Source organism: Ursus maritimus, unplaced genomic scaffold (assembly GCF_017311325.1).
Source record: "Ursus maritimus isolate PB19 unplaced genomic scaffold, ASM1731132v1 scaffold_2, whole genome shotgun sequence".
Lineage (NCBI taxonomy): Eukaryota > Metazoa > Chordata > Mammalia > Carnivora > Ursidae > Ursus > Ursus maritimus.
The window spans coordinates 7211456-7263117 of record NW_024424452.1 but is presented as its reverse complement, the minus strand read 5'-3'; the positions used below and the strand labels follow the sequence as shown (position 1 = coordinate 7263117).

The 51662-nt window shown below is 48.0% G+C and overlaps 3 protein-coding genes and 1 long non-coding RNA gene across 5 annotated transcripts in view; 2 read left to right on the top strand and 2 right to left on the bottom strand.

The window, feature by feature from the left end:
* Positions 1-11914: 11914 nt before the first annotated feature.
* On the bottom strand, positions 11915-13613 carry PVRIG (PVR related immunoglobulin domain containing). The gene is given in 6 exon segments (XM_008698413.2): positions 11915-12556; positions 12670-12727; positions 12818-12941; positions 13030-13383; positions 13471-13522; positions 13524-13613. Coding segments are annotated over 6 exon segments (978 nt in total). The 5' UTR covers positions 13599-13613; the 3' UTR covers positions 11915-12241.
* A 6081-nt stretch (positions 13614-19694) lies between these two features.
* Positions 19695-47413, bottom strand: STAG3 (stromal antigen 3). The gene is made up of 33 exons (XM_040634846.1): positions 46998-47413; positions 45886-45988; positions 45380-45496; positions 40962-41058; positions 40044-40120; positions 39548-39752; positions 38859-39010; positions 35782-35855; positions 34882-35005; positions 34299-34397; positions 34009-34088; positions 33526-33633; positions 33158-33272; positions 32476-32581; positions 32206-32309; positions 31842-31934; positions 31631-31720; positions 31166-31366; positions 30974-31044; positions 30785-30872; positions 30207-30287; positions 30032-30124; positions 29720-29888; positions 29459-29595; positions 28613-28714; positions 27959-28107; positions 27574-27702; positions 27316-27473; positions 22280-22454; positions 21929-22030; positions 21530-21608; positions 20343-20402; positions 19695-20079 (listed from the first exon to the last, which is right to left on the bottom strand). The coding sequence occupies exons 1-33, from the start codon at positions 47297-47299 to the stop codon at positions 20071-20073; spliced, it is 3849 nt and encodes a 1282-aa protein (XP_040490780.1). The 5' UTR covers positions 47300-47413; the 3' UTR covers positions 19695-20070.
* On the top strand, positions 27342-34142 carry LOC121103742. 2 transcript variants are annotated; one of them, XR_005835958.1, is made up of 3 exons: positions 27342-27463; positions 29000-29112; positions 33116-34142. It is a non-coding gene; the product is annotated as an uncharacterized LOC121103742 (long non-coding RNA). The 2 variants fall into 2 exon arrangements; XR_005835957.1 differs by lacking the exon at positions 33116-34142 and adding an exon at positions 29369-29506.
* A 690-nt stretch (positions 47414-48103) lies between the features above and the next one.
* GPC2 (glypican 2) overlaps positions 48104-51662 on the top strand; it is a 6769-nt gene continuing 3210 nt past the window's right edge. Inside the window, exons 1-4 of the mRNA XM_040634845.1 lie at positions 48104-48856; positions 49522-49680; positions 49962-50284; positions 51107-51187. Of these exons, the coding sequence (XP_040490779.1) occupies positions 48691-48856; positions 49522-49680; positions 49962-50284; positions 51107-51187 (729 nt within the window). The 5' untranslated portion in view covers positions 48104-48690. The remainder of the gene's footprint in view (positions 48857-49521; positions 49681-49961; positions 50285-51106; positions 51188-51662) is intronic.

Sequence of the window (51662 nt, the reverse complement as noted above, 5' to 3'; positions counted from 1 at the left end):
GCCTTTGCCAGTTTCTATCAGGCAAAGGGCTTCTTTCTCTGTCTCCTGGTTTCTTGAAGTCAGTGTAGTCTGCTCCTGCCCTGTTGGCATTAATGCCGTGAGAGTACCTCTTCGGGACAGGACCTCGCCTCAGGGCAGGCTTGGGTGGGATTAAAAATAAAAACAGAGTTGCCCTCCCCTGCTCTCCCCATCCTAGTCCCCTGACCAGAAAAAAAGAGTTTCTCTTGGAGCTTTTTCTTCCTGTACCTGCTGTGTGGCCAGGATGCCCTGAGTGTGAGCTGGGGATACGGGAAGGTAAAAACCAAAGAAAACCATCAACTCACTGCCGTCGCTTTCCTTGAATCTTGATTTCTCTCTCCAGTCTGCCTATTATTACTTACTTTCCAGTCCTCCATTAGCTGCTTCGTGTACCCTGTCCAGGGTTTTCGTTGTAATCAGTGTGAGACATGGGATAGAGTATTACTTACTCCATCATAACCAGAACTGGGGCTCCTACCTTGATATTTTAAATCCCACGAACCAGGCATTGTTGTTGCTGTTTGATAAGCTCAATTTGTTGTTGTTGTTTTTTAATTAAATTTATTTATTTTTTTAAAGTTCCATGATTTATTACTTGCGTATAACACCCAGTGCACCATGCAATACGTGCCCTCCTTACTACCCATCACCGGTCTATCCCATTCCCGTCCCCCCCACCCCCGAAGCCCTCAGTTTGATTCCCAGAGTCCATAGTCTCTCATGCTTCCTTGCCCCTCCTGTTTGTCTTGATTTACCGACACACTCCTTTCTTCTCCCCATCCCCTTTTGTACTTCAGAACTCAAGTTCTTTCTGGTACTTTTTTTTTTTTTAAGATTTTATTTATTTATTCGACAGAGATAGAGACAGCCAGCGAGAGAGGGAACACAAGCAGGGGGATTGGGAGAGGAAGAAGCAGGCTCCCAGCGGAGCTGCCTGATGCGGGGCTGGATCCCAGAACACCAGGATCACGCCCTGAGCCGAAGGCAGACGCTAAACCGCTGTGCCACCCAGGCGCCCCTTTCTGGTACTTTTATTTTGTCTGAAAGTGTCTTTATTTTTCCAGTGTTCTTAAAAATAATTTAGGTAAGTGTGTAAATCAGGGCGGACATTATTTTTTCGTCACAATTCAAAGACAACATTGCACCATCTTTTGGGTTCCATTGAGAAGCTAGCTGTATACTTGTGTCTGTGCTGCGGATACTGTTTTGTTTTTGTTTTTCATTTTGCCTGCTATTAACATACTCTCTTTGTTTTTGGTGTTTTGCTGTTTTACCAGAATGTTTCTAGTTGCGGACTTCTTATTTATTATGCTTGGTATTTATTGGGCTTCCTGAATCAAAACTGGAAAATTCTTAACCATTGTCTCTTCAAATACTGCTGCTTCCCCAGTTTTTCAGTCTTTTTGAAGTTCATATTACTAGATGCATCCAACTTTTTTTTTTTTTTTTTTAAGATTTATTTATTTATTTATTTGACAGAGATAGAGACAGCCAGCGAGAGAGGGAACATAAGCAGGGGAGTGGGAGAGGAAGAAGCAGGCTCCCAGCAGAGGAGCCTGATGTGGGACTCGATCCCGGAACGCCGGGATCACGCCCTGAGCCGAAGGCAGACGCTTAACCACTGTGCCACCCAGGCGCCCCTGCATCCAACTTTCTTACTGTCTTTTATGTTTGATTTTTTTCCCTTCATATTGTTCATTGCTGTGTTTCCATGCTGCATTCTGATCATATCTCTGGATCTTAGGCCCATCCAGTAATTTCACCTCTCACTCTATCTAATTTGCTGTTTAATTTATCCATTTTTTAATTCTAATTTTTATATTTTCTATTTCTAGAGTTTCTGTCTGTGGTTCCCCCTCCCAGGCCCCCCAACCCCACCCCAGTTTGCCTGGTTGCTTTTACATTCTCTTGTTTTGTCATGCTTCCAATATTTAGATATATTATTTTATGATGTGTCAAATAATTCCAATATCAGCAATATTTGACAATCTGATTCTATAGTTTGTGCATTTCTCGTCATGATGACTTACTTTGTTGTGCTTGGTGATTTTGTTGTTGTTGTTGTTGTTGATACTTCATCTTACTTGGGACTACATCTGTAGGAAGCTTTGAAGCCCAGGTGTGTCTTCCTCCAGAGGGGACATGTTGACATCAGCCAGGTGCAGGTGTATTACCCATCAGGGGTCAAAATGAAGTGGGATCTTGGGGCACCTGGGTGGCTCAGTCGGTTAAGTGTCCAACTCTTGATCTCTGCTCAGGTCTTGATCTCAGGGTCATGAGTTCAAGCCCCATGTTGGGCTCCACACTGGGCTTGAAAGAAAGAAAGAGAGAGAGGGAGGGAGGGAGGGAGGGAGGAAGGAAGGAAGGAAGGAAGGAAGGAAGGAAGGAAGGAAGGAAAGAAAGAAAGAAAGAAAAATGAAGTGGTATCTTGTTATTAGTAACAAGTCCTTCTCCACCACGACTATGTTTATGTTAATGAGGTGACTTTTGGAAAGTACCTGGAAATGGGGGCTGGTTTTCAGGGGAACCACACATGAATCTATCCCCTGATTTCTGGGGAGGGCAAAAGGGCTAGAGGTTGAATCAATCACCAATGGCAATGACTTAATCAGTCATGCCCTGGTTGTGAAGCCTCCATAAAAGCCCAAAAGGATGAAGTTCAGAGAGCCTCTGGGTTGGTAGACACGTTCAGCTGTAGAGAGAGTAGCTCGCTCAGAGAGAGCTTGGAAGCTCTAGCCCCCCTTCCCCATAACTTGCCTTAGGCATCTCTTCCATCTTGCTGTTCCTGAGTTATATCCTTTTATAAGAAACCAGTGATCTAGTAAGTAAAATGTTTCTCTGAGTTCTGTGAGCCACTCTAGCAAATTAATGGAACCCAAAGTGGGGTTGTGGGAACCTCCCATCTATAGCCTGGTGACTTCTGAATTAGGGGGAGCGAGCAGTTTTGTTGGACTGGGTTCTTAGCCTGTGGGATCCGATAGTATCTCCAGGGAGATATGTCAGAATTTAGTTGAATTGTAGGACACCCAGCTGGGGTCAGAGCATTGCTTGGTGGTGTTGGGAAAAATCCACATATACATTGGAATTGGGATCAGAATTCTTTTAAACTCTATATTATGACTTTGAGATGCTAATCTATTTTGATAGATGAACTTTAGATCACTGAAATACTGATCAATGTTTCATTATGAATATTTGCCACAATCTATTTATTCTCTGTTGGTGGACATTTAAGTTATTCTAAATTTTTGACTGTTGTAAATAATGCTACAATAAATATTTTTTACATGTTTCTTTGAGTACATGTGGGTACACTAGAGTTTCTCCAGTGTATACACCTAAAAGTGGAATTTATGGATCACGGGATATGCACATTTGGATTTTTTAAATACTCTCCAAACAATACCAAGACACACTCCCAACCACTGCTCACATTACCTCCAACATTACATGAATCAGATAGTTTAATTTTTACCAATGTGATGGGTGTGAAATGGGTATTTTTATCAGCATGTCCTTGATTTCTAGGGAGAAGAGCATTTCTTTTTCTTTTCTTATTTTTTATTTTTTATTTTAAATAGGCTCCACACCCCACATGGGGCTCAAACGCACAACCCCAAGATCAAGACTCACCCCCTCTGCTGACTGAGCCAGCCAGGAGCCACGGAGGAGAACATTTCTAACACTTAGGGCCATTTTTATTTTCCCTTCTGCGAATTGCCTCTTTGTATTTATTTCTTTTCTATATTTATCTATTTTTAAATTGATTTGCCATTGAATAGATCTTTTGATATCTGATTCCTTATCAATTATATATGTTGCAAATGCCAATTTTCTGTTTGTGGCTTATTATTTCATTTTATTGTACCTTTGAACTATAGAATTATTTTTTAAAGATTTATTTATTTGAGAGAGAGACAGAGGGAGAGACAGAGACAGAGGGAGACAAGTAGACTCCTTGCTGAGCGGGAGCCAGACGTGGGGCCAGCCCCAGGACCCTGAGATCATGACCTGAGCTGAAATCAAGAGCGGGATGCTTAACTGACTGAGCCACCCAGGTGCCCCTGAACTATAGAAGTTTAAACCGAATCTTTTCAGATTCATCGATCTTTTTTTTTGTATGCCTTATTTAAGAAATCCTGTCCTATTCCTAAGGTCATAAAGATACCTTCCTGTATTTTCTGCTAAAGACTACAAATTTGCTTTTCATTTTTGGCTTTTCATCCAGTTGGAATAGGCTTTTGTATAGGGTGTGAAGTTGGAATTTATTTTTTCCAGCCAGTTGTCCCACCCATCCTTCCCCAGAGAATTGTAATGCTACCTCTTTAATATTTAAAAGTTCCGCATGTGCAAAGATTATTTCCAGGCTCTCTATTATCATTGCGCTATTTGCCTATCTCTGTGCCAAAGCCACATTGTCTGAATTTCAGTAACTTTGTAATTAGTACCAATATCTGGTATGTGAGACCCTCATCTAATTTTGGCTCTTCAAAATCTTATTTATTCTAGGTGTTTTGCACTTTCATTTGCATCTTAGTATCTGCTTACACATTGCCATGAGAAAAACTGTTGGGATTTTTACTGGAATGGTGTGAATTTATGGACTAATTTGTCGAGAGTTGACATATTGACGATATTGATTCTCTTATCCATGACCATGGTGTATAACTAAGTGAATTTTAATAGATAGATAGATTTATAGCACTTGTGTGTGGTGGGGGGAGGAGCAGAGGGAAAGGGAGAGACAGAATCGCAAGCAGGCTCCACCCCCAGCATGGAACCCAATGGGGGCTCGATCTCACGACCCTGTGATCATGACCTGAGCTGAAATCAAGAGTCCCTTGCTTAACTGACTGAGCCACCCAGACGCCCCTCAATAGTTTTATATTCTTTTTCCAAAACGATCTTATGTATGTTTTGTTAGATTTACTCATTTTATTCCTATTACCTTATTGTTTGCTTTTTAGATAATTGTGTCTTTTTAAAAATTAAATCTGGTCTAGTGAGGTCTAGTTTACGTACAGTGTCCTTTTCAGGTATTGGAGTGCAGTGAGTTTTTAAAAGGTATAAGGGGGGTGGTGGTGCCTGGGTGGCTCAGTCGGTTAAGCCGGTTAAGCACCCCAAACTTGATTTCAGCTCAGGTCTTGATCTCAGGGTCATGAGTTCAAGCCCCACACAGGGCTCCACACCGGGCTTGGAGCCTACTTAAAAAAAAAAAGAAAAGAAAAGAAAAGAAAAAGAAAGAAAAAGAGGAAGAAGGTTGTTTAGCTGCCAACACAATCCAGAAACAGAATATTGCCATTACCCCCAGAGCTCCTTCGTGCCCCTTTGTAGTCAATCCTCTCTCCCCAGCTCCAGCCCCTGGCAGTCAGCGCTCTGAGTTCTGTTCCTATAATTTTGCCTTTCCTAGAATGTTGTGTTAACCTTCCAAATAAAACTGCCAGTTATTTTTACCAGCAAAAAATGGGTTTGTTCGGGAAGAGCGGGGCATGACAATCCGTGACAAACCAGCTAGAGCAAAATCAGAGGCAAGTCCACCAAACAAAAGAGAGGAACACTTTTTTTTTTTTTTTTTAACCTGGGGAAAGGGGGGAAGCTGGGGAGGCTGCTACAAACAAGTTGATTGGAGTCACCTGGAAGTTCCAGCTCCAGCGGCTTCTCATTGGCGGAGCTGCCTCTCATTGGCTGGGTCGTCCGTGGGGCGGGGAGGAAAGGCCGGGCTGTTAAGCAGCAGCCCCCTGAGAGGCCCAGCTCCTTCCCCTTGGATTTGCGATTGAGGGCGGGCCGCCTCGCTGCTCCCCGCTCAGGTAAGGCCCGAGAGGGCTCCCCTTCCCAACCTCCCCACTTTATTTTACTGGTTACCCTTAATTAATGTTCACAGTCCTATAAACGGAATCCTAGCCTTTTGGGTTTGGCTTCTTCCACTGAGCAAAATACTTTTGAGATTTATTCACGTTATTACATGTGCCGGTGGTTGATTCGTTTTTGCTGCTGGTGATACCGCATTGTGTGGATGTCCCACAACTTGTCTATCCCGTCCTCAGTTGATTGGTTGGTGGACAGTTGGTTTTTTCCCACAGTTTTGGGTGATTATGCATCAAACTGCACGAACATTAGCATGCGGTTTGCGGGAGGCCGTGTTTTCGCTTCTGTGGGGTAAATACTAGCAGTGGGACTGTTGGCTCATGCGGTGCATATGTATTTACATGTGTAAGAATCTGCCAAAATGTTTTTCAAAGTGGTTGTACCTTTTGTTGTTGTTGCTGTTTGGTTCCTGCGGCATCCAGAGTCCACTCCCTTCAGCGCCCGGGGCCTGAAGGCCTCTGGAACGTTCTTGCTCTAACTTAACGTGTTTACCAGTTGGCACCATTTCGAATCCCCGTTGGCAAAGAGCAAGAGTTTCCGAGGCTCCGCGTCCTCACTAGCTCTGGGTATTGTATCTTGTTGTGGTTTTAATCTGCGTTTTCCTAGTGACTAGTGATTTCGAAGTTCATTTCATGTAATTGTCATCTGTATTTCTTCTTTGATGACGTATCTCTTCAGATCTTTTGTCCAGTTTTTAAAAATTGAGATTTTGGTTATGGAGTATTGAGAGTTCTTTATATGTTGTGGTTACATGTCCTTTATCAGATGCATGTTTTGCAAGGATTTTTTTTCCAATCTGTAGGTTTTTTTTAATTTTTAATTTTCTTTTTTTTTTTTTTTTTAAGATTTTATTTATTTATTTGACAGAGAGAGAGACAGCCAGCGAGAGAGGGAACACAAGCAGGGGGAGTGGGAGAGGAAGCAGCAGGCTCATAGCAGAGGAGCCTGATGTGGGGCTCGATCCCATGACACTGGGATCACGCCCTGAGCCGAAGGCAGACGCTTAACCGCTGTGCCACCCAGGCGCCCCCTAATTTTTCATTTTCTTAATTGTATCTTTAAAAGAGCAGAAGTTGTTAATTTTGATGAAGCTGGTTTATCCATGTTTTCTTTTATGGATCATGGCTTTGGTGTTGAATCTTAGAGATGTTTGCCTAACTTACAGTCACAAAGGTTTTCCCCTGTTTTTTCTTCTGGAAGTTTTATAGTGTTAGGTTTAGCATTAGGTCTACAATCCAGTTTAAGTTTTTAGAACGTAGAATGGAAAGTATGGGTCGAGGTTCATTTTTATTTTTTTGCAAATGGATATCCAATTATTTCAGCGCCAGTTGTTAAAAAGACTCTTCTTCCCTTGCTGAATTACCTTGGCACCTTTGTTAAAACCCAGCTGACTAGAAAGTAAGGTAGATAGGCAGATGTCTATGTCCGGACTCTCTATTCTATTCCATTGCTCTGTTTATTCTTTCCCCTCTACCTCACTTCTTGATTTCTTTAGCTTTACGTAAGTTTGAATCCAATAGCATGAATCCTCCAACTTTGTTCTTTTTCAAAATTGTTTTGGCTTTTCTAGGTAATTTTGTTTTTCCACATAAATCTTAAAATCAGCTGGTCAGTGTCTCCAGAGAAGCCTGCTGGAATTTCGATGAAGAAAGCTCTGATTCTGTAGATCATTTGGGGAGAACAGACCTTTTAACAACGAGCCTTTTGATTTATTAACATGGGATATGGCTCTGTTTATTTGGGACTTTGTTTTCTCATATCAAGATTTTGCATACAGTCTGGCCCCTTCCTGAGATGCTGCTGGGCTCTGAGGAGGCGTCGATGGGCTCTGTGTACCTCATTTGTGGGTCAGGTGTCTCAACCTGAGCTATCTCTTCTCAGTGCCTTGTCACCCCTTCCCAATCTTCCATTGAAGGGAATGGCATTTCCCCTACCTAGTGGCTCATGCTAGAAAACTGGGCATGACCCTTGCGACCATCCTCCTCCCCGCTCCCCACAGCCACGAACAACTCTGCCTCCAGAACACGTTGGGAATCATCTGCTTCTTTCCGTCTACATTCCACCGCCCTTGTCCCGCACACCCCGTCTCCCACCTGGATCATTGCAGAGCTCCCCAATTCTTACTTCTACTCTTCCTGCCACACAAGTGTTCTCATCCCCTCCCCAGAGTGCTCCCTTTATAACGCCCATCTGAGCATTTCGCCACGCTCTACCCAAAACCCACCAGAGGCGACTACCGCCCTTATGATAAAATCCACGTCCCTTCCAGGGACCTTGCGCACTGCCTCACTCACCTTGTTGCAGACACACTGACCTGCTCGGGGCCCTCGCAGGGCTCCTTTTCACCAGGGCTGTTGTGCGTGTCTTTCCCTGCCTGGCGTGGTCTCTGCACAGTCTTTGCCTAAACGGCTCCCACTCAACTTCAGGTTCTATTTTGGATGTCATCGACTCAGAAAGGCCCCATTGTTCCTTCTCCCATCGCTCCGATTTTTTTTTCTTTTGTCATTTGTAATGTTGTCTGTTTACTTTTTCTCCAAACAGCGTAGATTTCTGATTCATTTCACAGATGTTGAAATGAGGCTGTTCGAGGGCCCTGTTGTGGAGATTCCAGATGTCACTGGCCCTCCTCAGCAGGGTTTGCCCAGAACCTGAAGTTGGAGAGCCTCCTCCTGCCCTCAGCTGGGCCAGCACACCTAGTATCCTGCGCGTTTGCGTGTCCCTGTGTTGGAGTGGGATCGCAGCCTGGGGTTCCTTGTTGACGAGTTCCTCCCCCATAGCACCTGGGAGAGGCCCAGAGAAGAGGCCAGGGCCTTCTCCCCGTGTCCCACTGGCTGAGCCCTCAGACACACCTTGGCCCTATTTCTTCTTTCAAGGTCCCAGGCCCCCATCATGCACTGTAGGGGTCAGCATGAGCAGGGTGGACACCCCGACTTGGCTGGGGGCGAGGCCATGTCATCCAGCACCCTGCGGTGAGCCCAGCAAGGGTTCAAGTCTTCCTGGCAGGGGCAGAAGTCACACACCCAGCCAGGAGGCCGTGGTGTCCAGGTGCCAGCGCTCCGTCTGGGCGCTTCACTCTTCCCGCTGGGCCCTAGAAGGGAAGCAGGTGCCAGGCACCTTGACCTCCCAGGCTAGGGGTCAGTACGGACTGGTGGCTGCTGAGGGTACAGAGCCGAGAGAGGTGGGGACTGTCTGTACGGGCAGTGCGGACCATACAGAGGGCAGGTGTACTAGTGATGTAGGGCTGCCAGGCGAAGGGTCAAGAAAATTCCTGAGACATTTTTGGTGCAAAAAAGTTGTTCTTATTATAGCCTGGGGATAGGACCTGTGGGCAGAAAGAGGTGCACTCGTGATTGTGAGGAGTGACTGATGACATACTTCTTACTTAGTGGGGGTTGGAGATAGCGTAGGTCTCTAAGGAATTTGGAAGCAAGGTTTCCAGGGCCTTAAGGGGTTAGCTATTGTTAAGATGAGGGTATCTGCTCTACTGTCAAGGAAAACCTTGACCCTTCAGATGTAAATCGATGGGCCATACGTTGAAAAAAATTGTTACCGTATATCCTGGTCACCACACCATTCTGGGGTGGGACAGAGGCAAGAAGGAGCAACTGACGTGGGTAGAGGTAGCCATGAGGTGGGGATGTCCTGAGGGCCATTTGGGGAGGAGCGAGCTGGTGTCCGGGGTGGGCGAGGGCAGGGCTGAGGGACCCGTTATGGAGGGGCAGGGGTCACTCTATCCTTTCCCCGAGACCCTGTGGAGCCTCCAAAGATGCTCTTCTCTCAGGAAGGTCTGGTGTCCTCTGCAGAGGGGCCTCCGGAAACCACGCGCAGGCCCCTCCACAGTGGGTGTCAGCAGCGCCCCCTGGTGGTCCCCGCACACCCAGCCTCCCACCTGGGGTCCAGGCCGGCCTCCTGCTCCCCGCGTCCCTCCAGCCCGCTCTGGCCTCTCCCGCCGTCCCAGGCCAGCGGACCCACATCTAGGCATCTGGAGATGTCCAGACCAGGCAGCTGGCGCTGTGCCTCCTTCACTCCCTGCTGAAAGCACCTCCGGCCTCCAGCTCAGTGACCCGGGCTCAGGCTCCACACTTGCTAAATGAACTTCCTGAAAATACCTACCCCTTGGGGTTAAGTCCTAAGTAAGATACTCCTTGCAAAGTTGCTTAGTCCTGGTTTACAATCTTCACACTCCTCTCAGACCTTATGACCTTATTATGTATGCGATGAGCGAAGCAAGCCTCAGAGAGGCTGGGGTCTCACAGCCAGGGAGTGACCCCTGGAATTCAAACTCGGGGGGGGGGAGTCCAAAGCCCAAGCCTTATCTCAGATTGTGGCAGAGGGCATGTCCTGGATGCCCGGTGGAGGTAAGGGGGCCGGTTCAGTTCTGTCCCCTTGGGGAAGTCCTCTCTTTCTCTGGCCTCAATTGCCACATGTGTTGAATGAACAAAGAGCAGATCGTAATCTCCAAGGCTTGTGGCTACGGTGCCACAACTCTGCTCTCCCAGCTTCAGTGCTGCTGCTGGTTCTGGGACGTGGGGCTGGCCACTGGGGAGCAAGCCGGCTGTGGGACTTCCTGGCTCCTGAGGTTTGGGGTTTCAGGTGCTACAAGGACCAGGCTGGCTGTGGCTCTCTGAGCTTGTGGGAGATAGGCTCGAGTCCGGGGGCGCTCTCCCTGACTCCCAAGATGGGCAAGTGGCCCAGGGGTGGAGCCAGGTTCAGGCCAGGCAATCCCTCAGAGCTCCCTCCTTTGTCTCACAAACATTCCCTTCCTAGAAAAGTGAGGGTTCCTGGGGGAGCCCAAGGCCTCCCCTGAGACCCTGCAAGCCCCATTGGCCACACTCCCCATCCCTGGTTCTGACGTGGTCCTAAGGCAGCTGGGCCCTGTCTATACTCCTTCTCTCACAGCTCCCTGACCCTCCCCAGGGACCTCCGCAAACCCTCACCTCTCTTGAGCCCCTAGCCCTGCAGGGACCATTGAGCTGATTAGGCCAGTGCTGAGGGCTTCTGAGAGGAGGATGACTACTGGCTGAGGAAGACAGCCCCTTAACTCCCTCACTCTGCCTGGCCCACCCTCTCCCAGTGCTGTGTAGACCTGGTGGCTGGGGGTGCTGGGTCTTGGGAAGGCTACATTAGAGCATGCCTAGAATAGTAAACTAGGTTTCTGAAAGGTTCTGTGGTTGGACACAGGGTCTGGGCAGGCCCTCCCTCAGCCAGGCAGAGGGGGTGGTTCCTGGGTTGGCAGGTGGCACTGCCTGGGATGGAAGGGATGGAGTGGCAAGTGTCCCCTCCCCCATGCTGCTATTCATCCTGGTTGGGGGTGTGGTCTGAGCCTGGCTCCAGGATCAGTCTGCCCCCTAGAATCTGCCGTGTTCCTATGGAGCCTTGCAGCTTACACAGCTCTCATCACATTCTCCTGTGGCACAGGTGTGATGAGGCCCAGGCTGCTGACCCTGTTTACCAGAGGACTGGCTCCCAGATGGGAAGATTGGTGGGTAGGGGAGTGCGTGTTCAGTCCCTGTGTTGACCAGGCCTCTACCTACCCGCCAAGGAACCAGTGGGGAATAGTGCTGGTGCCCCTAATAATGAGAGGAGCCAGAGGAAGCTACTTGTGGGCAGATTTGAGGTGAGTTTCCCACCCATGAATTCTGTGGCAGGCAGACATCAGGACCCCATCTGCAGACCATCTCAGAGAGCCTGACATGGATGCCACAGGGATGCTTTTCTTGGGTTGAAGACCCAGGAGCCCTTGCTGCTGTCCTAGGATGTGGCAAGATTTGAGTATGGCTCATCCTGCCATCAGCTCCCCCCACCCCCAGTCTTGTTTTCCCAGCCCCTGGTGTGTCTCAGCAAGGTCTACAGGGCCAGGACTCTCCCTGCCCAGGAACACCCCCTGTCCAGGGTGGGGGGTGGGCAGGTGAGAAATCTCCCACGCTGAGGCCCTGGCCCCATCCAAGTCTAACCTGGCCCCTGCCTCCCAGGGGTTGAAACTGCCTCTAAGTTCTTAACCCCTGAAGAAGAAAAGGTCCAGCCGAGGCTCCAGTCAGAAACCACTTTTTTTTTTTTTTTTTTAAACTTAGTTACCAACGTCACCTGTGAGGGCTGGGGACTTGAAAACAGGAAACAACCTGGGATGGGATTTTGTCACCTCACATAGATACACGTGTGCCCACATGTACCCACACCTGCACACGTGCTGACCACATCCGCAGCAAGGGGGCCTTGGCCGGGTATGTGTGGAGACACTTATGCAGGCCTAAGAATAAAATAAAATGTGCAAAGATGATGCGCCCCCAGGATGCAGACACCAGAAGGGGGTCCCAGAGGTCTGAGAGGAGAGGAAGCCCAAGTGGACTTGGGGGCCCTCTTATCGAACTCCTAAATGCCCCTCCATGGCTCTGTGCCCGAGAGAGTCCGGGAAAGGGACAAGGTTGGGGCCGGCTTGGAGAGGCCGCTCTCCTGCCTGAGCGTAAAGTCCATTCTCCATGGAGATGAAACTGCTGCGTGCTGGCGCTGGCAGGGGTGCCCAGGGGGCAGGCGGCTGGGGCTGGCCGACTGCGCGCACAGGCAGCGCCGCCCACCGGGACAGGGGCCGGGGCGGAAGGACCACGTCCAGAGTTGCCGGGCAGTAGCAGCTGGTGTTGACCGTGGTGTAGGTGGTGTAGGAGGCCCGACCAGCCACCTGCAGGGATGATGAGGAAGGAGGCCCAAGTTAGGCTCTACCTCACAGCACCTCCCCTCTCCCCGCTGCAGCCGACTCTGTTCCCCACTCCAAAACAGTCCCCCAATCCTCACCCTTGCTCGCGTCTGTATCGGGGGACTGGTGCGGGGTGGCTGGACCTTCATGACAGACCTGGGAGAGATAGGAGGGTCAGAAGCAAAGCATGCGGCTAGCCCGCCGGCGCCGGGGTTTAGACTGGGCCCGACAGGGGTTGGGTCTCACCAGTGCCTCTGCCGATGCAGGAGGTGGAGGAGGTAGACGCAGCCAAAGAGGAGGACCCCCGACACCCCAAAGATACCGGCCAGGTCAGCCCGCAGTATGGGAGCTGGAGTAGGGGCAGGGAGTCCTGTGTATAGACAAAGAAGAGTACCAGACAGGCGGCTGGTGCTCTGGTGGCCCTCCCTGCCCTCCCCGGTCCCTCTGTTCAGCCCCACCTTGGTCTGTGCTGAGAAAGAGGTTCCCACAGGCCTCCTGGGAGCCCTCAGGAAACGAAACAAACTTGCAGCAGAAAGTGGTGTTGGGACTGGGGCTTCTCCCCTCAGACCCTTCTTCCACGGTGAGGGAGATGCTGGTTTTGGTTTCCCAGTGGGCCTGGCAGGCAGGGGACCACTGCTGGATGCCAAATTCTGGGTGCAAAACAGCCAGCCTAGTCCCTCCAGCACCATCAGGCCCCCCAGAGCTCACAGTCACCAGGGAGACAGAGCCAGATCCCAGGAATCCACAGCGGACAGTGAAGGACGGGGACTTAGTGGCCTCCATCTGAACTTGCACCCACACTTCAGGAGTCCCTGTGGGATACAGACATAGGAGGACCCTGGGGCTGGGTCTCCACCCTACCCCCATGTCTTCCGCTTCCCTCCTAGCCCCCAACTCACCAGCAGTGATGCAGAGTGTCAGCAGCGCTAAGAGCAGGACCGGGGCCCGGGGCCTGTCCATGGCTTCCCTCTGGCCTCAGCTCGGGGAGCTGTCGTGGTGGGGACAGCACCTGTGCTTCCGTTCTCATCGCAGGAAGTTTTCATGTGTGAGCGGCCCGGGGAGCAGCCGGGCTCAGTGTTCTCCACGCCCCTGCCCCACTTCCTTCTCTGTCTGCCTCAGCTTGGTGAACACAGGGCAGTGGACCCCCTTCCTTGAGAGACTTAAAGTCATGGCGACACGGTTTTCCCTGTACCCCAGGCTGTGCTGCATGTGCGTGGGGCAGCGGGCTCTGCTTCCTTTCCCAGCCCTGTCTCCAAGGAACCACCGGGGCAGGCCAGGCCCTGGGAAGTACGAGGGGTGGGAGAGGAAAGAACCAGGGGTCCCTGGTCTCTGCTTAGGAAGAAGCCTCTGACCCCCTCCCCTGCTGCTAAGGGGTGGGGAATGTACGGGAATTTGGGAAGAGGACGATCCTTAGCAGGAAAGCCGGCAGGGGGCAACCTGGGAGCCAGCCAGCTTGACTCCTCTACTGATCTCTAGTGCAGGCCCCCCCACTCCCAACTGCCGCTGAAACGAAGTGTCATCACGTCCAGCTGCCCGCTTAGCATTCCCTCCTGGACGCCTATCACAAACGAACCCCAAACTGAACTCTGCCCCAGTTGCAGCCTCCCCCCCCCCCCAACAGTGAGGGCAAGGGGCTTCCAGCTGCTTGGGCCAGAGGCATAGTCCTGGGTGGCTCTTCTCTTTCATCTCCAGCCTGTCAGGAAACCCCAAGGGCTTCCCGTCCTGACCACCTGAGCCCTTTGTCCCACTCCTGCCGCCTTCCTGTCTCAAGCCGTCTCTTTCCACAAAGCACTACTCCACACTGCTTTCTTGCATCTGTTCATTTATAGGACACAAAGCACCCAGAATGCTGTGGACAGAGCGCTTTCCATCTTGTCCTGTCCTGTGCCAAGCTTGAATGTGGGGTTGGAGGAGCTTGGTGAGCTCAGGGTTAGAGCCAAGGGCCTGTGCTGAGGACTTTTTTTTGGTCCAAGGTGTGGTCAGAAAGCGATGTGGCCCCGCCCCAGAACCACGGTCATCTGAGGCCTGGCTTGCCCACGTGCCCGTTTCGGTGCATTTAATCCTGCGTTAGCCAAAAGCCAGATCGGTCTCTTGAGGCAGACACTGTCATCCCATCCACTCCTGAAAACCTAGAAAAGCAGGGCCTCCAGGTCAGTCATTCGCTGCTCCCAGCCCAGCGAGCATCCTCTCAACCTGGTGACCTTCACTCGGATCCAAGGGACCAATCTCCAAACCCGACTCACACCTGCTCTCACCACTTCCTCTACTACTGTTCGCTTGATGGGTGGGACCCCAGCTCAGTGTGGAAGCAGAGCACAGGGGCACGTGCAACCTCAGCCCCCCTAGCCTGGAAGCCCTCTTCCCACCCGCTGAAATCCTTCCCACAATCCTCCCCGCAAGATCCAAATCCCAACGGCTCCAAGAAGTTGTCCCTGAGTGAACATTTCCTTCTTGCGCAACCACTGCACAGATGGTGGGCCCTGGGCCGTGGCTGCCAGGGGGCCGGTCCCCCCGGGCTGACTCTAAGCCCTGGAGGCAAGGCTGTCTTTCCGAGCCCAAGCGCACAAGGGGAGAGCGATGCTTGGGGGTCAGTGGGACAAAAAGCAATGGCACAACTACTCACCAACATCTTCCATTTTGTCTTGTAAGCCACACTGTCTCCTATTTAAAACATAGAAAACGTCAAAGTTCTCTTTCACTTCCCCCCCATTCCCATTTCCCTCCCCGTTTTTTCATGAGGTTCAGACTGTCCATATTTTATCATTTCTGGATTTTGTGCATGGCTTAGACCAAATTATCAAAATAACATTGTAAGTTTTGTTTTTATCCCAAACTCTATGAAGGGTTTTCTTTTAGCCCCTATTTAATGTGGGGAAGGTGTAAAATAGTGTAACCTTTCAGATGGAAAGCCAATGTCACCAAAGTCTCTTTATATGCTTTTTTTTTTTTTTTAAGATTTTATTTAACACAGAGACAGCCAGCGAGAGAGGGAACACAAGCAGGACGAGTGAGAGAGGAAGAAGCAGGCTCCCAGCAGAGGAGTCTGATGTGGGGCTTGATCCCAGACCGTTGGGATCACGCCCTGAGCGGAAGGCTGACGCTTAATGACTGAACCACCCAGACTCCCCTCTTTACGTGCTGTTTTGAAATGCCATCTTGATCACAAATTCTCACAAATGATCTACTTCTGGCTTCTCTTTCCTAATCTATCTGTTGATTCATTTGCTTATTTCTATTTCAATACCACAAGGTCCCAAGTAGAATGCTTTTGTTTTGATGTGATGACCCTTGCCCTTTCTCAAAACTTTCTTGGCTATTCCTGAACAGTCTCCAGAGTTTTGAGTTCCAGCAACACAGAAGGTCATTAAACCTGCCAACAAAAACCCTGTATCGTCAGGCTGCATGGCTGGGCCTCTTCTCTTTTTGGCCCAGAGGCACACATTAGATGACACAGGTCTGCTAATGGCCACTTCCAGCTCTGACCTTTCTTTCTTAGTGAAATCCCTGCAGCCACACACAGCTCATGTCCTGCAGCAACAACATAGTCTCTAGAATTAGGCCCATGGGGGTTGAATTGGTGCCAGAGTTTCCTAGCTCTGCACGCGGAGACAAAGCAACCTAGCCTCCCAAAGCAGCACTATCCCAGCAGGGATTACAGTCCGCTTCACAGCGTGCGGCACTCGGCGCACGCCTGGCTCGAGCCCCCAGCCAATGTGGGAGACCAGATTTAAGATTTTAAGTAATCTCCACACCCAGCATGGTACTCTTGCTCACAACCCCAAGATCAAGAGTCACACGCTCCACGGACCGAGCCAGCCAGGTGCCCCTTGTGACCACAGGCCACCACTTTATGAGAGACCATCCTCACCTGAGTTTGTAGCGTGAGACTCATAACTGATCCATTTATTTTCACAAATACTTTAAATGTTGTGAAAAGGCCATTTACGTTCTATCAAAGTAACAATGAGAGGTAACATCGGGGTGTACACTATGCGTTAAATTTGCTCTGAGCAAGTGCCACAGATCAGCTCCATACTTACAACGACCTTATGAGGAAGTAACTTGTCCAGGGTTGCAAGGCTAGTACACAGTGACGCCAGGATTTGACAAAAATTTTAGCCCCAGAACCCACACTGTTACAACTCTGCTGAGCTGCCTCTCCCGCATTTAAAAATGTTAAGGGACAGGGTTTTGATCAAAATGGAGCAGTCCTCTGCCCTACCCGCGGAGGACCCGTGCTCCGCCCCGGGCTGGGCCCCCAATCCCCATGTGAGCGGCTTCTGTGCTGACAGGAGCTGCTTTATCCTTCAGGGGCTGCTCCCCGCCCCTCGATCCTTTTGCTGGCTCTCACCTACTGAATTAAAGTACATGTGCGTTCCTTCAAGTTTCCCCAGGGTTCAGGGCTCCTCTGCCGCCCAGAGGTCTTCTCTAGCGTCCTGGGGTTCCTCTAGCAGGTTGGCTACTCCTCTGTGCTCTGCTCCCATCTGACCTCCCTCTTTCAGTGCTGACGTCTCTGGCCAGCCCAACTGCACACCCAGCGCTCGCAGGGAATCTGTGCTCAAGAAAGACTTGTTGTGTGGGCCCTTTCCAGAGCTTGTGTTCCACCCTATCTCAGGGAAGGAACTACGGAGCCCAAGGAAGACGTTACAGTATCTTCGTGTGAAAATTAACCTTCCCCCATCCCGCCCCCTTAGCCTCTCAGCCATCCAAGAACAGACTCTCTTTTCATCCTGTAACATCCCCGGTCAGTGCTGCCTGGAATTCAAAACACAGGATGACTTACCTGTTAGCCGAAGACTTTTCTCAGCAATCTGAAAAAAATCTCTTCACTTTGTCATTTAGGAGAGACCACCACCAACTCACCTTCCGGCAGCGCTCATGGCCACAACAAAGGTTAAAAAAGAAAAAGCCTTAATTGAAGATTTAAAATAATTGAAAAGCTATTATTCAGTCGGCCAAGTGGCTGCCTTTGGCTCAGGTCATGACCTCGGGGTCCTGGGATTGAGCCCCGCGTCGTCACCATCATCATCTCGTCGTCCTCGTCATCCTCGTTGGGCTCCCTGCTCAGCGGGAAGCCTGCTTCTCCCTCTCCCTCTGCCCCTCCCCCTGCTTGTGCTCACTCACTCTGTCAAATAAATAAAATCTTTTAAAAAATAAGTAAATAAAAACTACTGGTAAATGTCTATATAACTCTTTTAACTGACAGACATGCCCAAACTTTTGGAGTCTTAGGACTCTAAGGTTCTGTTTTAGTTACTAGTGCTACATAACAAACCTCCCCAAATTTAGTGTTAACATTTTATAGTGCTTATAGATTCTGTCGGTCAGGGATTTGGAAAAGGCACAGAAGACACGGGGCCTCAGCTGCATGACTCAAATGCTGGACGTTACAATACAAACAAGCCGGTTCCCATCTGAAGCACGTCTGGTGGTTGATACCGGACGCAGGCTGGGGCTTCCGCTAGGGCTGCTGGCCTTTCCAAACATGGCCTTTCCACGCGGCTGCCTGGGGCTGTCTCACAGCATGGACCGGGCTCCAAGAGCGAACATGTCAAGAAACAGGATGTTGGAAGCTGCTAGCTTAATTCAGGGTTCAGAAACTGACCCAGCTATCATTCCATCATATTCTATTAAGCAAGCAATCACAGAGCCCGGGGAGAGGGCTAAACCCACCCCCTCAATAAAGAGTGTCAAAAAATTCGGGGAGCATGATCTAGAACTTGCACATATTCTAAGGTTGAGGCTCAATTCACCACCGTGCGCTGTCTGGATGCATAAAGATCTCCACACTTACAGAGCTGCTGAGTTGTTCTTTTGATCTTGGGAAATACCCTCTGCTTGGCTGGTATTTAAATAACTTGGGAATCTTTCTCCTCCTGGATCCTTAGTGACCTCGGTATCATCACCTTAGTATTCCCACTCTGTTCCCAGATCCCATAGGAAGGGCTCCTCTCCCTGGACCTGTTCCCCCTGAATACAGATTAAAGATCTCTGAATGGGTCAGCTGCCTTTCCAAACAGAGACCCCTAAACCCGACTTTAGCATCTATCTGGGGGGAAGGGTGCTGGAGAGGGAGGAGGGGGAGGAGGAGGAGGAGGAAGAATGGGGTTTGGCTGAGTGACCAGATCACAGGGAGTCAGGGTTCCTTCTGCACAGACCAGCAGCCGCCTGGCTGTACCCAGCTTGGGAGACCACAGTGAGAACCAGAAGTTAAAGCAGATGCCCAGGACAGGGAAGAACCGGAAATCACATCTAAAAGGAGGCTGAAGGGCTTAAACAAAGTGGAAAGTGACAAGAGTATCTTCACATACCTGAGTGCTCGTCAGGGGGCAAAGCGAGAGCAGGGGTGCCGTGCTCTTCCAGGAAGCAGAACAAGAACAAAAGAGAGTTTTAAGGAGGCAGGTTCCAGAGGCGGCCTACGTGAGTGATGGTGGCGGCGATGAGCGAAGAGACGGACAGATGAGAGAGATTTTGCAGAATGACTTGACAGGACTTGGTGAGGAACTAGCTGGGAAGGCAAGGTGAAAGGAGAAGGCGGCATCGAAGTCTTGGATTTGGGGGCTGGACATTTAGAGTCACTTTCCTAAGTTTCCTCCTAACTCAGACACCGCGATTCTATACAATTTCAAGTTATAACAGGTGTCTTGGGGATGAAGTCATGATCTTCTCCCTGGAAAGAACCCTTGGGTGAAGGCTGCCAAAGTGTATGGCCTGTTCTCAGTGTAGGTGACAGGCCACCCTCCTCGGTGTGAACTGTCCTCACTAGAGAAACTACTGACAGGCAGCGGTGGCTTCCTAGATCCTCTGCCTCACCACGTGTCCCAGTTACTAAGCATCCTCGAGCCCGTACACAAAAGCGCCCGGGGCGCGTGCAGGGCCTGCGTCTGTCTGTACCCTGGGCCATGGGGGGAGGGAGGCAGAGCCGCTCAAGACACCAGCAAACAGTGAATCACGGACACTACACCGAAAACTAAGGATATATATACTGTGTGGTGACATAATAAAAAGTTATTAAAAAAAATGAATGTACATAAAAAAATAAAGACACCAGCAAAGAACCTGACGTGCTTCAGTTTAGCAATCTCGAGCCACACCCGGGAACCAGCTGCTTGAAACACGTTTATTGAGCTCATCAGTCACTAGGGCACAAAAGAGGCTGCGAAAGCCGGTCCAAAAATGCAGGAAACTATTGGGCTCTTTCCGTTCAACACAGGGAGGCAGTGCCTCCGCACTACTCAGGTAAAGCCCCCACACCCCCCCAGACACCACAGGAAAAGGCGCACTCTTCAACTCGGGGACAGAGCCAGGGAGCCTCAGGAAGGACAGGGCGCCTAAGGCTTCTCTGTCCCAACGTCATCAGAGAAAGGTGAGGTTAGGAAGGCACAGCCCCCTCTCCTTCCCTTCAAAGACCAGAGTGGGGCCTGGGAATAATGGTTCCTTCCGCTCTGTTCTCCTGTTTGCCTTTTCCAAGGTGAGGTGGGGAGGGGCACGGAGTCCTGTCAGAAATCCTGTAATGGGAAAGATGAAAACACAGAGACAAAACAGCCCAAAGGGCAAAGAGATAATGGCAAGCTCCTCCAGGTGACCATTCTAATTCTCCTCCTACCCTCCCCCCACAGCTACTCCTGGGGTTCCAAAAACAGCGGAGAGGGCAGGCCACGGGCCATGGCCTCTCTTTCCCCTGCTGCATAGTAACAGGTTACCTGCCAGCACCTCCCAAGGACACACAGCTCCTCTTAACCTGCCTTCCACCGTCTGTGGGGACACTCACCTCAAGGTTCAGCTCAGTGGAATCTAAGAGGTCCAGCCCGTGCTCACTGGGGGAAGAGTGCTGCAGAGAGCGGGCAGAAGTCAGACGGGCCCTTCCATCACATGGCAAACCACCACCAAGGACCCTTTCTGAGGTGGGTCCCTGCCGCAGCCAGGGAGGGGAGACTAGCCAAGGGACGGCGGGCAGAAGGTTCAGACCCAGAGGTGCGTCCTCCCCTAGCTTGCCAACTGAGTCCCTTAAATTTGTTCAGTTTGGAACCAAAGAATGGCATTTTTCTGAGGGAACATTAGGAAAGACCATTTTAATGGAGGCCTTGCTCTCTAGTCTCTGTTGGAAGATGTCATTGTTTTTTTTCCTTCTGAGTACAAGACCCTCCATTCCCCTGAACTAGTCTGCCTTTTCTTTCCTCCACAAAGAGCAGAGAAGGGAAGAGAGTAACAGCAGCGGACCCATAACCCTTTTCAGTTTACAAGCTCCATTTGAAAGATGAAGAGGTTGAGTTGAGGGAAGCTAACTTGACAAAGTGGTGGAGCTGAGGACCAGCTCACAACTTCCATGTGCTCCTACTGGTCTGGAGCCATTTGCTCCTGGGGAAGCAGGTGGGCCACGGTGGGAAAGAGCGGGAAGGGGGGAGGAATGGTGGGACCAGGGGACCTTCCATCATCTCTAGCTCTGGGACTCCTTTCAACTCTTAAACTCTGAGGCAAAATACTTATATGGGGATTAAGGTGGGGGGGAGTGTTATCCGAGTCCTTTTTGGTATTTTTGTTTTCCCTCCCTTCTTTAATAAAAGTCCAAGCAACTTACAAATCTCCCTCCTTTACTCTGATTTTTTTTTTTTTAAGATTTTATTTATTTATGTGACAGAGAGACAGCCAGTGAGAGAGGGAACACAAGCAGGGGGAGTGGGAGAGGAAGAAGCAGGCTCATAGCAGAGGAGCCTGATGTGGGGCTCGATCCCATAACGCCAGGATCACGCCCTGAGCCGAAGGCAGACGCCTAACCGCTGTGCCACCCAGGCGCCCCCCTACTCTGTGATTCTTAAAAAACAAAAACAAAAACAAAAAAAATCCCAAGCAGCTTTCAGAGAAAGGGCACCATCAGGACAACAGAGGAGAACCATTCTAGCTTCTCTCTCATCGTTGCCTCTGGTTCTAGAGGGAGAAGGGAATGCCGGGTCCACTCACCTTGTCTGCATCTTGCCATTCTTCACTTAACTCATCGTGAATTTCCAACTCTTCTTCATCCTCTTCCATAAGGCTGAGTCTGAGGGCAGCGGCAAAAGGCAGAGGCTTTCACACTGCTATTTACAGACGAGCCCTGAGAGTCTCTGGGAGGCACGGGGCGGGGGGGGGGGGGGCACACGGAGAGTGGGGAATGGGCTCCAGGTTCTCGGTGCTGCTTCCATCAGAGCAGCTCTCCTTCTGTCAGTTCTACACGCTGGGGGCACACACTATCCTGGAAGGATGTGGTCTGTGATTTAAACATGTCCAAAAAGTATGGGCACAGCAGCAGTGGGTTAGGGGAGAACCCCTCGCAGTGACCGCTAAATGTGAAGTGAGGACAGAAAACGACGAGAAGCTCACCGGGTCAGCCGGGTGCCCAAACCACGACCTGAAGGGTTGAGCAGAGTCCGGAAATGCCGTGGACTTGAGAACCTTGACCTCTGGTTACCTGAAAGGGGCTGGCTGTTGGGAATGAAGTAGAATCAGAGATGGGGATAAAAGTAAAGGGTAAAAAGGGGACGGTGGGCAATGCTACCCGGGAGAAAAGCACACAGGGAGAGAGAAAATCTCAAGCTAAGAAAATGGGAACAGTGCAGGGACGAACCCGAGAAGGACAGAGTGCCGCAGGCGGAACAAGAGAACAGAAATGGCGGGATGGAGGCAGCCAGACACCAAGACCAGACGCCCAGACGCTGCTGCCCTTGGCCTCACCGCTGGGTAAGCTGCGGTTCTGAGCTGCCTTCTTCCTCCACCTCTTCCAAGCCCCTCAGGGGCTGCCCCCTCTTCACGGCTGTGGAGGTGAGGGTGGGTGAGGGCGGGACGCTGTTCAGCTGCAGGCTTTCTTCCTGGGATGAAGAGACATCCTCTCTCTGCCGCCTGGAGGGGCCTGCGAGACACAGGTGCGCATGTGCCCTGTAGAGCCGGTACCGCCACAGACCCTTTCCTACATTTTCAAGACCTGCCTAGGGTTTGGTTTGTGAAAGTTAAGAAAGAAGAAAATGGAGAACCTACATGGCCTCATTATGTTAGGACTAAAAATGAACATAACCCTACATACTAAAAAGTAAGGCTGACAGAATGGTATCTAGGACTTGTTCAAGGAAAACAGAAAAAAAAAAAAGGCTTAAAATGGCTGTAGAATTTGGGGACCAGAAGGCACAAGGGTAGAAGAATGAGGGCTACCGAGAACAGAAAAATGGGAGACTTTCTAAAAGCCAGGAAAAATGAGGGGACCGCCATGCCAGTGTGCTGATCTGAGGGGAAGTAGAGCGCCTGGGGCTCATGGCGTGAGTCTCTCCTGCAGAGACCCGAGAAGGCAGAAGAGGAGAAAGAATCCAAGGTTAGCTCAGAAAACCCAGGTGATGGTATTTTCAAACTGATATGAACACTTGTCACCTGTAAGTGTTCACAGCCCCGTTACTCTCTTTCCCACAGCCGTGTCTGTGCGCTGAAACCAGTCCCCGGAAAGTGAGCCGCTACTGATGTAAGGAGAGGACTAGAGAAAATGAAGAGCTACACGTGGGACTTTGGGGCCGCCTGGGGGCTCAGTCGGTTAAGCGTCTGACTCTTGACTTTGGCTCAGGTCATGATCTTGGGGTTGTGAGGTGGAGCCCTGCGTCAGGTCCCGCGTTCAGTGGGGAGTCTGCTCGGGATTCTCTCTCCCTCTCTCCCTCTGCCCCTCCTCCGTGCACGCGTGCGCGTGCTCTCTCAAATAAATAAATCCTTAAAAACAAAGCCAAACTGAACATAAAAAAGCAGCCACACGCATGATTTTGTATCCTCAGGGAGGACCAGGCGGGCCTTCCCCCGCTCCCCAGCCTGTTCATGGTGTGATGCCCAAGGGCTCAGCCCCTCAGCCTCTCCTGTCCTCCATCTTCACTGGCTTCCTTAGCCACACAGGTTCACATCTTTAACTACTAACGCCCAAATTTATCTCAAGTGTTTGTCCTCCCCTGAACTCCAGACTCCTATCCCCAGCTGTCTGTCCAGCATTTTCACCTGCAGCAACATGACTAAGGCCTATTCTGCTCACTCCCCACTTTCCCCATCTCAGTTGGTAGCCATGCCATCAATACCAGTTAGGTCAAAACCCTTTTTTCAGGCCAAATCCACCCTCAACTCCTGTCTTAGACCCCACATTCGGTTTATCAGAAAATCCTATCAGTGATACCTTAGAAATCTATCCGGGGTCTGGCCGCTTCTCCCCACCTCCACCGCTCCCCCCAGTCTACCTGCTCCATGACTTCCTTGCTGGTCCCTTTGCTTCTGCCCTTGCCCCACTACAGTCAGTTCTCAACACAGCAGCCGGAAGGATCCTTTACAAACAGAAGGCAGATCCTGTCACTCTTCTGCTCAAATGCTCTGTTTTCCCGTTTCACTGTTGAGTAAAAGCCAGAGTCTTTACTCGACCTCATATGCTCCGGGCTCCTCCAGTCTCTTTGGTCTTATATCCTACATACTCTCCATTTGCCATCTGGCCTGCTTGGCTGGTCTCAGAACACGCCAGACACATCCCTGTGCACTGGCGCCCCTTCCGTTACGCTCTTCTATATACACCGGGCACCCCCTCCCTTCCTTCTTTCTCCTCAGAGCACTTGGAGGCTCTGCCAGGCTTCCCCCGTCCCTCGTGAGGAGCCTGAAGCTCCTGCCTCCCCAGTGTTTGCTCACCCTCTTCCTGCCTTCCCACCACAGCACACAGCACAACCCGCCACTCTCTAAAGAAGAGAGATTTGTCTTTTTTCAGGCGCTGCTCTATTCCCAGCACGGAGCGCTGGATAAGTATGCTGAAGGAACAATGGAACCAGTCTTTTCGGTTTTCTCCTACCTTTACAAACCCTCAGGTTAGGCAAACCGGTCAGTACATCTCCATGCTGGGCCGACGCATACTTCCCACGTCCTGCCTGTGCTGCCCTGCTAGCTCACGCCACTCGTTCTGCCTCTGTTCAGCTTACATAAATCTCACCCGTTTTTCAAGCTCCAGCTTAAATTCCATTTTCTTGGTGAAGCCTTCATAGGCTTTAGATCAACTAAACTCAAAGTGATACCTTCCTTCCCTGAATTCTAAAACACACATCTGTCAATTCTTAAGACCCTCAGGAAGTTATCATTTGCCGGTGACTGTTCATAATTTAAATGTTCTGGGGCGCCTGGGTGGCACAGCGGTTAAGCGTCTGCCCTCGGCTCAGGGCGTGATCCCGGCGTTACAGGATCGAGTCCCACGTCAGGCTCCTCCGCTATGAGCCTGCTTCTTCCTCTCCCACTCCCCCTGCTTGTGTTCCCTCTCTCGCTGGCTGTCTCTATCTCTGTCTAATAAATAAATAAAATCTTTAAAAAAAAATGTTCTATAAATGCATTTTCTCTATTAGACGGTAAGCTGCTTGAAGATCCTTCCCAGCCTCTAAAACACCTAACAGTATCACGCACAGAAGAGGACCATAACAAATATTTATTAGTTAACTAAAGGAGTTTCCTGGTGATATAAAAATACTTTTAAGTGGTACACAAGACATAAAAAAGTTACACTCTACCTTACACCATATACAAAAATTTACTCAAAATGGATGACAGACCAAAGTCTGAGAGCTAAGACTAGAAAACTTTTAGAAGAAAACACAAGTGTAAAATCTTCATGATTTTAAATTAGGCAATGATTTTTCAAACTATGACACCAAAGCACAAACAACAAAAGAGAAACTAAATAATCTGAATTTCATCAAAATTAGGAACTTTTCTTCTTCCTTCAAGGAAATGAAAAAACCCATAGAATGGAAAAAAATTTTTTTGTAAATCATATATATGATATGGGACTTGTATCTGGAGTATATAAAAAGCTCAACTCAACAAAGAGACAACCCAACTTAAAAATAAGCAAAGGATTTCAATAGACATTTCTCCGAAGAAGATACAAATGGTCAATAAGCACATGAAAAGATGCCCAACGTTAGTTATTAGGGAAATGCAGATTTAAGCAATGAGATACCACCTCATAACCACTAGAAGATGGGGAAACAGGAAAGACAATAAGCAGTGTTGTGAAGAATATGGAGACACCAGTGCCCTCCTCCATTGCTGCTGGGACTGTAAATGACGCAGGCACTTTAGAAGAGAGTGTGGTAGTTTCTCAGAAAGCTAAACAAGAATTACCATACGATCCAGCAGTTTTACTCCGAGGTATATCTCAAGGGAGCTACAAACATACGTACACAGAAAAACCTGTACATGAATGCCCACAGCAGCATCATATGTAACAGTCGAAACATGGCATCTCCCTTACGGAAGCACCCTAGGTGCCCATCGAGAGGTGAATGCACCAAGAGTACACGGTATACACAGACGACGGGATATTACTCCGCTTTTATAAAGAGATCTTGCCATCTGTGACAACATGGAAGGACCTAGAGTATCACGCTAAGTGAAATATCAGGCAAAGACAAATAGTAATACAATTTTACTTACAAGGATCTAAAAAACAAAACAAATGAACAAAAAAAAAGCAGCAAAAGACCCATAAATACAGAGAACTGGTGGTTGGCAGAGGGGTGGGGGGACGTGCAGAATGGATGAAGGGGAGTGAGGTACAGGCTTTCCAGCTGTGAAATGAGAAGTCACAGGGTGAAAGGTAGAGCACAGGGAACAGTCAGTGGTACTGGGACAGCACTGTATGGTGACTGATGGTCGCTGCGCTTCCGGAGAGCACAGCATCACGTATACAGTTACCACACACAGTTACAGAATCGCTATGTTGTACACCTGAAACTAATGGAACGTTGTCTGTCAACTCTACTCCAATTCAAAGAAAATGTGAAAACCACCCAGATGTCAATCAACTGGCAAATGGATAGATAAAATGTGGGACAGCCGTACAATCGAATACTATTTGGCCCTAAGAAGGTATGAGGTACTGGGGCACCTGGCTGGCTCAGTCGACTAAGCGTCTGCCTTTGGCTCAGGTCATGATCCTGAAGTCCCAGGATCCGAGCCCAGCACCCGGCTCCCTGCTCAGTGGGGGGTCTGCTGCTTCTCCTTCTCCCTCTGCCCCCCGCCCCCAGCTCATGTTCTCTGTCTCTCTCCCTCTAATAAATAAAATCTTAAAAAAAAAAAAAAAGACATGAGGTACCGATATAAGCTAAAACATGGGTGAGCCTTGAAAACATTCTGCTGAGTGAATGAAGGCGGCCAGCCAAGGCTACACTCTCTGAATGTCCAGAGTAGGCACATGCAGAGACATAAGTGGACGAGGGGTTCTGCCTACAGCTGCGGGATGGGGAGAACGAGTATTTCAATATATTCACTTGAAAACACATAACACATCAAACGTGACTTCTAGAATATTATCACTTAAAATGAGACTATATTTAAAAAGAAAATTAAAGAAAAAACCTTAGATTATAAGACAAGTAGTGATCTGAAAGTTAAAAAATCACGAAGGTTGTATAAAAATCTTTAAAATCTGGAAGATAACAATACTAGATGCAAAGAGGGGCCCCTAAATTTTAAGATTTCTTCGTTCAGTCTTGTTTTTATCATCAGTTTCTACTTGATTTTTCACAAAGGTTTGCCATTTTTAGTTGGCAGATAAATCTTGAAGAAAACGAATACCCCTTAATGACAACAGATGCTCAGTGAAATATTTGCCCAAAGACAAAAGTTTGAAGGAGGCAAAGACCATATGCTGCTTATCTAGGAACTGGCTCTACAGGAAGGAAGTAGTGCGGAGTACCCTGACACCCACACACACAGCACTTCACCTTCAGTGCGCCTCTTCTTGGAGCGGGGGTAGCCCTGAGGAATGGCCTCTGCTGTGCTCTCCACAGGGCTGAGGGAGTGGCAGTAGGTGGTGACTGGACCCCAGGGACAATCCGGTGACTGTGAGACACGCTGCAGACACTTTTCCAGGTAGGACAGTCTAAGGAAGGGGTGGGATGAAGAGGCTGAGTTGCTCGCCGGGCCCTCACCATTCCCTTCTTCCCCAATCCACGTCATTATCCACCCACCCGCTAACTTACAGCAGCTGCTTGTCCTGATGGAAGAGTCGGGGGGAAAACTCGGAAAGGAGCTCCAGGAATGCCAGGTTTGGGGGCTGACTGGAGGAGCCAGCGGGAGGAGGCTCAGACAAGGAGAATTTGATGCCTTCCCTTGGTTGAGCAGAATTATTTTAGGAAGACAGTACCTCCTCACTTCCCTCCCAAGCCGAAGCATCCTGTCCAAGTGTACCGACCCCGTCCCCAGTTTGCCTCCCAAAGAACACCCACTGGCCAAACGGATTGCTCCTCCTCGACATGCTTATCCCTCCCTCCAAGACCAGACTTGCAGCTCTCCCCATACACGGCCTCTGGCTCAGCCCGCTTAGAAAGATCCAAGTACCCTGACCTCCAACCAATACTTCCTCACTTGTGGAGCGTGACCACAAGATCACGGTTCTGTAGCTGCTGGGGTCCAAAGCTCAAGGCAAACCTTCGGGCCAGGTCCCGCATCTCACTGAAGGCTGGAAGCTCATTCAGGCCCTGGGGCCCCTGTTCCTGCAGCAGTTCTGTGTACAACTGTGCCCAGGAAACAGAAGGCATTTGGGGAAGGGAGGAACAAAGTGGAAATAGAGAACTACAGCATTCCCTTCTCGGCCCAGAAATTCTAAAGGGCTTGGGATGCCATCTGCTTTTACTCTTCCCTCCCAGGCCACTGCCCTACCCCTGACCCCCTGCAGCAGAGAGAGCCTTCCCCCTTGCTCTACAACAATACAAATGTCTATAGTCACTGAAGGGACTAAGCAGACTAAAAGAAAATCAGGAATTCCTATCATTTTACTGTTGTTGCTCCTCTGTCCTAAGAGTTGAATTCCTGTGGAGTTAGGGTGGAAACTGCCCATCAGCTAATACTTTCCACGGATCTACTAGTTCCGGAGGAGACGGTCGAGTAGAGTCAAAATAAGCTAGAAAAGTTCCTGTTCATAAGGATCTCCCATCCTGCGTGGCTGAGGGTGAGCAGACCGTTTGTGGGCTCGGGGAGGGCGTGTCACAGGCCTGAGGTACTCCAGGCAGAAGGGAGTACCTGCTTGAGGCTCAGCAGCAGGATTCGGGAACAATGACTCCGGTCAATCTGCCGTGCTCTAGTTAATGTTTCCTTGATAATGTCACCATAGTCATTGTAGAACTGAGGGACAGGAAATGGAGAAGATAATGTTTGACCACAAGGCAGGACATTCCATTCTGTTTCTTCCTTTACACCCCTCATCATGTGTCCTTCCTCCTGTACCTTAGGTCAGGAAACATGAACCGAAGTATAGAACAACTCTGACTGGACCTCCTCTCTAGCCAACAGGTCTGGGCCCAAAGACATCAGAGCTTAGACAAAAAAATAAGGCAAGAAACTCTGCCCTGAGCCCATTTCTTGGGGGAAGAAGAGTAACAAGCTAGCCACTGTCCGCTGTCTTTGCAGCACTGAAGCCTTCACTGTTTGCCTCTCCCGCTAGAATGGAAGCTCCACTGCTGCCTGGATTCCAGTGTCTGGCCCAGAGCAGGTGCTCAAAACAAACAGGAATCAACACGATGGTGAGTCAAGGAAACTGAGGTAACCTCTAGATATCTTGTAGGGATGGTCCCTCTTCCATTCTGATTTTCTTCTTCTATTACACCCCAGTTTATGGAGACTGCGTTCACAGGAAAAAAAAAAGATTCTGGATGGAAAAAAGATTTCCTTTCCAAAGAATTTCCTCCTAACAGCTTTCTCCCCATGATTATTTGCTACTGACTCTTCTTTGTCCCTTTATTCCAAACTCCTGTTGCCTTCTTCCACTTTTCCTTCAAGCCTGATACCACCACCTCCCCCACCCTCCCTCCCGGAGTGCTCCAGTGTCTGAAGTCCCGGCTGCGCTCAGCCTGACGTCACTCCCTGCACCTTGTTGTAGTGTTTGAAAACGTCAGAGGCCGCGTCCATCTCCAGGACCCCATAAAGCAAGAGCTTGCAGAACCCAGCCAGGAGGCGGCGCCGCTGGTGCAGCTGCTCGATCTGTAAATGGTCCTCCTGGGAATGACCTGGCTCGCAGCAAATGCAGAATGGAAATATCAGAACCACAGATTTCGGACTCCTGCCCTTAAATGCCTGAGGCAGGCCCAAGCCCCAGACCCCTCCTGAGCCCCAGGTATAGAGTTCTTGTACCACTGCCCAGTTCTCCAGGCTGGATGAAGACGTGGTCCATGAGGAAGCTGGCTAGTTCAGACTGGAGAGTGGCTTCAGGAAGAAAGACAAGGGGTCTAAGGAAATCTCGACCCCCTACAATCATCTGAGGGCTGAAGACGAGAAGTAGATCACTTAGTAAGACAAAAGCCTGTTGGGGAAAAAAAGAATGCTTGAAAAGGACAGGACATTGATCAAGACAGAAATCACACAGTTAATTTTCCCTTAGAACAAGGCTTCCTCGGACCCCAGGGAGAGGCATGCCTCCTTGGTCCCACCCGAGTACATGCCAACCTGCTCCTGGATGTCAGAATCCACATCTGAGAGGCAGCTCTGGCAGAGTTCACAGAAGGCCACCATCCTGTCCTTCAAACTCAACAGCTGCTCCTGTGGAGACAGCGGCTTAAGCAGGAGGAACGGAGACACAGGCTCCTCCATTCCCATTCCCCCTACTCAGACTCATATTCACCTGGGAAGCCTCTGATCCAGAAAGGTGGGTTAGTGTCCAGAGGATGGAAAAATAGACAAGAGTCAAGGCTGGCAGGATCACCTGTGACAACCAAATGTTACAAAGATAGATGATCAGGAGAGAGAGAGGAGCAGATAGGGAGGGAGGGAGGAGGAAAGGGAAAGACAAAGAGGCAACACATACCCAAAGCAGTGAAGAGAAACAAAAGCAGCGAAGAGAGAAAATGAGATTAGGGGGCACCTGATTCCTTCTCTGGGGGGATAAAGAACTGATTCTGGACAATCTTCAGAGAATTCTGTCTTGGACAGGCATGCCACCTCTCCCTTACTTGTCCGTCGTCTCCTGGAATCCCTCAACACTATCCTTCACTCCCAGGAAACCAGAGAGGCTGGCTGCTTTCAGGCACTGGAAAGCACAGTTCACCTTCTAGAGTGGAACGCAGGGAACAACACGTACACGACTTTCCTCTCGTGTCTACCGCACACCTCCGGGACTGGAACTGCCTGAGGTGGTGGGCCACCTAGAACACAGAGCCCTTAAACACTTCTCTCTGCCTCGTCTCGGACTCATCTACTTGCCTGGTGAGGAACCTCTCCTGTGTCCACAGCCTTCCGGAGGAGCTGGTAGCATGGCTCATAGAGCTCCCAGCGACTCAGGTCATGAGCACTTTGGGGAAGAGAGGGAAACATTACGCAGGAACAGAACCGGAGGAATCAACGCCGCAGATGGCAGCAGAAACAGGAGAAGGAACAGGGGGAGCTGCTCACTTGTAGAAGGCCGAGAGGCGCTTCAGAGTGGCGGCCAGACTGTAGACCTCATCCTCGTCTAGGAAGGATGACTGAGGAAGAGAGAAGATCCACAGTGGGATTTCCCAGGGAATTCACAGATCCACATTCCCCACCTCGTGGCCTTCTCTGACCCAAGCTTGGGGTGTCCCGTCTTTCAGCTCCAGTTCCTACCTGCAGCAGCTCTTCAAGTTCCTGCTGGAAGCGGTCAGTCAGCAGGTCCACCAGCTGGCTGCGGGCAAAGTCTACCCGGCCAAAGAACGTGAACTCAGGACTACAGAGCAGATAGAGGGCATGAGCACCCGCCTCAAGCACCGCGGGCTCCGCGTGCTTCACCACCACCTCCTGGAGTTGCTGTAAGAACAGCTCCAGATGCTGACAGAAAGAGAGGCGAGAGAAGACAGTGTTGTGGGGGAGCAAGGGGGGGGCAAGTCTTCTGGAGGGGCAGAGAGCTGGGGGAGATAAAAAAAAATATGGTTGAAAGCATTAAACTTCAAGGATAAGATGCCTGTGAGAGGGAAGGCTTACTGATTTTCCTGGAACCCAGGTTCTTGAGAAGAACCAGATCTTGGCAGTAGAACCTCCAGCCCTAGCAAGGAAGCGTCACAGTGTAAGAACTCTATTTTCCTCTCGCCTCACCTTCTCCAAGCGCCTAGTGCAGTAGATGCTGAGGTCAAAGTAGTTGAGAAGCTGGAGCAGGGGAGCAACCTTCTCCGCGTCAGCTGAGAACTACAGGGATTGAGCAGAACTACTTACTCCCTCGTACATGCTAAGCCCCACTCCCAGTCCTCACTGGAGGCCGTTTCCATTCACCGCTCCTTCCCAGATACTGAATGGTGGGCACCTCTACCTTGGCCAGGAGCTGGGGGAGCAGGGGGATGAGGTGCTCTGTCAGCTTCACCTTATCATCGGCTTGGATCTTCCGCTCTTTTGGGGTTAAGCCCTGGAATTAGTCATTTGGGGGGTGGAAGGAAAGATGTAGAAGAACAGTGGGTCCAGAGGGTGTGGTTCTGTATCCCTCTTCCCCATGATCTTATCTGCCCAGGAAGGAAGAGAGAATTCATTTGGCAGCTCCTTCAGATCTCTTTTTCTAGAAAGGGAAATCTTTGAGGGCCGGAGAAGGGGCACCCTAACCCAACCCTTGAAGATAGAGATGGACAATGCCTATCTGGATTTAATATTGCTAACCAACCCACCCACCCTTCACGCCATACCTTCCTCCCAGTGATCCGCCCCACAGGCGGGTGACCCTCTGAAGCTTGTCGAACGCTGGACACAAGGATTTCTATCAGTGTGCTCTCCTGCACATCGCCCAAGTCTGGGTTGGCAGGAGGATGAAAAACACAGAATCACAAATTAGCCACCCTCCATCTCCAAGTCACTCCAACTTCCCCACTGCCCATGACACCTCTGCCTTTGTAAGACTCCTGGTTTTCTACTAGGAGGGGAAAAGTCCCCTCCTCCGGTTATCGCACGGCACGCACTCTGGTCCTTCTCCAGCAGCAGGCTTGTCAGACTCTCCCAGTCCTTCAGCTGAGACCCTGCACAGTCCCACAGGCTGTCTACTAAGTAAGCAGCATGGTCATGGAGCTGTGGAAGAAGGTACATGATTTTGTTTTTCAGTTTTTTTAAAATTTTATTTAAATTCAATTAGTTAACATATAGTATATCATTAGTTTCAGAGATGGAGTTTAGTGATTCATCAGTTGCATATAACACCCAATCCTCACTACATCAAGTGTCCTCCTTAATGCCTATCACCCAGTTACCCCATCCCCCCACCCACCTCCCCTCCAGCAACCCTCAGTTTGTTTCCTATAGTTAAGAGTCTCTTATGGTTTGTCTCCCTCTGATTTCATCTTATTTTCTTTTCCCTCCCTTCCCCTATCTTCCTGTTTTGCTTCTTAAATTCCATATATGAGTGAAATCATATAATTATCTTTCTCTGATTGACTTATTTCGCTTAATACCCTCTAGTTCCACCCATGTCATTGCAAATGATAAGATTTCATTTGAAAAAGGGTACATGTTAAGTTACTGAAGCCACGTTAGAAAATTCTGGTAAATACTGATAAACCATGTCTTTCCTTCCTGCAGTCAGCTCCCATCCTTTTCCACCAGCAGGTCTCATGCACAACAGCCAAATAACTCCTTCCCATACGTCACCTCACTCTCCACAAAGAAGGACAGCAGAAGGTGGAAAAAAGTCCTCTGGGCGTGTGGGCTTCGGCGTCGCTGTCTCCCAGCCCCTGTTCTAGTCTCACACTCAGGGTAGAAGAGCCTGGTAGAACGAACATGGGGAAAGGGCCACGCAAGGGAGCAAATGAGGAGTGGAACAATCATGATGGAAGAAAGAAAGGAATAAGGGAAAGAGGTGCAGAGCCAGGGAAAGCCTCAAGGAGTTGAGAAGGGGAAGGAAACACCAAAACAGACTTTAATGGGTATGCTGGGTGGTCCCTGGGAAGAGCAGCAGCAGATGCGGGAGAGAAAACAGAGGATAGCATCCTAGGAACAAATGAGAGGCCCCTACTCACTTCCAGTACAGAAATTCCCCTGCAGCAGACGCCAGGGCTCGGTTAGAGGCGTACACGACAGGGTAGACGTTCTCACAGTCTGCATCTGTCAGCACACCTTCCATGTTCCTGCCATGACAAAAGAATAAAAAGCAGGTGGATATGAATGTTGTCCTCTAGCACAACCAGGGCTAGAAATAGAAAGAGGCAAATGAGAATTTGGAACAATCCAAAAGACGAACCAAAAAGAAAAAAAAAAGCAATGAGGATTAACTGACAAAGAACTTGTAAATGACGAGTGGAAGACAGAGGAGTATAGAGAGTTAGAGAAAATAGGAAATTTCCCCAGAGATCCTGCAGCTCAGGAATGACCTCTGTCTTTCAACCCATACATAAGGAAGAATCAACTTATGATAGGTGGAGGGATAGGACTCTGGAAGGGCCTGTCTAATGTTGGAAAGGTCAAACTCTGAGATGCGTGCCTCCCCATTCCCCAGGACTCACTTCAGGATAAGTATTAGTAACTTGACGGCCTCCACCGCCACATCATACTCTCGGTCCATGACCATGGAAACCATCCGGTCCTGTAAGGAAAGAGCACATCACTCAATACCTCATTGTACCCATCCCCAAACGTCACGCTGTCATAGAATTTGAGAGGCTCCTAAAGAGAAGGCGTGGAGGCAGATACTGGGATAGCTATAGATACATAAGAGCAACAGGAATGGAAGATGAGGTGGGAAATGGGAACCACAAGGAAGAGCGAGGCACGGGAGTACTGCTCCCACTTTCACCTTGAAGCGGCTGGTAAAGAGCTCCAGGCGGGCAGTCAAATCCCGGCTGCCGTACAGCCCTTTGAGAGCCTTCAGGCACTTCAGACGGACTTCTCGATGCTATTGAGGAAAATGGAAATATGACTGACTATTCACTATTCAACAACACCCACTGGGCCTTCATACCCCTTTCGCAGATGACTCTTTCTGGGCCTTGGTGTCCTGCATGCTGAGTACTTTGGGATGACTCAGAGATAAAAGGATTACAGCGGAATCTAACAATCATAATAAAAAGGATCTTTTGGCTACCACCCTAGCACTTGTCTTACCAATCCATTTCTTGCTTTTCCTAGCTTTCTTGCTTTTTCCTAGGAAGTTTTTCTCTCTCTACTCTGGTTTTGAGGTGTTCCATCTCCTGGATGTAGCCTTCTCTCTTCTGCCTTATCCTACCCTCCCCAATACTGGGGAGTTTTGAGGTTCACTGCCTTCCTTGATGGGCTGATCACTAGTGAAGCTTCCAAATGGCAGAACCAGGAAAAGCTGCAGTGTCTTCAGGCAGGGAAGAGGGTGAGGGGAACAGGAGAAAAGAGACTTCCACACGCACCTTATCATGCAGGGTCCAGCCAATGTATTTCAAATAGCTGTCAGTGAGGAAAGACGTGCTGTAGCTTTGCATCCAAGACCCCATCTCCTCAATGCAGATAGCACGGATCTCAGGAAGGACATCCCTAGGCCGAGAGAAAGAAACTGAACCCCTATCACCTTCTTTCCAAACTCACTTTCCACCCTCCCACACATCTTGCTGCCATAGAAGAGTCTATTTTCTTCACTAAATACCATGCCCCATGCCCTTCGTCTCCTCCTCCTAACATAAATACACAAAAAGTAAACATTTTCTTTCTGTAATAGTGCATAAAACTATTGAGCATATCCTCCTTGCCCCTTTTAAAACTGATTTTGGAAGTTAAACATTGGCCAAACTTCCACTTGAAGAAAAGATTAAATCAGCTGAAGAGTTCTGGAAAGGCAGAGGTTGAAATCTAGTTAAGAGTGAGGAAAAAACCATGGATGCTATTTTTAACTCCACCAGTTCTTTTAAACAGCGTAAAACTCCCCTGCCTTTGGCAGTGACACAGCAAGCTGGGCTAGGAAAAGGCTGCCAAGTTGCACACCCTCAGGAAAGCCCTGCCTTTTGGCTCTTTGCTCTTGCCCTCTCAGGTCTCCAGCCCCAGGAAGATGGGGATGGGAAGGTCTTCTGCAAAGCTGGAGAATAATATCAACAATGCCTTATTCTCTTATTTTCTCTCCCAAAAGAGCTTACAAGAGCCTTTGTAGTTGGGAATGAATGAAACCTTACTAATTCAAAACATCTGTTGTTAAAGTTTTTGCTCCAGCTGCATTAGCGCTAGGACTCACCAAATAACCAGGGTCAGGTGGGGGCCTTGCTACTTTTAGATTCTAACCAACGACCAGCTGCTTCAAAGAGCGGAGCCTATTCGCTCACCTGTACCGATGCACAAAGACACCCCTGAAGAGGGCATTCATCATCCCCTCAATCTCCTCTTGATGCTCTTGGAGCTGGAGGACAGGGAGGAAAGAGTCAATCTCTCTTGTGCCCCACTGGCATAAGGCTACAAAAGTATAGTAAAGTATGACTTCCATCTACTTCCTACTTATTACAGGACACAGTCTGAACCCCTGAAAACCTTCTAATTCTAGAAGCAGCTGCATGGTCAACTAATGCCTCAGAGGTTTCTTTGTGTTTTTGTAAAAAATATCCCCTCTGGGTCTGATTATTCTGGCTATCTTTGGCTATTTAGAGGCGCTAGCTGGTAGTTATATACGTTTTTGACTAACAACAATTGAGAAAACGAATTTTTAATAAATGCAGTTTGACAGAAAAAGTAGAACTAGCAAAAAAAGAGGGAAGAGATTAGACCAGTGGTTCTCAACTAGGAGCCCCTCGGGAGACATTTATCAACTTCTTAAAACATTGATAGTCACCCCTGGGAGGGGGTACTACTGCCATCTAGTGGATAGAGGCCAGAGATGCTGTTGAACATCCTGCAATGGCAAGACAACCCCCATGTTAATAGTGCCGTTGCTGAGAAACCCTGGATTAAATGAATGATAAATATCAAGGAAGCAGAATAAGGAAAATTACAAGAACAACAAGGAAGCAGAATTATAAGAAAACATTCTTTAAGACAACTGAGCCTACCTCTCCAATAAATCAACATACTTGGGGGGAAATGGGGGAGGCAGAAGTTCTATATAAAATTAAGAGAAGCTTAATACAACACACACAGTTCATAATCCTTAATTAAATCCTGGTTGGAATTGATCAACTATAAAAGACATTTTGCAGACACACAGGGACATTTAAATATGAATTGGGATTAGAAAATATTAAGGAATATTTTTGAATGTAAAAATGGTATTGGGTTAATATGGGAATAATTTTTTAGATGACTTTTTTCATATTTTGTAGAGTACATATTTTAAATCTTTAGGTGGAAATACCAGTATATTTATAATTTACTATAAAACATACAAAACACAGAGGAGGCAAATATGGTGAAATAGTAGTTGTTAAATCTACATAACTTGTATACAGTGTTCACTCTACCAGTGTCTCTGTTTCTCAGAGTGTAAAGAAAAGGAAGGGGCGCCTGGATGTCTCAGTCAGGTTAAGTGGATGGCTCTTGATCTGGCTCAGGTCAGGATCTCAGGATTCTGGGATAGAGCCCTGCATCAGGCTCTGTGCTCAGCAGGGAGTCGGCTAGAGGATTCTCTCTCTCCCCCTCCCCCCCCTTGCCCCCCCCCCCACATGCACGCTCTCTCTCAAATAAGAAGAAAAGGGTTGGCTCAGTCGGTTAAGCATCTGCCTTCTGCTCAGGTAGTGATCCCAGGGTCCTGGGATCCAGCCCTGCATCAGGCTCCCTGCTCGTCGGGGAGTCTGCTTCTCCCTCTCCCTCTGTCTGCTGCTCCCCCTGCTGGTGTGCCTGCTTGCACATGCTCTCTCTCTGTCAAATAAATAAATAAAATCTTTAAAAATAAATAAAAATAAGAAATGAAGAAAAGGAAAAAGGGATGGAGGGAAGGAGGAAAGGTGTGTCATCAGTACCAAATTCTACAGAAGTTTGGAAAAAGGAGATTGAGAAAAGGCCATTGACCACAGGGATTAGGAAGTCACTGGTTTGGAGAGAATAATTTCAAAGAAAAGCTAGGTAGCAAAAAAGGATTCAGATGGAAATTAAGGAAGTAAGGGAATACTAAAAGGAAGGGCAGAGATAGAGTAGTTCATAGAGAAGAGAATACAGGGAAGATCAAGGGCCTACAAGCATTTATACATGAAGAACAGAAAACAGTGGGGAGGGAGAGATTAAAAACAAAAACCAAAACTGAGGGCGCCTGCGTGGCTCAGTCAGTTGGGCGGCTGCCTTCAGCTCAGGACACGATCCCAGGGCCTGGGCTCCTTACTCAGCGGGGAGTCTGCTTCTCCCTCTGCCCCTCCCCCTCCCCTCTCTCTCTCAAATAAATAAAATCTCATAAAAAATAAAAAAATAAGAATTGAAGAGAAATAATACCCGATAAAGCAAGAGCCTAAGACAAGCCAAATAAAGAGTCTCGGTGGTGGACTCAATTTAAGGCCTGAGACAAACCTTACGTACATAAGGTTTAAGATCATACAGACACTGAAAATAGTAAAAGAGAGTGAGGAAAGAAGGTTTATCATGGAAGAGACCTTGGTGAGGGTGGGAAAACAGTCAGTTGGTGCAGTGAGACATGGGGAGTCCTGTCAAGCTCGTGCTCAGGGAGTCTCAGACACTACGGGAGAGTAGGGGAATCAGTGTCTCGTGACAGACATTGCTGTTTAAAGGTTTAATAGATGTAAAAGATTTTGTTAGGGCTTACATCCTCTGGTAGTCTTTAAGTTTGAAAGGAAATAAAGCAATAAAGCATATCCTACTATGTGCCAGACTAAGCAATTCACTCACCATCTCATTTAATCTTCATAAAATGGTAGAATTATCCTCTTTTTAAAGAAAAGGAAATGGAAGCTTAGAGGTTACATATGGCCATGAAACTAGCTAACTGGGACAGAACTGAAACCCAGGAGTGACTGAAAAAAAGTCTATCACTTTCCAGTCCTTGAACAGTTGGCCTCCCTTGTCAGTGGTTGGCCGTTAGTACTCCTGTGCCCTACAGACTATATACTTGACCAGGTCAAAAATTAACTCCCTGCACAAGATGCAAGCACAACACTTAAACACATTTCTGATAATGAATGTAGACAATGGAAACTAAACAAAAGTGGAATTATGAAGAACTCTGAAGTTTACTCTAAGTTAGAAATAATTCATTGTACTCACATTCCAGAAATAAAATAAGTACACAATGACCTCTGAAAGGATGGGTCTATTAAGACCGTTAGACTTCACTGTTCGTGACCTGAAAGGTTGCGTAGGGGCCTGTGTCGTACCAAAGAGAGGTGCTCAGGCACTGCTAAGATGGGCTGCAGCAGCAGTGGACGGAAGCTGGGAGAAAGGGAGGGAAGAAGCAGGGAACACTTCTTACTTCTTTGCGTTTCTCCAACAGGCTCTCCAGCCGCTCAGGTGCTCTCTGTCCTGGCCCCTTATTTCGTTCAGCCTCATACTGTCGCTGATTATTGTCTTTGTGCAGACTCAGCTGAAGGGCAACTCTTACCAGGGAGGTCATTAGCTTCATGGCTTTGAGCCAGGAAAAACAAGAAAAGGGAATTATTACTTAGATCAGAGGATGGAGAATAGATTCAAAAAAAAAAATAAAAAAAGCTTCCTGTGGTTTCAGTGGGAAGAGGAGGAGGAAGCAGGAAGTGGGCCAGTTGGGGGAAACCTACCATGGCTGCTGCCACCACTGCCACCAAAAGATAGAAGAGAAAAGAAAGAAAAAGAGAAAGGGCGGACAGTAAAAATGAAAAGCTAGAGCAGGGTGACCCTAACATCTGAAGACTGACTGTTCTGGAGTGGACATTTTCCCCCCCTCTTTTGGGCTTCCTCAGCATATTCCCAGCAGGTGAGCTATGAGAAACAAGTTAAGGCTAAAAACTGTCACTCACTGTAATCTACCCTTTTCTACAATAGCGCTAGTGAGAAACTTGATTGAAGTTGAGGGTAAGAAGGCTGCCCTTGAAGTAAAGAGCTAAGACAGAGGTAAGAAAGAACATCCAGGACCAAAGAACAGGAAATCCCCCAGAGAACATTCATAGAGTAAAAGTGAGTGCTCACCCGCCAGGGTGCTAGTGTGACGGAAGGCACGGACTTGGGAGTCTGAGAGGCCCGTGAGCAGGGAGATGAGGTTGTCCATAGGAAAGCCATCATAGAGAAGGCTATACTGGCACTGATAGACCAAGGTCTTTACAAATTCACAGAAGCTGCCCTGGAACTTCTTCCAGGATGGACCTGGTGCTGTCAGGGGATAGTCTCCTGAGTCCTATAGATTTATGAAAAGGATGAGAAAAGTATTATCAAGTCTATGAAGCCATACAGACTCAGGATGTCAAAACCCATTTGTAGAGTAAAAAATGTATCTCTGGTATACCTCATTTCCTGCAATTCTCAACTCTAGAGGCATATTCAGATAACATCTATGGGTCCCTTTTGCCCCCAAGAAATTAAACTCCTTCCAAAAGCTATCCTATTTCCCAAAATCAGAAAGAGGGGAACAATGGGCCTTGTATTTTGAAATAAAAGTGGCAGGAGGGTCCTGGTTGTCTTCCTCCACCTCATTAAACTGTTCTGTTAGATGCCGGATGATCTCGGAGTTGGACATCTTCTTGAACATCTCGGGGGTCACATTGCCTGAGGAATGGAGGAGATGAGGTGCTTATGAGAAAAATAACATTTTTGTGACCATTTGCACATACACCTGAAGATGAGCTTTGGAATATACTGAAAAGAGCTTAGGTGGGGAATCAGAAGACCTGAATCCTAGTCATAAACCTGCTACCATCCAACTGTGTATCTGCTATAATGCAAGTCTCTAGAAAACCCAAAGGAATCAAACAATAGAAAGCAATGGAAAACAATGGTTTAAAAAAAAATCCAAACAGGGGCGTACAGTTGACTCAGTCAGTAAAGCATGTCTCTTGATCTCAAGATACTGAGTTCAAGCCCCACGTTGGGCATGGAGCCTACTTTAAAAAAAAAACAAAAACAAAAAAACAAAAAAGTAAAGCAATAAAACTACACCAGTTCTGGATTCTTATATACAACCTGCCTGAGATTATCTTGCCCCAGTAAATGAGGTCATGACCTCTGGGGATCTGGGAGCCCACAGCCTCAGTGGAGAAATATGGAAGGAAATGGCTAAGAAATAAAGAATAATAAAAGATTATTTCATTTAGAGAAAGGAAGACTAAAAGATGTCTAATGGTCTATTTTCAAATTTGAGAATATCATCTTCATCACATTAGTATGATTAGTTATTTTTCCCCAAAGGATCTGAGCTCCAAACCAATATAGTTCCCTAACTGGATCACTTACCCATTTACCAATCTATAATGTAATCTAATCAGTGAAACTTATGCTTTACTTTCTCCCTTTATTTAGAAAATAACTAGTCCTACTTATCTAAATGTAGCAAGTTTCATAACATAGGAGTAAAAGGCTAGGGATTACAAAGGGGTAGGAGTTTCCTCACCTTTACATCCACAAGATCGGATGAAAAAGTTAATGAGCTCCAGGAATCCTGCATCCTGGTCTTGCTTGTAGCTATCCAGCCACTCATCCACCAAAGACTAGGAAAACAAGGTGGATGATTTCTATTTCTGGCAATATGACAAACTGGAAATCCTGTATGATTGTCCCAACTGAAACAGCTACATTTCTGATTAAAATATTAAAAACATCTTTTAAAATGTATTGCTGAACTGGAATGAAAAGTAAAATTCCACATAGGCCAAAAATGAAGTGAAGGTATCCTGGGAGATAAGAAAGCTGATTTTTGGCCTGAAGGTTCTATTAAACACTGGAAATCCTGACTTTCTGTCCAGACAGCTGCATGGAATGTAGAACATAAGATATAGAACCTTTGGGTTTTCTAAGAAGAGAGGCCATAAGGAGGCTCCTGCAATAAATCTAGGTGCTGGAAAAAGTCACATCATGGAAGTAGGAACGAGAAATGAACCTACAGTCAGAAGGGGCAGCAAGAAAACTAGCTTGTTATGACTAGTGTGGGGTGGAGGGGAAAAAAAAGAATTCTCCCTTGAGAATTCATAACCATAAGCCAGCTCTCAGGTCTGGATTCGCAGTCCAGATCCATACTACCTATACAATCAGAATACTTTCAATAAGAGAATTTAATTCAAAGTGATTCTGGGGTGTCCCCTGTCAACTACCAGATGCAAATGCAGATTCCACTCTTAAAAACCCACCTGTAACCCAGGGCCCAAAGAATTCCAACATACAGAGCTCCAAGAAAAATGAGCAGCTCTCAGTGAAACTTAGTAAAGAAATAAGGCAGTAAAAATAGGAATTAGCAGAAAAAAACAATTGTATTCACAGACTTCAAATATTAAAGTTATTATAGATTATAAATCATGCTACAAATAAAGAAATAAAAGTTTTAAAGCAGAAGAACAATCAATTTTGAAAAAGGTCCCAAAAAATCTATAGAAAAATATAATAAAATTTAAACTTCAACGAACAGATTAAAAACTGATTGGACACAGTAAAACAAAAGATGAGTGAACTGGAAGATTAAATCAAAGAAATTACCCAAAATGTAGCCTGGAGAGACTGTCAGAAATACTGATAGAGCTATTAGGAGACACAGAAAATAGAGTGAGAGGCTCTAATTGATGTCTAATTGAATTGCAGAAGATGATACTGGAATGACAAAGAGGCAATATCCGAAAAGAATTTTCCACAGTTGAAAGACACCAATCTTCAGACCCTGGAAGCCAACAGATTTCAAACAGAACAAATAAAAAAGAAATTTACATCTTTAAGCATTCTATAAAACATTAGAACACAAAAGCAAAGTAAGTCTCAAAAACAATCGAGGCAAAAAGAGATCACTTAAAAAGGATTTGCAAGTAACACTTACAAACAAAACAATTTATAGATTAGATCTGCACAAATACGCCAGCCCCAAGCCATATATGGCTCTTAAAACTAAATCAAATAAGGGGCGCCTGGGTGGCACAGCGGTTAAGCGGCTGCCTTCGGCTCAGGGCGTGATCCCGTCGTTATGGGATCGAGCCCCACATCAGGCTCCTCTGCTATGAGCCTGCTTCTTCCTCTCCCACTCCCCCTGCTTGTGTTCCCTCTCTCGTTGGCCGTCTCTATCTCTGTCAAATAAATAAATAAAATCTTTAAAAAAAAAAAAAACTAAATCAAATAAGGGGCGCCTGGGTGGCACAGCGGTTAAGCGGCTGCCTTCGGCTCAGGGCGTGATCCCGGCGTTCTGGGATCGAGCCCCACATCAGGCTCCTCCACTATGAGTCTGCTTCTTCCTCTCCCACTCCCCCTGCTTGTGTTCCCTCTCTCGCTGGCTGTCTCTATCTCTGTCAAATAAATAAATAAAATCTTTAAAAAAAAAAAACTAAATCAAATAAAAATTAAAAATCCAGTTCCTCAGTCACACCAGTCACATTTGAAGTACTCAGTATTCACATGTGGCTAGTGGATACTGTACTAAATGATGATACGTAGCATTTCCATCATTACAAAATGTTGTACTAGTGCTTAGACTGACAGCTGACCTCCAGCAGCAATAAGGGAAGTTAGAAGGCCGTGGAATAATCTTTTCAATGTGCCGAGAGAGAGAAAAATATCATCTTAGAATTCTATACCCTTTCAAGACCTTTCAATAACCTTTCAAGAAAAAGAGTAAAAGACGTTCCATACAAACAAAAACATTTCATGTTAATAAACTCTACCTAAAGGAAATTTTAAAGAATAAACTGAACAAGTGAGTGAATTTGTATGGAAGATCTGAGAAGCAATAATAAGCCAAATAATAAAAATGTAAGTAAATACAAACATTGTATAAGACAGTAATGTTTAATTTGTTGGAAGAAGGGAAATAGATGTAATTAAACATTACAAGACAATATGAAAACTGGAAGGGGCAATTAGAATTAAAGTGTGCTTAGGTCCTTATAGAAGACAGAAATCCAGGGGTGCCTGGGTGGCACAGCGGTTAAGTGTCTGCCTTTGGCTCAGGGCGTGATCCTGGCGTTATGGGATCGAGCCCCACACCCACTCTCGCTGGCTGTCTCTATCTGTCGAATAAATGAATAAAATCTTAAAAAAAAAAAAAAAAGACAGAAATCCAGGGGGACCTGGGTGTCTCAGTCGGTGAAGCGTCTGCCTTTGGCTCAGGTCATGATCCCAGGGTTCTGGGATGGAGCCCCCATCGGGCTCCCTGTTCCGCGGGGAGTCTGCTTCTCCCTCTCTCTCTGCCCCTCCCTGCTCACTCATGCTCAGTCTCTCACTCTCAATAAATAAAATCTTAAAAAAAAGGAAGACAGATATCCAAAAGCAAGCAAAGAGGAGAAAAAGAAACAGAAAAGATAATACAAAGTAGAAGCATATTAAATGACAGAAATAAATTTATATGTATCAATAGTGACAATAAATCTAAAAGAATCAAACTCTCCTTTAAAGGAGAGATTAACAGAATGGATTAAAGAACATAATCTAGATGTAAGCTACACACAGGAGACAGACTCCAAACATGGAAAGATTGAAGGTAAAAAGATAAAAGGAGGGGCACCTGGCTGACTCCGTCAGTAGAGCACGGGACTCTTGATTTCAGGGTTGTGAATTCGAGCCCCAGGTGGGGTGGAGAGACTACTTAAAAATAAAGTCTTAGAGAAAAAAATAAAAGGATAGAAAAAGGTATTATGCAAATGCTAACTAAAAATAAAACTAATGTAAATGTAATAAAAACCAACAATTTTTTGTCTTAAAATATAAAAAATGACATATATAAGAAAGGTTCAATTTACTAGGCAACAAATGCTCAAAATACTTAAGGCAAGGATAGGCACGAATACAAAACAGTAACTAAAAAGATCTTTGTGGATTTTAATACATCTCTCTGTAATTGACATACCAGACCAAAACCAAACAAAAACCCCCAAAACCTAGCAGAAATATCAAAGTTTTATCACGCTTAACACTTCTGATCTCACCCAAGAGAACACTCTATCCAACAGCTGAAGAACGCACACCTTCTTTGAGCACATGTGAAATAGTTTAGGAAACGAACTAAATGCTAAGTCATAAAGCTAGTCTCCGTTTCAAAGACCACATTTTCTGACTATAATGCAATCAAATTAGAAATCAATAACAAAAACATAAATAGAAAAACTCCTTATGTGTGAAAATCTAAAACTGTTCTAGAAACTATAAATATCTACATTATACATCAATATGACTACATCTCAAATAATCAAAATAAGTCACAGAAAACTATATAAAAATGGTTCATTTAAAGAACATATTCACTGGTGACAAAAGCATAAAGACAATGGAATGATTAACAGAAAATTTACTCTAGTGGTTATTTCTGGGTGGTGAGGGGCTGCACGGGCTGAGAGAAGATATATTATGGCACTATTAATGTTTCTTGAGCTGAGACTAGAGATCTGGGTGATTGTTCAAAAAATTTTAAAACTATATATTAGCCTTCTACACTTTTAGATGATAACAGAATTACATTAAAATATGGGGAAAAAATGCGGGGGGGGGGGAGAATTAGGTTAACTGTTAAAGTGGAGCTAAAAAGTGACAAGGCTGAACAAGTTGCGACCCACACCCGTGATTTCTCTCTAGATTATCCAATTCCGCTGCTTGCCTCCTCCAACCCGATTAATAAAAGTAAAATCTATCCTGTTCTGTGATACTTTTGGGAAAGGAGCACTCCCTCACATCCAAGGTCTCCCTTACATCATTCCAAGGATTCACTCCATGGTCGTCTCTCTCTTTCCTTATATAAGGTATACTCCCTACATCATCCACATTAAATCAATTTTGTAAACATTTGTCCTTATCTTTCTACAACAGGTAAGATGTTATCAAGAAACAAAGAGTGAGACACTGTTTTACCTGCATGTCACTTTTGGCAGCTTTCACAGCATCAAAGAGATCACTGGCTGGTAGCTCTGAGTCTTTCTGGCCACGACCACGTACTATTCGGGACCCCTTCTTTGGATGTTTTGCCACCTAGTAAATATAAAGAGAGCAGAAATATTTTTAAAAGGTCAAAGTGATATTAACAGTCTCATCATTGTCACACAGCAGGCTTAAACTGCCAATTTCATAGAATTTGAGTTACTGAGATCTGAAATAACTGATTCTTACATCGTGAACTTTATTATTTCTAACTTTTTCTCCTTTTAAAAAGTCCCTTAAGCCCATTCTTTTTCATCTCTCTCAATACTCTTCTTTTATCTTCTCTTCAAAATTTGCCTTCTTTCTACTTCTTGTCCCTTAACACTCTCTAAATTTTGTCCTTTCACCAAACATATGACCTGAGTCTTTTCTAGATTTTTGTTTTGGTTTGGTTTGTTTTTGCTGCTTCCCAGACTAGGTTCAAAACAAAACTGACTCACTGGGGTTGTTTTGAGTGGTCGTTTTGCTGCTCTCTTCTTCACGCTGCGTCTCAGGCTATCTTCAAAGTCACTGCCTTCATCAGCTGACAAAGAATCACTATCCCTATGAGGGAGTGTGGTTCTCCTTAGATACACCACCCCGGTCCCTCCATATAAAATGGCAAATGAACTATAATTTCTTTGTCTGTAACTGTAGCCCCTTCTCCACAAGAAAAATATATTCAGATTTTTTTTAAAGAAGAGGTTTACTTTAACAGAGTAGAGACAAAATCTTAAAGGAAAACTTTCACTTGAAGAAAGCAGTGAAGAAAGAAATGAAAACTGGAGTAGGTAAAGGACAACCCTTTCCTAATATTGTCTCTAAACAAAATATCAAACAATATTCACTTAGGAAGAGGGATCACTGCCGTGGAGAAAAATCAGCATGGCTTGGGAAGTCACACATTACTCATACATAAACTGGAGATTAGTATGTGCCTCGAGTTGAATTTCACCTCTTGAAACAAGTTCACAAGTGTTATTGATTAGAGTTAAGTTTATAACATAGGTAAAATCTGGTCCCCAACAGTAGCACTGATAGGGGTCAGAAGAAGCCAATTAAAAAATAACCAGGAGATAAATCAGATCTTGTATGAGGTTATTTTTTCCTGGAAAAATAAAAAAAGATATAGTATTACAACCTTCACAAAGTAAGCTCATACATAAGGATAGACCAATATGTTTATAAAATCCCCAAATAAAGCAACATCACACACCAACTAACAAGTATATACTACTTTTAGGAAACAAAGAATTCTCCTTCCCCCACCTCCCCACGCCGACAGAGACTATATATACTGAATATACAAACGTACTCAAGAAAGGTTTGGGTGACCCGAATGGTGGATTTAGAAGAAGATGTATTATTTTTGGTGCCTACAACATGCAAGGCAGGAAAGAGATAAAAACCCAAAACGAAAAACAAAAACAGCCAGCAGAGCTGGAAAAGGTCACTGTTCTGAACCAGTAAGCTTCTCTTACGTTTTCTTGGAGTCACAGGCAGACAGGGAAAAGCTGCCCACCCTGCAGGAGAAAGCCAGGCAACGCAACAAGTTCTCACCAACTCCACTCACCCCTGTGAAGTCGGGTCCGAGTCCCTGTCACCATAGAGCGCATTGACAGACGAACTAGAGGATGCAGACAAGCCCCTCTGTCCACCTCCTGCTGCTCTCCGCAGCGGGGAGGACGCACTGCTTGGGGAGGAGGAGGACCGCAGCGTAGGCATGCTGGTCCAGCTGCGGAAGAGAGAGAGGAAAGGGCCTCTACCCACATCTCCAGCCTCGGCTCCAACCATGCCCTTTCTTTCTAAGGGGACTGCTCTGCAACTCGGGTTTGGGGTGTGGACGCGCACACACACAAAAAAGACAAGAGCCATGCCCTAAGACACCACGGCCCCACGGGTGCGGGCTGGGGGTGGCTTTCCAGGGCTGCAAGACGTACCCCAGAGGCGCTTAAAGCAGATTCTTCTCTGCAGGCGTGCAAGCGTTGATTGCACGGTACAAGGGGACCAACTCGCTCACGTTACAAATACCCCCCCCCCCAAACAAAACAGGACCCACTCCTTCATTGTCAGGCTGGAGCCAGATTCCACACTGAAGGGAATGGGAAGCGCTTAATGATCCCGGGCCGCAGCCGCCATTAGAACAGGGCAGAAACGCTGAAGGAGTAAAGGCAAATTCCCATTTTCCATTTTCCCAGAAGATAGTATCTCTGAAAAGATCCTGAGGTAAGTGGGCTGGGGAGCTTCCTAACCAATGCAAGGAGTGATTATCGGTCTATTGGGGCCTAGGACTTGGGGTTCCTGGCCTCTCTGGAGAAAAACACTGAGGCAGGGAGGAGAGCGGTTGCTCTCTCAGGGCTGGGAGTGCTGGGAGTGGGCATATTCTCGGGTCCAAAAGGAGCCTCACTGTCTGAGCCTGGAACAGCGGCGTCTGGTTCGGCAGGGATGAGGAAAGATCACTGCCTGGGGTCCCTCGGGGCTCTGCGGTCACCCCACCTCCAGGACAAGCGCCGGCTGCTTCTCTCCGGTGGTGGAAGAATCCAGAAAAACGCGGGAAGGCACGAGGCACGTTGTGCGCAGGCGCGTACTCAAACGGCCCGTCCCACTGGTGGTAATTGTCGCGAGGCTTGAGCGTGCGCGAGCTCGTGCTCACCACGTTCCAGTCACGCTGCTCGGGCAGCCTCGTGCGGGCGCAAGCTTTTCCGCGTGCCGTCCCGTCACGTGGGCTCGGGCGCGCAGACGGCCTGCTTTAGCTTTTCTCCGCCCAGGTCCGGCCCCTTCTGCCCCCAATTTCTCCCTCCATTGGCCCTGCTTCGCACTAGACTAGTTGTAGCCCCTTCACTCTGGCTTCTCAACTGCCATAGGCTGGGTTCCGCCCAGGCCCCGCCTTTCGAATAGGATAGCCACGCCCCCAAGAAAGGCTACGCCCCTCCCCCACCAGCCTCCTTAGTTCCGCCGAGTTCCGCCCCCCTGCCGAGCTTCCCCACTACATTGGCTTAATTTCTCCCTTGGCCCGCCTCTGAGGCCCGCTCCTTACCATCATTGGCGGGGCCCCGCCTCGGACCCCGCCCCCTGTCCGGCTCCCGGCTCCCATTGTCTCCGCAGATGCCGCTTGGTCCAGCTATTCGTGCTCGGTGTTCAGTTTTCCGAGGTCCCGCTCTTTCTCTGCCCGGCGGAGAGGTCCCGCGGCAGAGAACCGACTTCCCGAGTTCGGGCTGTTCTTTCCTTCTTAGGACACACTTTGGTGAACCAGGGTGGCAACAGCTATGTCCGCTCTGCGATCTCTTCTGCTTCTACTGCTGTCTCTGTGTCCCGGTCCTGGTCCTGGACCCGGGAGCGAGGCAAAGGTCACCCGGAGTTGCGTTGAGACCCGGCAGGTGCTGGGGGCCCGGGGATATAGCTTAAGCCTACTCCCTCCCGCCCTGATCTCAGGTGAGGAGAAAGAGGAAGACTAGAGAATTGGGGGCGAGGGAGGGGGCGGGGGCGGCTCCTCCCCAGTTCACAATAACTCTCCTCCCTTTCAGAATTACCGTTATAATAATCTTTTCATGCCATAGTCATGCCGGTAATATCTCTTCTCCTGAACTTACTTACCAGGATCACAATAAGCCTCCTGTTCACATAATAGGTTTCTTACTCCACCCCCACCCTAGGAATCCCGTTCTAGTAATTAACACCCCCCTCTGTATTTCTTCACAGTTCTATTTGTTCCCATCGCTATTTCTAGGAGCCCCTTCATTGATAATACTTTATTGCTTACCTAGTAACCCCACCCTTCCAAACCCCATTCTTCCCATAAATGCTGCCCTGTAAGTCCTTAGTGGCCTGGAGTGTGTGATGTTGGGGAGGGTCATCTGGGGACACTGATCACTAATTTGGCTCATTACTATTTGATCCCATGACTAATGCCAATGGACTCCATTTGCGTGAGGGGAAAATAAGGAGGGGATAGGGTCAGGTGGGGATGAGGGAGAGACAATAGAAAAAAGAGCAGACAGGTAGAAGAGAAAGGATAGCTCCCTAGACAGACAGAAGGAGGAAGGAATTTCATGATAACACTCCCCCTCCTCCCATTCCTCTATGTCTCCTCTGTCCAGGTGAGCACCTCCGGATCTGTCCCCAGGAGTACACCTGCTGTTCCAGTGAGATAGAGCAGAGGCTGACTTGGGAGACTGAGACCACCTTCCGAGGCCTGGTGGAGGAGAACGGCTCATTCCTTGTTCACACACTGGCTGCCCGGCACAGAAAATTTGATGGTGAGGACTTGGGGTCCCCAAACCTGGCCTCACACCTCCTCTCTGTGCTCATGACCCCAGCAAACATCCTGCCTTAGCTCCTCTTCACCACCACTCCCAGATTCTGTCCAATGTTGGTCCCCCCCTTCCCAGGCTTCCCAGGTCTCTTAAGAGTTCCTGAGGCTCTAACTCACTTTTCTCTTGCCCCTCCATCCCCGTCTCTTCCTGCCTTCACCCTTTCAATTTTCCATCCTTCTCTGGCCTCACCCCACCTCACACTCCTTTCTCCACATTTGCCACAGAGCTTTTTCGGGAGATACTCTTGTCATCTGAGCGCTCTCTGGCCCTGCTCTTCCACCGCTCCTTCGGCCACCTGTATTCCCAGCACGCCCCTGTATTCAGTGGCCTGTTCTCTCGGCTGCGGGACTACTATGAGAGGTCCGGTGAGGGGTTAGATGACGCTTTGGTGGATTTCTGGGCACAGCTCCTGGAGAGATTGTTCCCCCTGCTGCATCCACAGTACACCTTCTCCCCCGACTACCTGTTTTGCCTCACTCGCCTCGCCTCTTCTGCTGATGACTCTCTGAAGCCTTTCGGGGACGCACCCCACCGCCTCCACCTGCAGGTGAGAGGCCCCAAAGCCTGAGCTTCAGCCACCTCTGACCTGGTGACCTCTGAGCTGTGCACCACTCACCCCAACCCCCCTCTCATGCCCCACTCACCCCTGACCTGGTGATCTCCCCCATCCTGTATGGCAGCCATCTCTGACCTGGTGACCCCTATCTTGAGCCCCAGTCCCCTCTGCCTGACCCAGTGCTCTTTGGTCTCCTTTAATTGGGTACCCCCTCACTCTCATTCTGTGCCCTAGTTTCATACGAATCCCTGACCCACTCACCTGCTCTTGGCCCCCAGCCACCTTTCTGCCAACTGCTCCCTAATCCTAATATCTTAATTTCCTGTGGTTCAACTAACCATGAATTAGGCACTTAATAGTTGAGACGGACTTCCATTTACAGCACCTCATTTAATTGTTACTGTAACTTTTTGAGATAGATAGTAGTACCCCTATTTTACAGACAAGAAAACTGAGCCTCCCAGAAGTTCAGGTTTCACAGCCAGTAAGTGGTAGAGGTGTATCTTACACCCAGGTCTTCTGGCGTCAAGTTCATTGTCTGTTATGATACGCCATCCTTCTATTGCCAAGCCCTATAAAACACTATCCCTCCATTTCTTCCCAAACCCAGTTCCCCTTTATCCTTCTAGACTATAATTCCTTTGAGCCTCTTGAAACTGCCTTCTTGTACCACCTGACAGTCCTAACAACCCCACAATAACTCCACAAACCTAACCCCCACTGCTTGTGCCCTTGGTGTAGTCTCTTGGCTCCAGTCTTGACTGAACCATGACTGGCCCTATGGTTTCTCTCATCTTCTTTCCCCTGCCCCAGATAACCCGGGCCCTGGTGGCTGCCCGGGCCTTTATCCAGGGCCTGGAAACTGGAAGAGATGTGGTCAGCGAAACACTTAAGGTAAGAGGGGGCGTGAGTGTGGGCAGGGCCCAGGGAGGGAGACGCAGAAGTAAGAGAGGACCTATGAGGAAGAGTCAGGTGCCAGCTGGAGAGGTCCAGGACCTTCCCGTATCAGCCCCGAGGCCCCAGTATCCAGGGTAAAGCAGGAAGGAGGGGTTGGGAGTGAAATCTCCCTTGTGTCATGATCCATGACCTCTTCCCATTCTCTGACCCTATTTTGCTCTCTGATGACTCCCCCCTACCCCTGCGAGCCTCTGGTGGTCTGCTCATCTTCATAGCAGCCTGAGATTGAAGTACTGCCTCCACCCCCGCCCCCTCCCCCCCGCCCCGCCGTTTCCCACAGAACCGCTCCATGGCTCCCCCTTCCCTGCTTCTTTAGGTCAGATTCCTGCCTTGGCCTTCGAAGCCCTCTCTTCACCATCCATTTTCTCCCTGACCTCCCATCTTTACCTCTTGAACCGCCCCCCCCCCCCCA

Excerpts from the sequence above, each read along its gene's own strand:
- STAG3 (XM_040634846.1), bottom strand. The coding sequence starts at position 47,299 with ATGGCTCTTGTCTTTTTTGTGTGTGTGCGCGTCCACACCCCAAACCCG. Across the intron at positions 33,273-33,525 it reads GGGGAATTTCTGTACTGGAA|GCTCTTCTACCCTGAGTGTG; the intron begins GTGAGTAGGGGC and ends TCGTTCTACCAG. Across the intron at positions 29,889-30,031 it reads ATTCTGACATCCAGGAGCAG|GCTTTTGTCTTACTAAGTGA; the intron begins GTTGGCATGTAC and ends TTTCCCCAACAG.